The sequence below is a fragment of the Camelus dromedarius genome, unplaced genomic scaffold, assembly GCF_036321535.1.
Source record: "Camelus dromedarius isolate mCamDro1 unplaced genomic scaffold, mCamDro1.pat HAP1_SCAFFOLD_121, whole genome shotgun sequence".
NCBI lineage: Eukaryota > Metazoa > Chordata > Mammalia > Artiodactyla > Camelidae > Camelus > Camelus dromedarius.
Window position 1 is genome coordinate 2036152 of NW_026989801.1, and position 72089 is coordinate 2108240.

Sequence of the window (72089 nt, forward strand, 5' to 3'; positions counted from 1 at the left end):
TACGACTTTCAAACACATTTCCTCTCAGAATTGAGCAACTGGAGAGATGTTCGTTCTTCTAGCACAAAGTGAATGGATTGCAGGAGAAACTTTTTATCTTGTTCCACAATCTGTATCCTAGTGCCAGTTTGAAGTTCCTGCAGTTTTCACTGTAAGACCAAGTTGGAACTAGTACCACCCCATATATATGTATGGATAGTATTTTGCAACTGTAAATATTTTTGTGTTCCCAACAAGTTTGTTGAAGGATGGCTTTAACACACAATTATATCTCAGAAATGAGCATGTAGAGACACTTTCATTCATGTAACACAAAGTGAACGTTTAGCAAGAGAAAGTTTTTCTCTTCTATCACAATCTGTTTCCTAGGTTCGGTTTGATGTTCCTGAAGTTTTCAGTGTAAAACTGAATGGGAGCTAGTACCTATCAATATATATGTATTGAGTGTAGTTTGAAACTGAAAAGAACCTTTTTTCCTAACAAGCTAGGTGAAGGACGGCATTCACACACAATTATCTCTCAGAACTGAGCATGTGGAGAGGCGTTCTTTCATTTAGCTCAAAGGGAACCTGTTGCAGGAGAAACTTTTACTGTGGTTTCTCAGTCTGTTTCCTAGAGCCATTATGATATTCCTGAATTTTTCAGTGTAAAAACGATTTGGAGCTTGTAGTTTCCCATATATATGTATCGAGTGTATTTTGCAACTGAAAATAAACTTTGTGTTCATAACAAGCTAGGTGTAGGACGGCTTTGACACACACTTATCTCTCAGAACTGAGCATTTGGAGAGACGTTCTTTCATTTAGCACAAAGGGAACGGTTTGCAGGAGAAATTTTTACTCTGGTCTCTCACTCTGTTTCCTAGTGCCGGTTTGAAATTACTGCAGTTTTCACTGTAAAACCGAGTTAGAGGTAGCACCCCCCATATATTTTTATGGAGAGTAGTTTGTAATTGAATAGGTATTTTGTTTTCCATCATGCTAGGTGAGGGTTTGCTTTCACACACAATTTTCTCTAGAATTGAGCAAGTGGAGAGAAGTTCGTACATCTAGCACAAAGAGAACAGATTGCAGGGGAAACTTTACTCTGGTTTCTCAGTCTGTTTTCTTGTGCCTGTTTTAAATTACCGCAGTATTCACTGTAAAACAAAGTTAGAACTAGTACCACCCCATATATATATATGGAGAGTAGTTTGCAACAGAAAAGAAACTTTGTGTTCCCATCCAGCTAGGTGAAGGATGGCTTTAACACACATTTACATCTCAGAATAGAGCATGTGGAGACACGTTCATTCTTCTGGCAATAAATGAACGGTTTGCAAGTGGAAGTTATACTCTTGTTTCACAAACTGTTTCCTACTGCCGGTTTTAAATTCCTAAAGATTTCAGTGTAAAACCGAATGGGAGCTAGTTACTACCCATATAAATGTATGGAGTGTACTTTGCACCTGAAAAGAAAGTATGTGTTCCCAACAAGCTAGGTGAAGGACGGCTTTCACACACAATTATACCTCAGAAATGAGCATGTGGAGAAACTTTCTTTCATCTAGCACAAAGGGAAGGGTTTGCAAGGGAAACTTTTACTCTGGATTCTCAGTCTGTTTCCTGGTGCCAGTATGATGTTCCTGAATTTTTCAATGTTAAAACTATTTGGAGCTTGTACCTCCGCATATAAAATTATCAAGTGTAGTTTGCAAATGAAAAGAAACTTTGTGTTCCAAACATGCTAGGTGATGGTTGGCTTTCACACACACTTTTCTCTCAGAACAGAGCATGTGGAGACACGTTCATCCATCTAGCACAAAATGAAAGGTTTGCAGGAGAAAGTTATACTCTTGTTTCACAATCTGTTTCCTAGTTTTGGTTAGAAATTCCTGCAGTTTTCACCTTAAAACCGAGTTGGAGCTAGTACATCCCCATATATATGTATGGAGTGAAGTTTCAAACTAAAAGAATCTTTTGTGTCTGCAACAATCTAGTTGAAGTATTGTTTTAACACACAACTAAATCTCAGGACTGAACATGTGGAGAGACTTTCATTCATCTAGCACAAATTGATCGGTATGCAGGAGAATATTTTACTCTTGTTTCACAATCGGTTTCTTATTGCCAGTTTGAATTTCCTTCCTTTTTCTGTGTAAAACTGACTGGGAAGTAGAACCTACCCATATATATGTATGGAAAGTAGTTTGCAACTAAAAAGGAACTTTGTGTTCCCAACATGCTAGCTGAAGTACGGCTTTCAAACACAATTATCTCTGTGAAATGAGCATGAGAAGAGACGTTTGTTCATGTAGCACAAAGGGAAAGGTTTGCAGGGGAAACATTTACTCTTGTTTCTCAGTCTGTTTCCTAGTGCCGGTTGGAAGTTCCTGCAGTTTTCACAGTAACACGGAGTTACAGCTAGTACCTCCCCATATATATGTATGGAGAGTAGTTAGCATCTGAAAAGAATCATTGTGTTCCCAACAAGCTAGGTGAAGTACAGCATTCACACACACTTATCTCTCCGAACTGAGCATGTGGAGAGACATTTGTTCATCTAGGACAAAGGGAACGGGTTGAGGAGAAAATTTTACGCTGGTTTATCAGTATGTTTCTAGTGCCGGATTGATGTTCTTGCAGCTTTCATTGTAACACCGAGTTGGAACTAGTACTTCCCCGTATATATGTATGGAGTGTTGTTAGCAACTGAAAAGAAACTTTGTTTTCCCAACAAGCTAGGTTAAGAACGGCTTTCATACACACTTGTGTCACACAACTGGGCATGTGGAGAAATTTTGTTCATCCAGCAAAAATGGAATGGTTTGCAGGAGAAACTTTTACTCTGGTTTCCAAGTCTGTTTCCTAGTGCCTGTTGGAATTTCCTGCAGTTTTCACTGTAAAACCGAGTTACAGCTTGTACCTCCCCCTATATATTTATGGAGAGTAGTTTGCATCTGAAAAGAAACTTTGTTTTCCCAACAAGCTAGGTGAAGTACGGCTTTCACACACAGATATCTCTCAGAATTGAGCATGTGGAGAGAAGTTCGTTCTTCTAGCACAAATGGAATGGGTTGCAGGAAAAAATTTTCTCTGGTTTCTCTGTCTTTTTCCTAGTGCCAGTTTGAAGTTCCTGCATTTTTCACTGTAAAAACGAGTAGGAGCTAGTACCTCCCAATATATTTGTATGGAGTGTTGTTTGCAACTGATAAGAAACTAAGTGTTCCCAACAAGCTATCTGTGGGACGGCTTTCACGCACTCTTTTCTCTCAGAACTGAGCATGTGGAGACACCTTCATTCATCTAACACAAAGGGAACGGTTTGCAGGAGAAACTTTTACGCTGGTTTCACATTATGTTTCCTAGTGCCGGTTTGAAGTTCCTGCAGATTTCATTGTAACACCGAGTTGGAGCTAGTATTTCCCCATATATATGTATGGAGTGTAGTATGCAACTGAATAAATCTTTGTGTTCCAAACATGGTTGGTAAGGTTTGGCTTTCACACACACTTTTCTCTCAGATCTTAGCATGTTGAGAGAAGTTCGTTCATCTAGCACAAAGACAACGGGATGCAGGGGAAACTTTACTCTGGTTTCTCAGTCTGTTTCCTTGTGCCTGTTTGAAATTACCGCAGTTTTCACTGTAAAACCAATTTAGAACTAGTACCACCCCATATATATGTATGGAGAGTAGTTTGCAACAGAAAAGAAACTTTGTGTTCCCATCAAGCTAGGTGAAGGACAGCTTTAACACACACTTACATCTCAGAACAGAGCATGTGGAAACACGTTCATTCATCTAGCACAAAATGAACGATTTGCAGGAGAAAGTTTTACTGTGTTTCACAATCTGTTTCCTAGTTTTGGTTAGAAATTCCTGCAGTTTTCAGTGTAAAACTGAATGGGAGTTAGTTACTACCCTTATAAATGTATGGAGTGTAGTTTGCTCCTGAAAAGAATGTATGTCTTCCCAATAAGTTATGTTGAAGGACGGGTTTTACACACAATTCTGTCTCAGAACTGAGCATGTGGTGAGACGCTTGTTCATTTTGCACAAAGGGAATGGTTTGCAGGAGAAATTTTAATCTGGATTCTCTGTCTCCTTCCTTGTTCCGGTTTGATATTTCTGCCATTTTCAATGTAAGCTGAGTTGGTTCTAGTACCTGCCCATATATACGTATGCAGTGTACTTTGCAAATGAAAAGAAACATTTTGTTCCCAACAAGCTAGGTGAATGACGGTGTTCACACATATTATCTATAAGAATTGAGCATGAGGAGAGATGTTCTTTCTTCTGAAACAAATGCAATTGGATTCAGGAGAAACTTTACTCTGGTTTCTCCATCTGTTTCATAGTGCCAGTTTGAAGTTCCTGCAGTTTAGTCTGTAAAACTGAGTTGGAGCTTGTACCTATCCTTATATATTTATGGAGTGTAGTTGGCGACTGAAAAGAAACTATGTGTTCCCAACAAGCTAGCTGTTGGTCGGCTTTCATGCACTCTTTTCTCTCAGAACTGAGCATGTGGAGAGACTTTCGTTCATCTAGCATAAAGGGAATGGTTTGCAGGAGAAAATTTTACTCTGCATTATCAGTCTGTTTCCTAGACCCTGTTTGATGATCCTGAATTTTTCAGTGTAAAAATGTGTTGGAGCTTGTATCTCCCGATATATATATATCGAGTGTAGTTAGCAACTGAAAAGAAACTTAGTGTTCACAACAAGCTAGGTGCAAGATGGCTTTCAAACACACTTATCACTCAGAACTGAGTATGTTGAGATACGTTCGTTCAACTAGCATAAAGGGAATGGTTGGGAGGGGAAACTTTTACTCTGGGTTCTCAGTCTGTTTCCTAGAACCAGTTTGATGTTCCTGCAGTTTTCACTGTAAAATCGAGTTTTAGCTAGCACCTACCTTTATATATGTATGGAGAGTACTTTGCAACTGCAAAGAAATTATGTGTTCCCAACAAGCTAGTCGAAGGACGGCTTTCTGCCAAAATTATCTCTCAGAACTGAGCATGTGGAGAGAAATATTTTCATCTAGCACAAAGGGAACGGTTTGCAAAAGAAAATTTTACTCAGTTCACAATCTGTTTACTAGTGCCTTTTTGAATATCCTGCAGTTTTCAGTGTAAAGCCAAATGGGAGCTAGTACCTACCCATTTTTTGTATGGAATGTAGTTTGCACCTGAAAATAAACTTTGTGTTCCCAACAGTTAGGTGAAAGACGGCTTTCTCACACAATTATATCTCAGAACCGAGCATGTGGAGAGACGTTCTTTCATCCACCACAAAGGGAACTGTTTGCAGGAGAAACTTCTACTCTGGTTTCTCTGTCTCCTTCCTAGTTCCGGTTTGATATTTCTGCAGTTTTCAGTGAAAAACGTGTTGGTTCTAGTACCTCCCCATATATATGTATGCAGTGTACTTTGCAAATGAAAAGAAACTTTGTGTTCCCAACCTGCTAGCTGAAGCACGGCTTTCAAACACACTTATCTCTCTGAACTGAGCCTGTGGAGAGACGTTCGTTCATCTAGCAAAAAGGGAAAGTTTTGCAGAAGAAACTTTTACACTGGTTTCTCAGTCTGTTTCCCAGTGCCAATTTAAAATAACTGCAGTTATCACTGTAAAATCGAGTTACAGCTAGTACCCCCCCATATATATGTATGGAGAGTAGTTTACAACTGAAAAGAAGCTTTGTGTTCCAACAAGCTAGGTGAAGGACGGCTTTCACACACATTTATCTCTCAGAACTGAGCATGTGGAGAGAAGTTCGTTCTTCTAGCACAAATGGAACGGGTTGCAGTAAAAACTTTTTCTCTGGTTTCTCCGTCTGTTTCCTAGTGCCAGTTTGAATTTCCTGCAGTTTTCACTGTAAAACCGTTTTGCAGCTAGTACATCCCCATATATATTTATGGAGTGAAGTTTCAATAGAAAATAATTTTTTTTGTTCCCAACAAGCTAGGTGAAGAATTGCTTTAACACACACTTAATCTCAGGACTAAACCTGTGGAGAGACATTCATTCATCTAGCACAAATTGAACGGTTTGCAGGAGAAAGTTTTACTCTTGTTTCAAAACCTGTTTCTTATTGCCGGTTTGAATTTCCTGCCGTTTTCTGTGTAAAACTGAATGGCAGCTAGTACCTACCGATATATACGTATGGAATGTAGTTTGCAACTGAAAAGGAACTTTGTGTTCCAAACATGCTAGCTGAAGGACGGATTTCAAACACACTTATCTCTCTGAAATTAGCATGAGGAGAGACGTTCTTTCATCTACCAAAAAGGGAACGGGTTGCAGGAGAAATTTTACTCTTGTTTCTCAGTCTGTTTCCTAGTGCCGGGGGGAAGTACCTGCAGTTTTCACGGTAAAATGGAGTTACAGCTAGTACCTCCCCAAATATATGTATGGAGAGAGGTTTGCATCTGAAAAGTAACATTGTGTTCCCAACAAGCTAGGTGAAGTATGGCATTCACAGACACTTATCTCTCAGATCTGAACATATGGAGAGACCTTCGTTCATCTAGCACAAAGGGAAAAGTTTGCAGGAGAAACTTTTACGCTGGTTTCTCAGTCTGTTTCCTAGACCCTGTTTGAAGTTCCTGAAATTTTCACTGTAAAATGGAGTTGGAGTTTGTACTTCCCCATATATATATATCGAGTGTAGTTGGCAACGGAAAAGAAACTTTTTGTTGACAACAAGCTAGGTGTAGTACGTCATCCACAAACACTTACCTCTCAGAACTCAGCATGTGGAGAGACGTTCGTTCAACTATCACAAAGGGGACGGTTGGTAGGGCAAACTTTTTCACTGGATTCTCAGTCTGTTTCCTAGACCCGGTTTGATGTTCCTGCAGTTTTCACTGTAAAATCGAGTTTGAGCTAGTACCTCCCCTTATATATGTATGGAGTGTACTTTGAAACTGCAAAGAAACTTTTTGTTCCCAACAAGCTAGTCGAAGGAAGGCTTTCCCTCATAATTATCTCTCAGAACTGAGCATGTGGAGAGAAATATATTCATGTAGCCCAAAGGGAATTGTTTCCAGGAGAAACTTTTACTTCTGTTTCACAATATGTTTCCTAGTACCGTTATGAAGTTCCTGCAGTTTTCAATGAAAAACAGAGTTGGAGCTAGTAGTACCCCATATATATGTATGGAGTGTTGTTTGCAACTGAAAACAATCTTTGTGTTTTCAACAAGCTAGTTGATGTACGGCTTTAACACACACTAATATCTAAGAACTGAGAATTTGGAGACATGTTCATTCATCTAGCATAAATTGAAAGGTTTGCAGGAGAAAATTTAACTCTTATTTCACAATCTGTTTCCTAGTGCTGGTTTGAGTTTCCTGCAGTTTTCAGTCTAAAACAGAATGGGAGCTAGTTCCTACCCATATATATGTATGGAGTGTAGTTTGCACCTGAAAAGTGTCTTTGTGTTCCCAACAAGCTATGTGAAGTACGGCTTTCACACACAATTATATCTCAGAACTAAACATGCAGAGAGACGATCGTTCATTTAGCACAAAGGGAATGCATTGCAGGAGAAACTGTTCTCTGGTTTCTCAGTCTCCTTCCTAGTTTTGTTTTGATATTTCTGCAGTTTTCAGTGTAAAACCTAGTTGGTTCTAGTACGAACCCATATATATGTATGCAGTGTAGTACGCAACTGAAAAGAATCTGTGTTCCCAAAATTCTTGCTGAAGGACGGCTTTCATACACATATATCTCTCTGAACTGAGCATGTAGAGAGACGTTCACTCATCTAGCACAAAGGGAATGGGTTGCAGAAGAAACTTTTACTCTGGTTTCTCGATCTGCTTCCTAGTGCCGGTTTGAAATTACTGCAATTTTCATTGTAAAACCGAGTTTCAGCTAGTACCTCGCCATATATATGAATGGAGAGTAGTTTGCAACTGAAAAGAAACTTTTTCTTCATAACAAGCTAGCTGAAGTGCAGCTTTCATACAAACTTATCTCTGAGAACTGAGCATGTGGTGATAATTTCGTTCATCTAGCACAAATAGAACAGGTTGCAGGGCAAACTTTTACTCTGGTTTCTCAGTCTTTTTCCTAGTACCGGTTTGAAATTCTGGCAGATTTCACTGTAATACCGAGTTGGTGCTAGTGCCTCCCAATATATATTTATGGGTTGTAGTTTGCAACTGAAAAGAAACTTTGTGTTCCTAACAAGATAGGTGAATTATGGCTTTCACACACACTTGTCTATCAGAAATGAGCATGTGGACAGATGTTCCTTCATGTAGCACAAGAAGTACGGATTGCAGGTGAAAGTGTTACTCTGTTTTCTCAGTCTGTTTCACAGTTCTGGTTTGAATTTCCTGCAGTTTTCAATGTAAATCTGATTTGGGGTTAGTACATCCCCATATAGATGTAATGAGTGTAGTTTGCAAGTGAAAAGAAACTTTGTGTTCCCAACAAGCTAGGTGAATTACGGCTTCCACAAACACTTATCTCTCAGAAAATAGCATGAGTAGAGACTTTCGTTCACTTAGCAAAAATGGAACGTGTTGCAGCAGAAACTTTTACTCTGCTTTCTCAGTTTGTTTCCTAGTGCCGATTTGAAGGTCATCCATTTTTCACTGTAAATGCGAGTTGGAGCCAGTACTTATCCTTATGAATTTATGGAGTGTAGATTGCAAGTAAAAGAAACTTGGTGTTCCCAACAAGCTAGTTGAAATAAGGTTGTCACACACACTTATCCATCAGAACTGAGCATGAGGAGAGACGTTCTTTCATCTAGCACAAATGGAACGTTTAGCAGGACAAACTTTTACTCTGGATTCTCAGTCTGTTTCCCAATGCCGGTTTGAAGTTCCTTAAGTTTTAACTGTAAAACAGAGTTAGAGGTACTAACTCCCCATATATATCTATGGATTTTACTTTGCAACTGAAAAGAAACTTTGTGTTTCCAACAAGCTAGGTGAAAGTCGGCTTTCACACACACTTATCACTCAGAACTGAGCATGAGGAGAGACGTTCATTCATCTAGCACAAATGGAAATTTTTGCAGGAGAAACAATTACTCTGGTTCTTAGTCTATTTCCTAGTGCCGGTTTGAAGTTCCTGCAGATTTCACTATAAAACTGAGTTACAGCTTGTACCTCCCCATATATATCTAAGGATTGTAGTTTGAAACTGAAAAGAAACTTTATGTCCGTAACAAGGTAGGTGAAGGAAGGAATTTACACACACTTATCTCTCAGAAATGAGCATGTGGGGAGACGTTCGTTCATCTAGCACAAAGAGAATGGTTTGCAGGGGAAACATTCACCCTTTTTCTCAGTCTGCTTTCTAGTGCCGGTATAAAGTTCCTGCATTTTTAAGTGTAAAACAAAATGGGTGCTAGTACTTTCCCATATATATGAATGGAGTGTAGTTTGCAACTGAAAAGCAACTTTTTTCCCAAAAATCTAGGTGAAGCAAGGGTTTCACACACACTTTTCTCTCTGAACTTAGCATGTGGAGAGGCTTTCGTTCATCTAGCAAAAAGGGAAGAGTTTGCAGGAGAAACTTTTATTCTGGTTCTCAGTCTGTTTCCTAGTGCCGTTTTGAAGTTCCGTCAGTTTTCACTGTAAAAACCGAGTTCAATCTAGTACTTCCCCATATACTTGTATGGAGTGTAGTTTGCAACTGAAAAGCAACTTTGTGTTCCCAACAACTAGGTGAAGGACAGCTTTCACACACAATTAACTCTCAGTACTTAACATGTGTAGAGACATTTTTTCATTTGGCATAAAAGGAAAGGGTTGGAGGGGAAAGTTTTACTCTGTTTTCTCCATCTGTTTCCTAGTGCCGTTTTGAAATCCTACAGTTTTCAGTGTAAAAGCGAGTTGGATTTAGTACCTCCCCATATATATTTTTGGAGTGTAGTTTGCAACTGAAATGAAACAGTGTGTTCCAAACAATCTACTTGTAGGACGGCTTCCACACACTCTTATCTCTCAGGACTGACCTTTTGGACAGACTTTCGTTCATCTAGCAAAAAAGGAACGGTTTGCATGAGAAACTTTTACTCTGGTTTCTCAGCCTGTTTCCTAGTGCGGTTTGGATGTTCCTGCAGTTTTCAATTTAATACAATTAGGAGCTAGTACCTCCTCATATATATGTATTGAGTGCTGAATGCAACTGTAAAGAAACTATGTTTTCCCAACAAGCTACGTGAAGGAACATTTTCACACACACTTATCTCTGTGAACTGAGCATTTGGAGGGACGTTAGTTCATCTAGCACAATGTAAAAATGTTGCAGAGAAAATTTTATTCTGGTTTCTCAGTCTATTTCCTAGTACCAGATATAAGTTCTTGCAGTTCTCACTATAAAACAGAGTTGGAGGTAGTACCTCCCCATATATATGTATGGAGTGTTCATTGCAACTGAAAAGCAACATTGTGTTCCAAACAAGATTGGTTAAAAACGGATTTCGCACACACATATCTCTCTGAACTGAGCATTTGGAGAGATGTTCGTTCATCTCGCACAAAGAGAATGGGTTACATGAGGAACATTTACTCTGGATTCTTAGTCTGTTTCCTAGTGCCAGTTAGATGTTCCTGCAAATTTCAGTGTTAAAATGTTTTGGAGCTAGTAATTACCCATATAAATATACAGAGTATAGATTAAAACTGAAAAGAATCTTTGTTTTCTCAATAAGCTAGATGAAGTAAATCTTTCACCCACATTATCTCTCAGAACAGAGCATGTGGAGAGAAGTTGGTTCATCTAGCACAAAGGAACGGTTTGCAGGAGAAAGTTTTACTCTGAATTCTCAGTCTGTTTCCTAGAGCCGGTTTGAAGTTCCTGCAATTTTCAATGTAAAACCCAGTTGCAGCTAGTACTTCCCCTTATATGTGTATGGAGTGTACTCTGCAACTGCAAAGAATCTTTCTTTTCCCAACAAGCTAGTCGAAGGGCTGCTTTCCCCCACAAATATCTCTTAGAACTGAGCATGTGGAGAGAAGTATTTTCATCTAGCACAAAGGGAACTGTTTGCAGGAGATACAATTACTCTGGTTCTCAATCTGTTTTCTACTGCCGTTTTGAAGTTCCTGCAGTTTTCACTGTAAAACCGAGTTGGATCTATTACCTCCTCATATATATGTATGGAGTGTAGTTTGCAACTGAAAAGAAACTTTGGGTTCCCAACAATGTAACTGAAGTACAGCTGTCACACACATTTATATCTCAGACCTGAGAATGTGGAAAGACGTTCGTTCATCTAGCACAAAGTGAACGTGTAGCAGGAGAAACTTTTACTCTGATTTCTCAGTCTGTTTCCTACTGCCGGTTTCACGTTCCTGCAGATTTCTCTGTAAAACTGTGTTAAAGCTAGTACCTCCCCATATATATCAATGGATTTCAGTTTGAAACTGAAAAGAAACATTTTGTCCGTAACAAGGTAGGTGAAGGAAGGAATTCACACACACTTATCACTCAGAAATGAGCAAGTGGAGAGACATTATTTCATCTAGTACAAAGAGAATTGTTTGCAGGGGAAACATTCACTCTGATTTCTCAGTCTGCTTCCTAGTGCCGGTTTGAATTTCCTTCATTTTTAACTGTAAAATCTAATGGGTGCTAGTACTTTCCCATATAAATGTATGGAGTGTAGTTTGCACCTGAAAAGAAACTTTGTTTCCCAACAATCTAGGTGAAGTACGGCTTTCACACACAATTATAACTCAGAACTGATCATGTGGAGAGACTTTCGTTAAACTATCACAAAGAGAATGGTTTGCATGACAAACTTTTACTCTGGTTTCTCAGTCTCCTTCCAAGTTCGGTTTGATATTTCTGCAGTTTTCAGTGTAAAACAGTTTTGGTTCTAGTACCACCCCATATATATGTATGCAGTGTACTTTGCAACTGAAAAGAAACTTTGTGTTCCCAACATGCTAGCTGAAGGACGGCTTTCAAACACACTTATCTCTCGAAACTGAGCATGTGGAAAGACGTTCTTTCATCTAGCAAAAAGGGAATGGGTTGCAGGAGAAACATTTACTCTGGATTCTCACTTTTTTGCTAGTGCCGTTTTGAATTTAATGCAGTTTTCACTGTAAAACCGAGTTAGAGCCAGTACCTCCCAATATATATGTATGCAGAGTAGTTTGCAACTGAAAAGATATTTGTTTTCCCAACAAGCTAGGAGATATACGACTTTCACACACATTATCTCTCAGTATTGAGCATGTGGAGAGACTTTCGTTCTTTTAGCACAAAGGGAACGGTTTGCAGGGAAAATTTTTACTCTTGTTTCACAATCTGTTTCTTAGTGCCGTATGAAGTTCCTGCATTTTTCAGTGTAAAAGAGAATTGGAGCTAGTACCTACCCTTATATATGTATGGAGTGTAGTTTGCAACTGAAAAGAGACTTTGTATTCCCAACAAACTAGGTGAAGGACAGCTTTCACACACAATTATATCTCAGAACTGAACATGTGGAGAGACTTTTGTTCATCTAGCACAAAATGAACGGGTTCCAAGAGAAACTTTTACTCTAGTTTCACAGTCTATTTCCTAGTACCTGATATATGTTCCTGCAGATATCAGTATAAAACCAATTTGGAGCTAGTACCACCCCATATAAATCTATGGAGTGTAGTTTGCTTCTGAAAAGAAAATTTGTGTTCCCAACAAGCTCAGTGAAGGACTGCTTTCACACACACTTATCTCTCTGAACTGAGCATGTGGAGAGACGTTCGTTAATCTAGCAAAATGGGAATGGGTTGCAGGAGAAACTTTTACTCTGGATTCTCAGATTTTTTCCTACTGCCGGTTTGAAATTACTGCAGTTATCACTGTAAAACCGAGTTAGAGCTTCTACGTCCCCTAATATATGTATGGAGTGGAGTTTGCAACTGAAAAGAAACTTTGTGTTCCCAACAAGCTAGGTGAAATACGGCTTTCACACAAATTATCTCTCAGTATTGAGCATATGGATAGACGTTCGTTCTTTTAGCATAAAGGGAAAGATTTGCAGGAAAAAGTTTTACTCTTGTTTCACAATCTGTTTCCTAGTACCGGTTTTAAGTTCTTGCAGTTTTCAGTGTAAAACGGAGTTGGAGCTAGTACCTCCCCGTATTTATATATGGAGTGTAGTTTGCATCTGAAAAGAATCTTTCTGTTCCCAACAAGCTAGGTGAAGGACGGCGTTACCAAACTCTTATATCTCAAAATTGAGCATGTGGAGACACTTTCATTCATCTTGCACATAGTGCACGGTATATAATGGAAACTTTTGCTCTGGTTTCTCAGTCTGTTTCCTAGAGCTGGTTTGAATTTCCTGCAGTTTTCACTGTAAAATTGTGTTGGAGTTTGTACCTCCCCTTTATATATGTATGGAGTGTACTATGCAACTGCAAAGAATCTTTTTGTCCCAAACAAGCTAGTCGATGGAGGGCTTTTCCCAATAATTATCCATCAGAATTTAGCATGTGGAGAGACGTTCATTCTTCTAGCAAAAAGGGAAACGTTTGCACGACCAAGTTTTACTTCGTGTTTCACAGTCGGTTTCCTAGTGCCGGTTTGAATTCCCTGCAGTTTTCAGAGTAAAACCGAATGGGAGCTAGAAAATACTGATATATATTTATGCAGTGTAGTTTGCACCTGAAAAGAAACTTTGTGTTCCCAACAAGCTAGGTGAAGTACGGCTTTCAAAACACTTGTGTCTCAGAACTGAGCATATGGAGAGAAGTTCGTTCATCTAGCACAAAGGGAACGGTATGCACGAGAAAATTTTATGCTGGTTCCTCAGTCTGTTTCCAATTGCCGGTTTGAAGGACCTGCAGCTTTCAGTGTAACACCGAGTTGGAGCTAGTATCTCCCCATATATATGTATGGAGTGTACTTTGCAATTGAAAAGAAACTTTGTGTTCTCAACAAGATAGGTGTAGGGCGGCTTTCACACACACTTATCTCTCAGAACTGAGCATTTGGAGAGACGTTTATTCATCTAGCACAAAGGAATGGTGTGCAGGAGAAAGTTTTACTCTGATTTCTCAGTCTGTTTCCTAGAGCCGGTTTGAAGTTCCTGCAGTTTTCACTGTAAAATCGAGTTGCAGCTAGTACCTCCCCTTACATATGTATGGAGTGTAATTTTCAACTGAAAGGAATCTTTGTTTTCCTAACAAGCAAGGTTAAAAACGGCTTTAACACATACTTATATCTCAGAACTGGACATGTGGAGACACGTTCATTCATCTAGCCAAAAATGAACTGTTTGCAGGAGAAAGTTTTACTCTTGTTTCACAACATGTTTCCTAGTGCTGGATAGAAGTTCCTGCAGTTTTCAGTGTAAAACCGCCTGGGAGATTTTACCTACCCATATATATTTATGGAGTGTAGTTTGCAACTGAAAAGAAACTTTGTGTTCCCAACAAGCTAGGTTCAGAACGGCTTTCACCCACAATTATCTCTCAGAAGAGTGTATGTGGAGAGACTTTCATTCATTTAACACTATCGGAACGGGATGCAGGAGAATCTATTAATAAGATTTCTCATTCTGTTTCCTAGTTCCTGTGTGATGTTCCTGCAGTTTTCAGTGTTAAACCGTGTTGGAGCTATTACTTCCCCATATAAGTGTATGGAGTACAGATTTCAAATGAAAAGAATCTTTGTGTTCCCAACAAACTAGGAGAAGGTGACTTTAACACACATTGTCTCTCAGAACTGAGCATGTAGAGACACGTCCACTCATCTAGCACAAAGCGATTGGGTTGCAGTAGAAATTTTTAATCTGGTTTCTCTGTCTGATTCTTTGTGCTGGTGTGAAGTTACTGCAGTTTTCACTGTAAAATGGATTTAGAACTAGTACCTCCCCATATATATTTATGGAGAAGAGTTTGCAACTGAAAAGTAACTTTGTGTTCCCAACAAGTTTGGTGAAAGACTGCTTTCACACACACTTATCTCTCAGAACTGAGCATGTGGAGAGAAGTTCGTTCTTCTAGCACAAATGGAATGGATAGCAGGAGAATCTTTTTCTCTGGTGTCTCTGACTGTTTCCTAGTGCCTGTTTGAAGTTCTTGCATTTTTCGCTTTAAAACCGAGTTGGAGCTAGTACATCCCCATATATATGCATGGAGTGTAGTTTGCAACTGCAAAGTAACTTTGTGTTCCCTACTAGCTAGGTGAAGAATGACTTTGACACACACTTAAATCTCAAATCTGAGCATGATGAGAGACTTTCATTCATTTAGCACAAAGTGAACGGTTTGCAGGAGAAAGTATTACTCTTGTTTCACAATCTCTTTCTTAGTGCCAGTTTGAATTTCCTGCAATTTTCAATGTAAAACCGAATGGGAGCTTGTACATACCCATAAATATTTATGGAGTGTAGTTTGCAACTGAAAAGTAACTTTGTGTTCTCATCATTCTTACTGAAGGAGGGCTTTCAAACACACTTATCTCTCTGATCAGAGCATGTGGAGAGACGTTCGTTCATCTAGCACATAGTGAACGGTTTGCAGGAGAAACTATTACACTGGTTTCTCAGTCTGTTTACTAGTGCCGGTTTGAAATTACTGCAGTTTTCACTGTAAAACCGTGTTAGAGCTTGTACCTCCCCATATATATGTATGGAGTGTAGTATTAAACTTAAGAGAAACATTGTGTTCCCAACAAGATAGGTGAAGTACGGCTTTCACACCCATTATCTCTCAGTATTGAGCATGTGGAGAGACGTTCATTCTTCTAGCACAAAGGGAACGGTTTCCCTGAGAAAGTTTTTACTTGTTTCAAAATCTGTATCCTAGTGAAACTTTGAAGTTCCTGCAGATTTCACTGTAAATCCGAGTTGGAGCTAGTACCTCCCCATATATATCTATGGAGTGTAGTTTGCAACTGAAAAGAATCTTTGTGTTCCCAACAACCTAGGTGAAGAACGGCTTTAACACACAGTTATATCTGAGAAAAGAGCATGTGGGAATACTTTCATTCATCTAGCACAAAGTGAAATGTTTGCAAGTGAAACTCTTACTCTGGTTTCTCAGTCTGTTTCCTAGAGCCTGTATGAAGTTCCCACATATTTCACTGTAAAATAATGTTGGATCTAGTAACTCCCCTCTATATATTTATGGAGTGTACTTTGCAACTACAAAATAACTTTGTGATCCCAACAATTTATTTGAAGTTGGGCTTTCCCCCACAAATATCTTTAAGAATTGAGCATGTGGGGAGACGTTCGTTCTTCTACAAAAAGAACGGTTTGCAAGACAAAGTTTTACTGGTGTTTCAGAATCGGTTTCCTACTGCCAGTTTGAAGTCCCTGCAGTTTTCAGAGTAAAACAGAATGGGAGCTAGAAAATACCGATATATATATATATATATGCAGTGTAGTTTGCACCTGAAAAGAAACTTTGTGTTCCCAACAAGCTAGGTGAAGTACGGCTTTCAAAACACTTGTGTCTCAGAACTGAGCAAATGGAGCGAAGTTCGTTCATCTAGCACAAAGGGAACGGTATGCACAAGAAAATTTTTTACTGGTTTCTCAGTCTGTTTCCAAGTGCCGGTTTGAAGTACCGGCAGCTTTCAGTGTAACACCGAGTTGGATCTAGTATCCCCCCTTATAAATGTCTGGAGTGTACTTTGCATCTGAAAAGAATATTTGTGTTCCAAACAAGCGAGGTGAGTGATGGCTTTCACACACACTTTTCTCTCAGAACTGAGCATGTGGAGAGACGTTCATTCATCTAGCACAAAGGGAACAGGTTGAAGGGGAAACTTTAATCTGGTTTCTCAGTCTGTTTCATAGTGCCAGTATGATGTTCCTGAATTTTTCAGTGTAGAAACGAGTTGGAGCTTGTACCTCCTCATAAATATGTATCGAGTGTATTTTGCAACTGAAAAGAAACTTTGTGTTCTCAACAAGATAGGTGTAGGACGGCTTTCACACACACTTATCTCTCAGACCTGAGCATTTGGAGAGACGTTCATTCATCTAGCACAAAGGAATGGTGTGCAGGAGAATGTTTTACTCTTGTTTCACAATATGTTTCCTAGAGCTGGATAGAAGTTCCTGCAATTTTCAGTGTAAAATCGACTGGGAACTTTTACCTACCCATATATATTTATGGAGTGTAGTTTGCACATGAAAAGAAACTTTTTTTCCCAACAAGCTAACAGAAGTACGGCTGTCACACACACTTGTATCTCAGAACTGAGCATGAGGAGAGACGTTCGTTCATTTAGCACAAAGTGAACGGGTAGCAGGAGAAACTTTTACTCTTGTTTCTCAGTGTGTTTCCTACTGCCGGTTTCACGTTCCTGCAGATTTCACTGTAAAACTGACTTACAACTTGTAACTCCCCATATATATCTATGGATTGAAGTTTGAATCTGAAAAGAAAATTTATGTCCGTAACAAGGTAGTTGAAGGAAGGAATTCACACAAACTTATCTCTCAGAAATGAGCATGTGGAGAGATGTTCGTTCATCTAGCACAAAGAGAATTGGTTGCAGGGGAACATTCACTCTGATTTCTCAGTCTGCTTCCTAGTACCGGTTTGAATTTCCTGCATTTATAGTGTAAAACCGAATGGGTGCTAGTACCTTCCGATATATATGTATGGAGTGTAGTTTGCACCTGAAAAGAAACTTTGTTTTCCCAACAAGCGAGGTGAAATACAGCTTTCACACACATTATCTCTCAGTATTGAGCATGTGGATAAACATTCGTTCTTCTAGCACAAAAGGAACGGTTTTCAGGAAAAAGTTTTACTCTTGTTTCACTATCTATTTCCTAGTACCGGTTTGAGGTTCCTGCAGTTTTCAGTGTAAAGCAGAGTTGGAGCTAGTACCTCCCCATATATATGTATGGAGTGTAGTTTGCATCTGAAAGAATCTTTCTGTTCCCAACAAGCTAGGTGAAGGACGGCTTTACCACTCACTTATATCTCAGAATGAGCATGTGGAGACACTTTCATTCATCTTGCACAAAGTGAACGGTATGTAAGGGAAACTTTTGCTCTTGTTTCTCAGTCTGTTTCCTAGAGCCGGTTTGAAGTTCCTGCAGTTTTCACTGTAAAATTGTGTTGGAGCTAGTAACTTCCCTATATATATGTATGGAGTGCAATATGCAACTGCAAAGAAACTTTGTGTCTGAAACAAGCTATTCGAAGTGCGGCTTTCCCCCACAATTATCTCTCAGAACTGCACATGTGGAAAGAAGTATTTTCATCTAGCACAAAGGGAACAGTTTGCAGGAAATAAAAATTTCTCTGGTTCTCAGTCTGTTTCCTACTTCTGGTTTCACGTTCCTGCAGATTACACTGTAAACTGAGTTACAGCTAGTACCTCCCCATATATATTTATGGATTGCAGTTTGAAACTGAAAAGAACCTTTATGTCCATAACAAGGTAGGTGAAAGAAGGAATTCACACACACTTATCCCTCAGAAATGAGCATGTGGAAAGACGTTCGTTTATCTAGCAAATATAGAATGGGTTGCAGTGGAAACATTCACTCTGGTTTCTCAGTCTTCTTCCTAGTGCCAGTTTAAAGTTCCTGCTTTTTTGAGTGTAAAACCGAATGGGTGCTATTACCTTCCCCTATATATGTATGTATTGTAGTTTGCACCTGAAAAAAACTTTGTGTTCCCTACAAGCTAGGTGAAGGACGGCTGTCTCACACACTTATACCTCAGAACTGAGCATGTGGAGAGACATTCGTTCATCTAGCAAAAAGTGAACGGGTAGCAGGAGAATCTTTTACTCTGGTTTCTCTGTCTGTTTCCTAATGCTGGTTTCACGTTCCTGCAGATTTCACTGTAATACTGAGTCACAGCTTGTACCTCCCCATGTATATCTATGGATTGCAGTTAGAAAGTGAAAAGAAACTTTATGTCCGTAACTAGGTAGGTGAAGGAAGGAATTCACACACAATTATCTCTCAGAAATGAGCATGTGGAGAGACGTTCGTTCATCTAGCACAAAGAGAAATGGTTGAAGAGGAAACATGCATTCTAATTTCTCAGTCTGCTTCCTAGTGCCGGTTTGAAGTACATGCATTTTTAAGTGTAAAATATAATGGGTGCTAGTACCTTCCCATATATATGTATGGAGTGTAGTTTTCACCTGAAAAGAAAATTTGTGTTCCCAACAAGCTAGGTGAAGGACGGCTTTCACTCACAATTATATCTCAGAACAAAGCATGTGGAGAGACTTTCATTAATGTAGCATAAATAGAACAGTTTGCAAGACAAACTTTTACTCTCGTTTCTCAGTCTGTTTCCTAGTACCACTTTTAATTTCCTGCAGATTTCACTGTAATACCATGTTGGAGCTAGTACCTACCCTTATATATATATGGATTGTAGTTTGCAACTGAAAAGAAACTATGTGTTCCCAAAATCTAGGTGAAGGTCGGCTTTCACACACACTTTTCTCTCTGAACTTAGCATGTGGAGAGGTGTTCGTTCATCTAGCAAAAAGGGAAGAGGTTGCAGGAGAAACTTATACTCTGGTTCTCAGTGTGATTCCTAGTGCCGTTTTGAAGTTCAGTCAGTTTTCACTGTAAAACCAGTTTGGATCTAGAACCTACCCATATAAATGTATGGAGTGTAGTTTGCAAATGAAATGCAAATTTGTGTTCCCAAACAACTAGGTGAAGGACAGCTTTCACACAAATTTGTCTCTCAGCACTTAACATGTATAGAGGCTTTTGTTCATTTAGCACAAAGGAAAAGGGATCGAGGTAAAGTTTTGCACTGTTTCTCAGAATGTTTCCTAGTGCCATTTTTAATTCCTGCAGTTTTCATTGTAAAAACGAGTTGGTGTTAGTACCTACCCATATATATTTGTGGAGTGTAGTTTGCAAATGAATTGGAACAGTGTGATCCCAACAAGCAATTTGAAGGACGGCTTTCACACACACTTATCTCTCAGAAGTGAGCATGTGGAGAGACGTTGGTTCTTTTAGCAAAAAGGGAATGGTTTGCAGGAAAATGTTTTACACTTGTTTCACAATCTGTTCCTATTGCCTGTTTGAAGTTCCTGCAGATTTCATTGTAAAACCGAGTTAGAGCTATTACCTCCCCATATATATGTATGGAGTGTAGTTTGCAACTGAAAAGAAACTTTGTGTTCCCAACAAGCTAACTGAAGTACGGCTGTCACACACAAATATAACTCAGGACTGAGCATGTGGAGAGACGTTCGTTAATCTAGCAGAAAAAAACCGTTTGCCAGACAAACTTTTACTCTGGATTCTCAGTCTGTTTCCTAGTACCGTTTTTAAGTTCCTGCAGATTTCACTGTAATACCAAGTTGGACCTAGTACCTCCACCTATATATGTATGGATTGTAGTTTGCAACTGAAAAGAAACTTTGTGTTCCCAAAAATCTAGTTGAAGTTCGGTTTTCACACTCAATTTTCTCTCTGAACTTAGCGTGTGGAGAGGCGTTCATTCATCTAGCAAAAAGGGAAGAGGTTGCAGGAGAAACATTTATTCTGGTTCTCAGTCTCTTTCCTAGTGCCGTTTTGAAGTTCCGACAGTTTTCACTGTAAAACCGAGATGGATCTAGTACATCCCCATATACATGTATGGAGTGTAGTTAGCAACTGAAAAGCAACTTTGTGTTCCCAAATGACTAGGTGAGGGACAGCTTTCACACACAATTAACTCTCAGAATTTAACATGTGTAGAGACTTTTGTTCATCTAGCACAAAGGGAAAGGTTTGGAGGGGAAATTTTTACTCTACATTCTCTGTTTCCTAGTGCCGTTTTGAAGTCCTGCAGATTTCAGTGTAAAAGCGAGTTGGAGATAGTACCTCCCCATATATATTTGTGGAGTGTAATTTGCAACTGAAATGAAACAGTTTGTTCCCAACAAGCTAGGTGAAGGACGGCTTTCATACACACTTATCCCTCTGAACTGAGCATTGGGAGGGACGTTCGTTCATCTAGAACAAAGTGAATGATTGCAGGAAAAACTTTTACTCTGGTTTCTCAGTATTTTTCCTTGTGCTGCTTTGAAAAACCTGCAGTTTTCAGTGTAAAACCGAGTTGGAGTTAGTACCTCCCCATATATATGTATGGAGTGTAGTTTGCAAGTGAAGAGGAACTTTGTGTTCCCTGCAAGCTAGTTTAAAAATAGCTTTCACTCACATTTATCTCTCTGAAATAAGCATGTGGAGAGACGTTCGTTCTTCTAGCACAAATGGAACGGATTGCAGGAGAAACTTTTACTCTGGTTTCTCAGTCTGTTTCCTAGTGCCGTTTTGAAATTACTGCAGTTTTCACTGTAAAACCGAATTAGACCTTGTACCTCCCTATATATATGTATCGAGAGTAGTTTGAAACTGAAAGGAAACTTTGTGTTCCTAACATGCTAGGTGAAATACGACTTTCACACACATTATTTCTCAGAATTGAGCATGTGGAGAGAAGTTCGTTCATCTAGCACAAAGGAACGGTTTGCAGGAGAAAGTTATACTCTGATATCTCAGTCTGTTTCCTAGAGCCGGTTTTAATTTCCTGCAGTTATCACTGTAAAATCGAGTTGCAGCTAGTACTTACCCTTATATATGTATGGAGTGAACTATGCAACTGCAAGAAATTTTGGGTTAATAACAAGATAGTCGAAGGATGGCTTTCCCCCACAATTATCTCTCAGAACTGAGCATGTGGAGAGAAGAATTTTCATGTAGCACAAAGGGACGGATTGCAGGAGAAAGTTTTACTCTGGTTTCTCAGTCTCTTTCCTAGTTCCAGTTTCAAGTTCCTGCATTTTTAAGTGTAAAACCGAATGGGTGCTAGTATCTTCCCTTATATATTTATGGAGTGTAGTTTGCACCTCAAAAGAAACTTTGTTTTCCCAACAAGCAATGTGAAGGACGGCTTTCACACACAATTATATCTCTAAACTGAGCATGTGGAGAGACATTCGTTCATCTAGCACAAAAGGAACGGGTTGCAGGTGAAACTTTTACTCTGGTTTCTCAGTCTGTTTCAAAGTGTGGGTTTGAAGATCCTGCAGTTTTCACTGTAAAATCAATTTGGAGCTTGTACGTCCCCTTATATATTTATGGAGTGTAGTTTTCAACTGAAAAGAAACTTTGTGTTCCCAATAATGTAGTTGAAGGACGGCTTACACCCACACTTACCTCTCAGAACTGAGCATGTGGAGAGACTATCGTTCATCTAGCACAAACGTAACGGGTTCCAGGGGAAACTTTTCCTATTATTTCTCAGTCTGTTTCTTAGTGCCGTATTGATGTTCCTGCAGTTTTCAATGTTAAAAAAATTTGGAGCTAGTACATCCCCATATATATGTTTGGAGTGTATTTTGCAAATGAAAATGATCTTCGTGTTCACAACAAGCTATGTGAAGGACGGCTTTAACACACACTTATATCTCAGGACTGAGCATGTGGAGACACGGTCATTCATCTAGCACAAAGGGAACGGGATGCAGGAGAAACTTTTAGTCTGGTTTCTCAATCTGTTTCCTAGTGCCGGTTTGAAGTTTCTGCAGTTTTAATTGTAAAACCGAATGAGAGCCAGTACCAACCCATATATATGTATGGAGTGTACTTTCACCTGAAAAGAGACATTGTCTTCCCAAAAAGCTAGGTGAAGGATGGCTTTAACTAACAATTATATCTCAGAACTTTGAGTGTGGAGAGACGTTCATTCATCTAGCACAAACAGAACGGGTTACCGGAGAATCTTTTACTCTTGTTTTGCAATCTGTTTCCTATTTCCGGTTTGATATTTCTGCAGTTTTCACTGTGAAATCGAGTTCGTTCTTGTACCTACCCATATATATATTTATGCACTGTACTTTGCAACTGCAAAGAATCTTTGTGTTCCCAACAAGCTAAGTGAAGGATGGCTTTCACACACACTTATCTCTCTGAACTGAGCATGTGGAGGGACGTTCGTTCATCTAGCAAAAAGGGAACGGTTTGCATGGGAAACTATTGCTCTGGTTTTGCAGCCTGTTTCCTAGTGCCGTTTTCATGTTCCTGCAGTTTTCACTGTAAAACCGTGTTAGAGCTTGTACCTCCTCATATATGTGTATGGAGTTTAGTTTTAAACTGAAGAGAAATATTGTGTTCCAAACAATCTAGTTGATGTTCGGATTTCACTCACATTATCTCTCAAAATTGATCATGTGGAGAGATATTCGTTCTTCTAGCAAAAAGGGAACAGGTTGCAGGAGAAACTTTTTTACTTGTTTCAAAATTTGTATCCTAGTGCCAGTTTGAAGTTCCTGCAGTTTTCACTGTAAAATCGAGTTGGAGCTAGTACCTCCCCATACATTTGTCTGGAGTGTTGTTTGCAACTGAAAAGAATCTTTGTGTTCCCAATAAGCTAGGTAAAGGACGGCTTTAACACACACTTATATCTCAGACCTGAGCTTATGGAGACACTTTCATTCATCTAGCAAAAAATGAACGGATTGCAAGGGAAAATATTACTGTGGTATCTCAGTCTGTTTCCTAGAGCCGGATTGAAGTTCCTGCAGTTTTCATTGTAAAATCGTGTTGGATATAGTACATCCCCTATATAAATATATGGAGTGTACTTTGCAAATGCAAAAAAATTTGCGTTCCCAAAAAGCTAGTCGAAGTAGGGCTTTCCCCCATAATTATCTCTCAGAATTGAGCATGTGGAGAAACGTTCGTTCTTCTAGCAAAAATGGAACATTATGCAGGACAAAGATTTACTTGTGTTTCATAATCTGTCTCCTTGTGCCGGTTTGAAGTCCCTGCAGTTTTCAGAGTAAAACAGAATGGGAGCTAGAACCTACCCATATATATTTATGCAGTGTATTGTGCACCTGAAAAGAAACTGTGTGTTCCTAACAAGCTACGTAAAGGAATCCTTTCACACACAATTTTCTCTCAGAAATGAGCATGTGGAGAGACGTTCGTTCATCCAGCACATAGGGAACGGGTTGCAAGAGTAACTTTTACGCTGGTTTCTCAGTATGTTTCCTAGTGCCGGTTTGAACTTCTTGCAGCTTTCATTGTAACACCGATTTAGAGCTAGTACCTCCCCAAATATATGTATGGAGTGTAGTTTGCAACTGAAAAGAATCTTTGTTTTCCCAACAAGCTAGGTTAAGTAGGGCTTTCACCCACAGTTATCTCTCAGAACAGAGTATGTGGAGATACTTTCATTCATCTAGCACAAAGTGAAAGTTTTGCAAGAGAATGTTTTACACTTGTATCACAATATGTTTCCCAGTTTCGGATTGAAGTTTCTGCAGTTTTCAGTGTAACACTGACTGGGAAATTTTACCTACCCATATATATATATGGAGTGTAATTTGCACATGAAAAGAATCTTCGTGTTTCCAACAAGCTTGGTTAAGGACGGCTTTCACCCACAATTATCTCTCAGAACTGAGTATGTGGAGAGACTTTCATTCATTTAACACAATCGGAAGGGGATGCATGAGAGTCTTTTAATCTGATTTCTCAGTTTGTTTCCTAGTGCCGGTGTGAAGTTCCTGCTGTTTTCATTGTTAAAAAATGTTGGAGCAATTACTTCCCCATATAAGTGTATGGAGTACAGAATTCAAATGAAAAGAAACTTCGTTTTCCAAACAAACTAGGAGAAGGACGACTTTAACACACATTATCTCTCAGAACTGAGCATGTGGAGAGACATTCGTTCATCTAGCACAAAGGGAACGGCTTGCAGGAGAAATTTTACTCTGGATTCTCAGTATCTTTCCTAGTTCTGGTTTGATATTTCTGCAGTTTTCAGTGTAAAACCGAGTTGGTTCTAGTACCTACCCATATATATGTATGCAATGTACTTTGTGTCTGAAAAGAAACTTTGTGTTCCCAACATGCTAGCTGAAGGACAGATTTCAAACACACTTATCTCTCTGAAATGAACATGTGGAGAGACGTTCGTTCATCTAGCACAAAGAGAAAGTTTTGCAGGAGAAACTTAGTCTGGTTTCTCAGTCTGTTTCTTAGTGCCGGTTTGAAATTACTGCAGTTTTCACTGTAAAACCGAGTTAGAGTTGGTACCACCCCATATATATATATGGAGAGTAGTTTGCAACTGAAAAGAAAGTTTGAGTTCCCAACAAGCTAGGTGAAGAATTGCTTTCACACACACATAACTCTCAGATCTGAGCATGTGGAGACAAGTTCGTTCTTCTAGCACAAATGGAACGGGTTGCAGGAGAATCTTTTTCTCTGGTTTCTCTGACTGTTTCCTAGTGCCGGTTTGAGATTCCTGCAGTTTTCACTGTAAAACTGAGTTGGAGCTAGAACTTCCCCATATATATGCATGGAGTGTACTTTGCAACCTCAAAGAAACATTGTTTTCCCAACAAGCTAGATGAAGGACGGCATTCACACACAATTATATCTCAGAAATGAGCATGTGGAGAGACTTTCATTCATCTAGCACAAAGTGAATGGTTGGAGGAGAAAGTTTTACTCTTGTTTAACAATCTGTTTCCTACTGCCAGTTTTAAGTCCCTGCACTTTTCAGTGTATAACAGAATGGGAGCTGGTACCTACACATATATATGTATGGAGTGTAGTTTGCAACTGAAAAGTAACTTGGTGTTCAGACAATGTAGGTGAAGGACGGCTTTCACCCACACTTACCTCTCAGATCTGAGCATGTGGAGAGACGTTCGTTCATCTAGCACAAACGGAACAGGTTGCAGGGGAAACATTTACTATGATTTCTAAGTCTGTTTCCTAGTGCCGGTTTGAAGTTCCTGCAGTTTACAGTGTTAAACAGGGTTGGAACTAGTACCTCCCCATATATATATGTATGGATTGTAGTATGCTACTGAAAAGGATCTTCGTGTTCGCAAACATCTAGGTGAAGGACGGCTTTAACACAAACTTATTTCTCAGAACTGAGCATGTGGACACAAGTTCATTCATCTTTCCCAAAGGGAACGGGATGAAGGAGAAAATTTTACTCTGGTTTCTCAATCTGTTTCCAAGGGCCGTTTTGAATTTTCTGCAGTTTTAACTGTAAAACCGAATGGGAGCCAGTGCCTACCCTTATAAATATATGGTGTGTAGCATGCACCTGAAAATAGACTTTGTGTTCCCAACAAGGTAGGTGAAGGATGGCTTTAACACACAATTATATCTCAGAACTGAGAATGTGGAGAGACGTTCATTAATCTAGCACAAAGGGAATGGTTTACAGGAGAAATTTTACTGTTGTTTCAAAATCTGTTTCCTAGTTCTGATTTGATATTCTGCATTTTTCACGGTAAAATCGAGTTGCTTCTAGTACCACCCCATATAAATATATGCAGTGTACATTGCAACTGAAAAGAAACTTTGCGTTCCCAACATGCTAGCTGAAGGACGGCTTTCAGACACACTTATCTCTCTGAACTGAGCATGTGGAGAGACGTTCGTTCATCTAGCACAAAAGGAATGGTTTGCAGGTGTAACTTTTTCTCTGTTTTCTCAGTCTCCTTCCTAGTTCCGATTTGATATTTCTGCAGTTTTCAGTGTAAAACCATGTTATTTCCAGTACTTCTCCATATAAAATTATGCAGTGTACTTTGCAACTTAAAAGAACCTTTGTGTCCCCAACATGCTAGCTGAAGGATGGCTTTCAAGCACACTTATCTCTCTGAACTGAGCATGTGGAGAGACTTCCGTTCATCTAGCAAAAATGGAACTGTTTGCAGGAGAAACTTTTACTCTGTTTTCTCTGTCTATTTCATAGTGCCGGTTTGAAATTACTGCAGTTTTCACTGTAAAACCGAGTTAGACATAGTAGCACCCCATATATATATGGAATGTAGTTTGCAATTGAAAAGAAACTTTGTGTTCCCAACAAGCTAGCTGAAGGACACACACACTTTCACACACACTTATCTCTCACAACTGAGCACGTGGAGAGAAGTTCGTTCATCCTGCACAAAAGGAATGGATAACAGCGGAAACCATTACGCTGTATTCTCAGTCTGTTTTATAGTGCCGGTTTGATGTTTCTGCAGCTTTCATTGTAAAACAGAGTTAGATATAGTTTAGCCACATATAACTATGGAGTGTAGATTGCATCTGAAAAGAAACTTTGTTTTCCAAACAAGCTAGTTGAGGGACGGCTTTCACACACATTTATCTCTTAGATCTGAGCATGGGGAGAGACTTTCGTTCAAGTAGCAAACAGGTACATGTTGCAGCTGAAACTTGACTCTGGATTCTCAGTGTGATTCCTGGTGCCTCTTTGATGTTCCTGCAATTTTCACTGTGAAAACGAGTTGTAGCTTGAACTACTCCATATTTATGTATGGATTCTAGTTTGCAGCTGAAAAGAATCACTGTGTTCTCAAAAAGCTATATGAACGACGGTTTCACCCACACTGATCGCTCAGAATTGAGCATGTTGACAGACGTTCGTTCATCTAGCACATAGGGAACGTTTACCAGGAGAAACTTTTACTCTGGTTTCTCAGTCTGTTTCCCAATGCCGGTTTGACCTTCTTGCAGTTGTCACTGTAAAACCGAGTTACAGGTAGAAACTCCCCATATATATATATAGAAAGTAGTTTGCAACTGAAAACAAACTTTGTTTTCCCAACAAGCAAGGTGAAAGTTGGCGTTCATTTACACTTATCTCTCAGAACTGGGCATGTGGAAATACGTTCATTCATCTAGCGCAAAGTGAACGGCTTGCAGGGGATAGATTTACTCTTGATTCTCAATCGGCTTCCTAGTGCCGGTTTGAAGTTCCTGCAGTTTTCACTGTAAAACCAAGTTGGAACTTGTACCTAACCATATATTTGTATGGATTGAATGCTGCAACTTAACAGGAACTATGTGTTCCCAACAAGATATGTGAAGGACGGCTTTCACACATTCATATCTCTCAGAACTGAGCAGCTGGGGAGACGTCCGTTCATCTAGTACAAAGGGAATACTTTCCACGAGAAACTATTACTCAGGATTCTATGACTGTTTCCTAGTGCTGGTTTGAAGTTCCTGCAGTTTTCACTTTAAAACCGTGTTAGAGATTTTACCACCCCTTACATAAGAAAGGAGTGTAGTATACAACTGAAAAGAACTTTTGTGTTCCCAAATTGCTAGGTGAAAGAGGGAATTCACACACACTTATCTCTCAGAACTGAGCATGAGGAGAGTCATTCGTTCACCTAGAACAAAGGAACGGTTTGCAGGAAAAAGTTTTACTCTAGTTTCTCAGTCGGGTTCCTAGTGCCTGTTTGAAATTCCAGCATTTTTCTTTGTAAAATCAGTTGGAGATAATACTTGCACATATATAAATATGGATAGTTGTTTACAACTGAAAATATTCTTTGTGTTCCCAACAAGCTCGGTGAAGGACGGCTTTCACACACACTTATCTCTCAGAACTGGTCATGTGCAGAGAATTTCGTTCATCTAGCACATAGGGAACGGTTTGCAGGAGAAACTTTTACTCTGGTTTCTCAGTCTGTTTCCTAGTGCCGGTTTGAATTTCCTGCAGATTTCACTGTAAAACCGATTTGGAGCTAGAAAATATCCATATGTATGTATGGATTGTAGTTTGCAACTGAAAACAATCTCTGTTTTCCCAACAAGATATGTTAAGGACGGCTTTCACACACACTTAACTGTCAGAACTGAGCATGTGGAGAGACGTTCCTTCATTTAGCACAATGGGAACGGGTTGTATGAGAAACTTTTTCTCTCATTTCTCAGTCTGTTTCCTCGTGCCGGGTTGAAGTTCCTGCAGTTTTCACTGTAAAACCGAGTTGGAGCTAGTACCTCCCCATATATATGTATGGTGTGGAGTTTGCAACTGAAAAGTATCTTTGTGTTCCCAGCAAGCAAGGTGAAGGATGGCTTTCACACACACTTATCTCTCAGCACTGAGCATGTGGAGAGGCTTTCATTCATCCAGCACAAAGGAAACGGTATGCAGAGGAAATTTAATTCTAGTATCTCAGTTTGTTTCCTAGTGCCTGTTTGAAGTTCTTGCAGTTTTCACTGTAAAATCGAGTTGGAGCTAGTACCTCCCCATATATATGTATGGTCAGGAGTTTGCAACTGAAAAGTAACTTTGTGTTCCCAGCAAGCAAGGTGAAGGACGGCTTTCACACACACTTATCTCTCAGCACTGAGCATGTGGAGAGGCTTTCATTCATCCAGCACAAAGGAAACGGTATGCAGGGGAAATTTAATTCTAGTATCTCAGTTTGTTTCCTAGTGCCTGTTTGAAGTTCCTGCAGTTTTCACTGTAAAATCGAGTTGGAGCTAGTACTTCCCCATATATATGTATGGTCTGGAGTTTGCAACAGAAAAGAAACTTTGTGTTCCCAGCAAGCTAGGTGAAGGACTGCTTTCACACACACTTTTCTCTCAGAACTGAGCATGTGGAGAGAAGTTCGTTCATTTAGCACAAAGGGAACGGGTTGCAGGAGAAACATTTACTCTCGTTTCTCAGTCTGTTTCCTAGTGCCGGTTTGAATTTCCTGCAGATTTCACTGTAAAACCGAGTTGGAGGTAGTACATCCCCATATATATATAAGGAATAGAGTTTGCAACTGAAAAGAATCTTTGTGTTCCCAACAAGCTATTTGAAGGACGGCTTTCACACTCAATTATCTCTCAGAACTGAGCATGTGTAGAGATGTTCGTTTATCTAGCACAAAGGATCTGGTTGCCGGGAGAATTTTACTCTGGTTTCTCAGCCAGTTTCCTAGTGCCGTTTTCATGTTACTTCAGTTTACACTGGAAAAACGATTTGGAGCTAATACTTCCCCATATTTTTATGAAGTGTAGATTGCAACTGAAAAGGAACTATGTGTTCCCAAAAAGTTAGGTGAATTTCGGCATTAACACACAACTATCTCTCAGAACTGAGCATGTGGAGAGATGTTCGTTCATCTAGCAAAAATGGAACTGGCTACAGGTGGAAATTTTACTCTGGATTCTCAGTCTGTTTCCTAGTGTGGGTTTGAAGTTCCTGCAGTTTTCACAGTAAAACTGTGTCCTACCTTGGACCTCCCCATTTAAATTTATGGAGTGTATTTTACAAATGAAAAGAAACTTTGTGTTCTTAACAAGCTATTTGAAGGTCGGCTTTCACACACACTTATATCTCAGAAATGTGCTTGTGGAGAGACCTTCGTTCATCTAGCAAAAATGGAAAGGGTTGCAGGAGAAAATTTTACTCTGGTTTCTCAGCCTGTTTCCTAGTGCCGGTTTGAAGTTCCCGCAATTTTGACTGTAAAAACGAGTTGGACCTAGTACCTCCCCATATATATGTTAGGACTGTACTTTGCAACTGAAAAGAATCTTTGTGTTCCCAACAAGCTATGTGAAGTACGGCTTTCTCACACACATATCTCTCAGAAAAGATCATGTGGAGAGAAGTTCGTTCATCTAGCATAAAGGCTACGGGTTTTAGGAGAAAATATTTCTCTGGTTTTTCAGTCTGTTTCCTAGTGCCTGTTTGAAGTTCCTGCAGTTTTCAGGGTAAAACCATGTTGGATATAGTACCTGCCCATATATATGTACAATTGTATTTTGTAACTGTAAAGAAACTATGTTTTCCCTACAAGCTAGGTGAAGGACGGCTGTCACACACACTTATCTCTAAGAAAGGAGCATGTGGAGAGACTTTCGTTCATCTAGCACAAAGAAACTGGTTGCAGGAAGAATTTTATTCTGGTTTATCAGCCAGTTTCCGAATACCGGTTTGAATTTCCTTCAATTTTCACTGGAAAACCGAGTTGGACCTATTACCTCCCCATGTATTTATGGATTTTAGATTGCAACTGAAAAGGAACAATATTTTCCCACCAAGCTAGGTGAAGGACGACATTCACAAACACTTTCTCTCAGAACTGAGCAAGTGGAGTGACGTTCGTTCAACTAGCATAAAGGGAAATAGTTGCAGGAGAAACATTTACAGTCATTTCTCAGCCTGTTTCTAAGTGCCTGTTTGAAGTTCCTGCAGTTTTCACTGTTAAAACGATTTGGAGCTAGTATCTCCCCATATAAATATATGGATTGTAGTTTGCAAATGAAAAGGATCTTTGTGTTCCCAACAAGATATTTGAAGGTCGGCTTTCACACACATTTATCTCTCCGAACTGAGCATCTGGAGAGACGTTCTTTCACCTTGCACAAACGAAACTGTTTGCAGGAGAATCAATTTCTCAGGATTCTATGGCCGTTTCCTAGTGCCGGTTTGAAGTTCCTGCAATTTTGACTGCAAAACAGTTTTAGAGCTCTTATATCCCCATATATATATGTATGGAGTGTAGTTTTCAACTGAAAGGAAACTTTGTGTTCCCAGCAAACTATATGAAGGATGCTTTCACACACACGTATACCTAAGAACTGAGCATGTGTTTAGACTATTGTTCATCTAGCACTACGGGAACGGTTTGCAGGAGAAATTTTTACTCTGGTTTCTCAGACTGTTTCCTAGTGCCGGTGTGAAGTTCCCACAATTTTCACTATAAAACCGAGTTGGTATTAGTACCTCCACATATATATGTATGGACTGTAGTCTGTAAATGAAAACAAACTTTGTGTTCCAAACAAACTGGGTGAAGACGGCTTTAACACAAATTTTCTCTCAGAAATGAGCATGTGGAAAGACGTTCATTTCACTAGCACAATGGGAACAAGATTAAGTAGAATATTTCACTCTGGTTTCTCAGTTTCCTAGTGCCTGTTTGAAATTACTGAATTAATCACTGTAAAACCGAGTTGGAGCTAGTACCTCCCCATATATATGTATGGAGTGTAGTTTGCAACTGAAAAGAACCTTTGTGTTCCCAACAAGCTAGGCAAAGTAGGGCTATTACACACACTTATCTCTCAGTACCTAACACTGGGAGAGACGTTCGTTCATCTAGCCAAAAGGGAACGGGTTGCAGGAGAAATATTTTCTCTGGTTTCTCAGTCTGTTTCCTAGTGCCAGTTTGAATTTCGTGCAGTTTTCACTGTAAAACCAATTTGGAACTTGTACCTAACCATATATTTGTATGGATTGAATGCTGCAACTTTAAAGGAACTATGTGTTCCCAACAAGATATGTGAAGGACGGCTTTCCCACACTCATATCTCTCAGAACTGAGCAGCTGTGGAGACGTTCGTTCATCTAGTAAAAAGGGAATACTTTCCAGGGGAAACTCTTACTCAGGATTCTATGACTGTTTCCCAGTGCTGGTTTGAAGTTCCTGCAGTTTTGACTTTAAAAACGTGTTAGAGCTATTACCACCCATTTTATATGTATGGAGTATAGTATGCAAATGAAAAAAACCTTTGTGTTCCCAACAAGCTAGTTGAAGGAGTGCTTTCACACACACTTATCTCTCAGAACTGAGCATGAGGAGAGACATTCATCTAGACCAAAGTAAAGGTTAGCAGGAGAAATTTTTACTCTAGTTTCTCGGTCGGTTTCCTAGTGCCAGTTTGAAATTCCAGCATTTTTCTTTGTAAAATCAGTTGGAGCTAATACCTGCACATACATATATATGGATAGTTGTTTACAACTGAAAATTTTCTTTGTGTTCCCAACAAGCTCGGTGAAGGACGGCTTTCACACACACTTATCTCTCAGAACTGGGCATGTGCAGAGAATTTCGTTCATCTAGCACATAGGGAAAGGGTTGCATGAGAAACTTTTACTCTGTTTTCTCAGTCTGTTTCCTAATGTCGGTTTGAATTTCCTGAAGTTTTCACTGTAAAATCGAGTTCGAACTACAACCTCCCCATATATATGTATGGAGTGTAGTTTGCAACTGGAAAGAACCTTTGAGTTCCCAACAACCTAGGTGAAGGACTAATTTCACACACACTTATCTCTGAGAACTGAACATCTGGAGAGAAGTTCGTTCATCTTGAATGAAGGAATGGTTTGTAGGAGAAACTATTACTCTGGATTCTATGTCAGTTTCATAGTGCCGGTTAGAATTTCCTTCATTTTTCACTGGAAAACCGTTTTGGAGCTATTACTTCCCCATAAATGTATGGAGTGTAGATTGCAACTGAAAAGGATCTATGTGTTCCCAACAAGATAGGTGAAGGACTGCTTTCACAAAGACTTATGTGTCAGGACTAAGCATGCGGAGTGATGTTCCTTCAATGAGCACAAAGGGAAGGAGTTGCAGGAGAAACATTTACACTCCTTTCTCAGCCTGTTTCTAAGTGCCTGTTTGAAGATCCTGCAGTTTTCCCTGTTCAAATGTGTTCGAGCTTGTACCTCCCCATATAAATGTAAGGAGTGTAGTTTTCAATTAAAAAGGGAATTTGTGCTCCCAACAAGATAGCTGAAGTTCGGCCTTCACACAAAAATATCTCTCAGAACTGAGCATGTGGAGAGATTTTCGTTCATCTAGCACAAATGGAACGGGCTGCAGGACGAAAATTTACTCTGGATTCTCAGTCGGTTTCCTAGGGCTGGTTTGAATTTCCCACAATTTTCACTATAAAACCAAGTTGGATTTAGTACCTCCACATAAATATGTAGGGACTGTATTCTGCAAATGGAAAGAAACTATGTGTTCCAAACAAGCTGGGTGAAGACAGCTTTCACACACACTTTTCTCTCAGAAATTGGCATGTGGAAAGACGTTCGTTCCACTAGCACAAAGGGAACAAGATTCAGGAGAATATTTTACTCTGCTTTCTCAGTTATTTTCCTAGTGTCTGTTTGAAATTACTGAAGTAATCACTGTAAAACCGAGTTGGAGCTAGTACCTCCCCATATATATGTATGGAGTGTATTTTGCAACTTAAAAGAAACTTTGTGTTCCCAACAAGCTAGGTGAAGTAGGGCTATTACACACACTTATCTCTCAGTACCTAACATTGGGAGAGACGTTCGTTCATCTAGACAAAATGGATCGAGTTGCAGGAAAAACTTTCACTGTGGTTTCTCAGTCTGTTTCCTAGTGCCGGTTTGAAATTCCACCATTTTTCTTTGTAAAATCTGTTGGAGCTAGTACCTGTCCATATATATATGGATCATTGTTTACAACTGAAAAGCATCTTTGTGTTCCCAACAATATATGTGAAGGACGGCTTTCACACACACATATCTCTCAGAACTGAGCATGTGGAGAGACGTTCTTTCATCTAGCATATAGGGAACGGGTTGCAGTAGAAACATTTACTCTTGTTTCTCAGTCTGTTTCCTAGTGCCAGTTTGAATTTCGTGCAGTTTTCACTGTAAAACCAAGTTGGAACTTGTACCTAACCATATATTTGTATGGATTAAATGCTGCAACTGAAAAGGAACTTTGTGTTCCCAACAAGATATGTGAAGGATGGCTTTCACACACTCATATCTCTCAGAACTGAGCAGCTGGGGAGACTTTCGTTCATCTTGTGTAAAGGGAATACTTTCCAGGAGAAACTCTTACTCAGGATTCTATGACTGTTTCCTAGTGCTGGATTGAAGTTCCTGCAGTTTTGACTTTAAAACCGTGTTAGAGATTTTACCACCCCTTACATATGTATGGAGTGTTGTATGCAAATGAAAAGAAACTTTGTGTTCCTGAGAAGATACGTGAAGAATTGTTTTCAAACACACTTAACTCTCAGAACTGAGCATGTGGATAGACGAAGTTCATCTAACACAAAGGGCGTGGGTTTCAAGGAAAACTTTACTCTGTTTTCTCAGTCTGTTTCCTTGTTCTGTTTTGAAGTTTATGCAGATTTTACTGGAAAACCTAGATGGAACTAATACATTTCCATATATAATTAAGAACTGTACTTTGCAACTGAAAAGAAACTTTGTATTCCAAACAAGCTATGTGAAGGACGACTTTCACACACAGTTATACCTCAGATCTGAGCATGTGGACAGACTTTCCTTCATCTAGCCCAATGTAAACAGTTTGAAGGGGAAATTTTACTCTGGTCTCTCAGTCTGTTTCCTAGTGCAGGTTTGGAGTTCCTGCAGTTTTCAGTGTAATACCGATTTGTAGCTAGTTCCTCCCCATAAGTATGAATGCATTGTAATTTACAACTGAATAAAATCTTTGTCTTCCCAACAAGCTAGGTGAAGGACGGCTTTCACACACACTTTTCTCTCAGAACTGAGCATGAGGATAGACGTTCTTTCATCTAGCACTAAGGGAACGAGTTGCAGGAGAAACGTTTACTCTGGTTTCTCAGTCTGATTCCTAGTGATGGTTTGAAATTCTTGCAGTTTTCACTATAAACCGAGTTGGAGTTAGTACCTCCCAATATATATATGGAGTGGAGTTTGCAACTGAAAAAAATATTTGTGTTCTCAACAAGCTAGGTGAAGTACGGCTTTCACACACAGTTATCTCTCAGATGTGAGCATGTGTAGAGAATTTCGTTCATCTAGCCCAATGTAAACAGGTTGAAGGGGAAATTTTACTCTGGTCTCTCAGTCTGTTTCCTAGTGCAGGTTTTAAGTTCCTGCAGTTTTCACAGTTAAACTGAGTTACAGCTAGTACTTCCCCATATATGTCTATGGATTGTAATTTGAACCTGAAAAGAAACTTTATGTTCATAACAAGCTAGTTAAAGGAAGGATTTCACACACAATTGTCTCTCAGAACAGAGCATGTGGAGAGACGTACGTTCATCTAGCACAAAAGTAACGGTTTGCAGTAGAAACTTTTACTCTGGTTTCTCCGTCTGCTTCCTAGTGCCGGTTTGAAGTTCCTGCAGATTTCTCTGTAAAACCAAGTTGGAGCTATTACTTCCCCATATTTTTATGAAGTGTAGATTGCAACTGAAAAGGAACTATGTGTTCCCAAAAAGCTAGGTGAAGTTCGGCATTAACACACAAATATCTCTCAGAACTGAGCATGTGGATAGATGTTCGTTCATCTAGCAAAAAGGGAACTGGCTACAGGTGGAAATTTTACTCTGGATTCTCAGTCTGTTTCCTAGTGTGGGTTTGAAGTTCCTGAAGTTTTCACAGTAAAACTGTGTCCTACCTTGTACCTCCCCATTTATATTTATGGAGTGTATTTTACAAATGAAAAGAAACTTTGTGTTCTTAACAAGCTATTTGAAGGTCGGCTTTCACACACACTTATATCTCAGAAATGTGCGTGTGGAGAGACCTTCGTTCATCTGGCAAAAATGGTAAGGTTTGCAGGAGAAAATTTTACTCTGGTTTCTCAGCCTGTTTCCTAGTGCTGGTTTGAAGTTCCTGCAATTTTAACTGTAAAAACGAGTTGGAGCTAGTACCTCCCCATATATATGTTAGGACTGTACTTTGCAACTGAAAAGAATCTTTGTGTTCCCAACAAGCTATGTGAAGTACGGCTTTCTCACACACATATCTCTCAGAAAAGAACATGTGGAGAGAAGTTCGTTCATCTAGCATAAAGGCTTCGGGTTTTAGGAGAAAATTTTTCTCTGGTTTCTCAGTCTGTTTCCTAGTGCCTGTTTGAAGTTCCTGCAGTTTTCAGGGTAAAACCATGTTGGATATAGTACCTGCCCATATATATGTACAGAGTGTATTTTGTAACTGTAAAGAAACTATGTTTTCCCAACAAGCTAGGTGAAGGACGGCTGTCACACACACTTATCTCTAAGAAAGGAGCATGTGGAGAGACTTTCGTTCATCTAGCACAAAGAAACTGTTTGCAGGAAGAATTTTACTCTGGTTTATCTGCCAGTTTCCTAATACCGGTTTGAATTTCCTTCAATTTTCGCTGGAAAACCGAGTCGGACCTATTACCTCCCCATGTATTTATGGATTATAGATTGCAACTGAAAAGGAACTATGTGTTCCCAACAAGCTAGGTGAAGGACGACATTCACAAACACTTTCTCTCAGAACTGAGCAAGTGAAGTGACGTTCATTCAACTAGCATAAAGGGAAATAGTTGCAGGAGAAACATTTACAGTCGTTTCTCAGCCTGTTTCTAAGTGCCTGTTTGAAGTTCCTGCAGTTTTCACTTTTAAACCGATTTGGAGCTAGTATCTCCCCATATAAATATATGGATTGTAGTTTGCAAATGGAAAGGATCTTTGTGTTCCCAACAAGATAATTGAAGGTCGGCTTTCACACACATTTATCTCTCCGAACTGAGCATCTGGAGAGACGTTCTTTCACCTTGCACAAACGAAACTGTTTGCAGGAGAATCAATTTCTCAGGATTCTATGGCCGTTTCCTAGTGCCGGTTTGAAGTTCCTGCAATTTTGACTGCAAAACAGTTTTAGAGCTTTTATATCGCCATATATATTTATATATATGAAGTGTAGTTTTCAACTGAAAGGAAACTTTGTGTTCCCAGCAAACTATATGAAGGATGCTTTCTCACACACATATACCTAAGAACTGAGCATGTGTTTAGACTATTGTTCAACTAGCAATACCGGAACGGTTTGCAGGAGAAATTTTTACTCTGGTTTCTCAGACTGTTTCCTAGTGCCGGTGTGAAGTTCCCACAATTTTCACAATAAAACCGAGTTGGTGTTAATACCTCCACATATATATGTTTGGACTGTAGTCTGTAAATGAAAACAAACTTTGTGTTCCAAACAAGCTGGGTGAAGACGGCTTTAACACACAATTTCCTCTCAGAACTGAGCATGTGGAAAGACGTTCATTCCACTAGCACAAAGGGAACAAGATTAAGTAGAATATTTTACTCTGGTTTCTCAGTTAGTTTCCTAGTGCCTGTTTGAAATTACTGAATTAATCACTGTAAAACCGAGTTGGAGCTAGTACCTCCCCATATATATGTATGGAGTGTAGTTTGCAACAGAAAAGAACCTTTGTGTTCCCAAGAAGCTAGGTAAAGAAGGGCAATAACACACACATATCTCTCAGTACCTAACATTGGAGAGACATTCGTTCATCTAGCCAAAAGGGAACGCTTTGCAAGAGATACATTTTCTCTGGTTTCTCAGTCTGTTTCCTAGTGCCAGTTTGAATTTCGTGCAGTTTTCACTGTAAAACCAAGTTGGAACTTGTACCTAACCATATATTTGTATGGATTGAATGCTGCAACTTAAAAGGAACTATGTTTTCCCAACAAGATATGTGAAGGACGGCTTTCACACACTCATATTTCTCAGAACTGAGCAGCTGGGGAGACGTTCGTTCATCTAGTACAAAGGGAATACTTTCCAGGAGAAACTCTTACTCAGGATTCTATGATTGTTTCCTAGTGCTGGTTTGAAGTTCCTGCAGTTTTGACTTTAAAACCGTGTTAGAGATTTTACCACCCCTTTTATATATATGGAGTATATTATGCAACTGAAAAAAACCTTTGTGTTCCCAACAAGCTAGGTAAAGGAGTGATTTCACACACACTTATCTCTCAGAACTGAGCATGAGGAGAGACATTCATCTAGACCAAAGTAAAGGTTTGCAGGAAAAACTTTTACACTAGTTTCTCGGGCGGTTTCCTAGTGCCAGTTTGAAATTCCAGCATTTTTCTTTGTAAAATCAGTTGGAGCTAATACCTGAACATATATATATATATGGATAGTTGTTTACAACTGAAAATATTCTTTGTGTTCCCAACAAGCTCGGTGAAGGACGGCTTTCACACACACTTATCTCTCAGAATTGGGCATGTGCAGAGAATTTCGTTCATCTAGCACATAGGGAAAGTGTTGCATGTGAAACTTTTACTCTGTTTTCTCAGTCTGTTTCCTACTGCCGGTTTGAATTTCCTGAAGTTTTCACTGTAAAACCGATTTCGAACTACAACCTCCCCATATATATGTATGGAGTGTAGTTTGCAACTGGAAAGAACCTTTGAGTTCCCAACAACCTAGTTGAAGGACTAATTTCACACACACTTATCTCTGAGAACTGAACATCTGGAGAGAAGTTCGTTCATCTTGAATGAAGGAATGGTTTGTAGGAGAAACTATTACTCTGGATTCTATGTAAGTTTCTTAGTGACGGTTAGAATTTCCTTCATTTTTCACTGGAAAACCGAGTTGGAGCTATTACTTCCCCATAAATGTATGGAGTGTAGATTGCAACTGAAAAGGATCTATGTGTTCCCAACAAGATAGGTGAAGGACTGCTTTCACAAAGGCTTATGTGTCAGAACTAAGCATGCGGAGTGATGTTCGTTCAACGAGCACAAAGGGAAGGAGTTGCAGGAGAAACATTTACACTCCTTTCTCAGCCTGTTTCTAAGTGCCTGTTTGAAGATCCTGCAGTTTTCCCTGTTCAAATGTGTTCGAGCTTGTACCTCCCCATATAAATGTAAGGAGTGTAGTTTTCAATTAAAAAGGGAATTTGTGATCCCAATAAGATAGATGAAGTTCGGCTTTCACACAAAAATATCACTCAGAACTGAGCATGTGGAGAGATTTTCGTTTATCTAGCACAAATGGAACGGGCTGCAGGACAAAATTTTACTCTGGATTCTCAGTCGGTTTCCTAGGGCTCGTTTGAATTTCCCACAATTTTCACTATAATATCAAGTTGGATTTAGTACCTCCATATATATATGTAGGGAAAGCATTCTGCAAATGGAAAGAAACTTTGTGTGCCAAACAAGCTGGGTGAAGACAGCTTTCACACACACATTTCTCTCAGAAATGAGCATGTGGAAAGACGTTCGTTCCACTAGCACAAAGGGAACAAGATTCAGGAGAATATTTTACTCTGCTTTCTCAGTTATTTTCCTAGTGTCTGTTTGAAATTACTGAAGTAATCACTGTAAAACTGAGTTGGAGCTAGTACCTCCCCATATATATGTATGGAGTGTACTTTGCAACTTAAAAGAACCTTTGTGTTCCCAACAAGCTGGGTGAAGTAGGGCTATTACACACACTTATCTCTCAGTACTTAACATTGGGAGAGACTTTCGTTCATCTAGACAAAATTGATCGAGTTGCAGGAAAAACTTTCACTGTGGTTTCTCAGTCTGTTTCCTAGTGCCGGTTTGAAATTCCACCATTTTTCTTTGTAAAATCTGTTGGAGCTAGTACCTGCCCATGTATATATATATGGATTATTGTTTACAACTGAAAAGCATCTTTGTGTTCCCAACAAGATATGTGAAGGACGGCTTTCACACACACATATCTCTCAGAACTGAGCATGTGGAGAGACTTTCTTTCATCTAGCATATAGGGAACGGGTTGCATTAGAAACATTTACTCTTGTTTCTCAGTCTGTTTCCTACTGCCAGTTTGAATTTCGTTCAGTTTTCACTGTAAAACCAAGTTGGAACTTGTACCTAACCATATATTTGTATGGATTAAATGCTGCAACTGAAAAGGAACTTTGTGTTCCCAACAAGATATGTGAAGGATGGCTTTCACACACTCATATCTCTCAGAACTGAGCAGCTGGGGAGACATTCGTTCATCTTGTACAAAGGGAATACTTTCCAGGAGAAAATCTTACTCAGGATTCTATGACTGTTTCCTAGTGCTGGATTGAAGTTCCTGCAATTTTGACTTTAAAACCGTGTTAGAAATTTTACCACCCCTTACATATGTATGGAGTGTAATATGCAACTGAAAAGGAACTTTGTGTTCCTGATAAGCTACGTGAAGAATGTCTTTCACACACACTTCACTCTCAGAACTGAGCATGTAGATAGACGAAGTTCATTTAACACAAAGGGCGTGGTTTGCAAGGAAATCTTTAGTCTGTTTTCTCAGTCTGTTTCCTTGTTCTTTTTTGAAGTTTATGCAGATTTTACTGTAAAACCTAGATGGAACTAATATATTTCCATATATAATTAAGAACTGTACTTTGCAACTTAAAGGAAACATTGTGTTCCCTATAAGCTATGTAAGTACGGCTTTCACACACACTAATATCTCTGAACTGTGAATGTGGAGAGATGTTCGTTCATCTAGCACTTATTGAATGTGTTGCAGTAGAAATTTTTACTCTGTTTTCTCAGTCTGTTTCCTAGTGCCGGTTTGAAGTTCCTGCAGTTTTCTTTGTAAAACCGAGTTGCAGCTTGCCCACCCCATATATATGTATGGAGTGGAGTTTGCATATTAAAAGAAACTTTGTGTTCGCAACAAGCTAGTTGAAGTACGGCTTTCACACACAGTTATCTTTCACATCTGAGCATGTGGAGAGACTTTCGTTCATCTAGCCCAATCTAAACAGGTTGAAGGGGAAATTTTACTCTGGTCTCTCAGTCTGTTTCCTAGTGCCTGTTTGAAATTCCTGCAGTTTTCACTATAAAGCCGTGTTGGAGCTAGTACCTCCCCATATATATATAAGGAGTGGAGTTTGCAACTGAAAAGAACTTGTGTTCCCAACAAGCTAGGTGAAGGACGGCTTTCACACACACTTTTCTCTCAGAACTGAGCATGTGGAGAGAAGTTCGTTCATCTAGCACAAAGGGAACGGGTTGCTGGAGAAACTTTTACTCTCGTTTCTCAGTCTGTTTCCTAGTGCCGGTTTGAAGTTCCTTCAGTTTTCACTGTAAAACCGAGATGGAGCTATGACTTCCCCATATTTTTATGAAGTTTAAATTGCAACTGAAAAGGAACTATGTGTTCCCAAAAAGCTAGGTCAAGTTCGGCTTTAACACACAAATATCTCTCAGAACTGAGCATGTGGAGAAATGTTCGTTCATCTACCAAAAAGGGAACTGGCTACAGGTGGAAATTTTACTCTGGATTCTCAGTCTGTCTCCTAGTGTGGGTTTGAAGTTCCTGCAGTTTTCACAGTAAAACTGTGTCCTACCTTGGACCTCCCCATTTATATTTATGGAGTGTATTTTACAAATGAAAAGAAACTTGGTGTTCTTAACAAGCTATTTGAAGTTCGGCTTTCACACACACTTATATCTCAGAAATGTGCGTGTGGAGAGACCTTCGTTCATCTAGCAAAAATGGAAAGGTTTGCAGGAGAAAATTTTACTCTGGTTTCTCAGCCTGTTTCCTAGTGCCGGTTTGAAGTTCCTGCATTTTTGACTGTATAAACGAGTTGGAGCTAGTACCTCCCCATATATATGTTAGGACTGTACTTTGCAACTGAAAAGAATCTTTGTGTTCCCAACAAGCTATGTGAAGTACGGCTTTCTCACACACATATCTCTCAGAAAAGAACATGTGGAGAGAATTTCGTTCATCTAGCATAAAGGCTACGGGTTTTAGGAGAAAATTTTTCTCTGGTTTCTCAGTCTGTTTCCTAGTGCCTGTTTGAAGTTCCTGCAGTTTTCAGGGTAAAACCATGTTGGATATAGTACCTGCCCATATATATGTACAGAGTGTATTTTGTAAATGTAAAGAAACTATGTTTTCCCAACAAGCTAGGTGAAGGACGGCTGTCACACACACTTATCTCTCAGAACTGAGCATGACGAGAGACATTCGTTCATCTAGACCAAAGTAAAGGTTTGCAGGAAAAACTTTTACTCTAGTTTCTCGGTCGGTTTCCTAGTGCCAGTTTGAAATTCCAGCATTTTTCTTTGTAAAATCAGTTGGAGCTAATACCTTCACATATATATATATATATGGATAGTTGTTTACAACTGAAAATATTCTTTGTGTTCCCAACAAGCTCGGTGAAGGACGGCTTTCACACACACTTATCTCTCAGAACTGGGCATGTGCAGAGAATTTCGTTCATCTAGCACATAGGGAAAGGGTTGCATGAGAAACTTTTTCTCTGTTTTCTCAGTCTGTTTCCTACTGCCGGTTTGAATTTCCTGAAGTTTTCACTGTAAAATCGATTTCGAACTACAACCTCCCCATATATATGTATGGAGTGTAGTTTGCAACTGGAAAGAACCTTTGTGTTCCCAACAACCTAGGTGAAGGACTAATTTCACACACACTTATCTCTCAGAACTGAGCATCTGGAGAGAAGTTCGTTCATCTTGAATGAAGGAATGGTTTGTAGGAGAAACTATTACTCTGGATTCTATGTCAGTTTCTTAGTGCCGGTTAGAATTTCCTTCATTTTTCACTGGAAAACCGAGTTGGAGCTATTACTTCCCCATAAATCTATGGAGTGTAGATTGCAACTGAAAAGGATCTATGTGTTCCCAACAAGATAGGTGAAGGACTGCTTTCACAAAGACTTATGTGTCAGAACTAAGCATGCGGAGTGATGTTCGTTCAACGAGCACAAAGGGAAGGAGTTGCAGGAGAAACATTTACACTCCTTTCTCAGCCTGTTTCTAAGTGCCTGTTTGAAGATCCTGCAGTTTTCCCTGTTCAAATGAGTTCGAGCTAGTACCTCCCCATATAAATGTAAGGAGTGTAGTTTCAATTAAAAAGGGAATTTGTGACCAAACAAGATAGCTGAAGTTCGGCTTTCACACAAAAATATCACTCAGAACTGAGCATGTGGAGAGATTTTCGTTCATCTAGCACAAATGGAACTGGCTGAAGGACGAAATTTTACTCTGGATTCTCAGTCAGTTTCCTAGGGCTGGTTTGAATTTCCCACAATTTTCATTATAAAACCAAGTTGGATTTAGTACCTCCACATATATATGTAGGGAATGTATTCTGCAAATGGAAAGAAACATTGTGTTCCAAACAAGCTTGGTGAAGACAGCATTCACACACACTTTTCTCTAAGAAATGAGCATGTGGAGAGACGTTCGTTCATCTAGCACAAAGGGAATGGGTTGCAGAAATTTTTACTGTGGTTTCTCAGTCTGTTCCCTAGTGCCGGTTTGACGTTCCTGCCGTTTTCACTGTAAAACCGAGTTGGAATTGACCCCCCCATTTATATTTATGGAGTGCAGTTTGCAACTGAAAAGAAACTTTGTGTTCCCAACAAGCTAGTTGAAGGACGGCTTTCACACACACTTATCTCTCAGAACTGAGCATGTGGAGAGACTTTCATTCACCTAGCACAAAGGGAAGGGTTTTCAGGTGATACTTTTACTCTGTTTTCTCAGACTGTTTCCTAGTACCTGTTTGAATTTCCTGCAATTTTCATTATAAAACCGAGTTGGAGCTAGTACCTCCCCATATATATATAAGGAGTGGAGGTTGCACCTGAAAAGAACATGTGTTCCCAACAAGCTAGGTGAAGGACGGCTTTCACACACACTTATCTCTCAGATCTGAGCATGTGGAGAGACGTTCATTCATCTAGCACAAAGGGAACGGGTTGCAGGGGAAACTTTTACTCTGGTTTCTAATTCTTTTTCCTAGTGCCGGTTTGAAGTTCCTGCAGTTTTCACTGTAAAACCGAGTTGGAGCTTGAACCTCCCCATATATATATAAGGAATGGAGTTTGCAACTGAAAAGAATATTTGTTTTCCCAACAAGCTATTTGAAGGACGGCTTTCACACTCACTTATCTCTCAGAACTGAGCATGTGGAGAGAGTTTCGTTCATCTAGCACAAAGTGAATGTGTTGCAGTAGAAACTTTTACTCTGGATTCTCATTCTGTTTCCTAGTGCCGGTTTGATGTTCCTGCATTTTTCACTGTAAAAGTGATTTGGACCTATAAAATATCCATAAGTATGTATGGATTATTCTTTGCAACTGAAAAGAATCTTTGTGTTCCCAACAAGCTATGTGAAGTACGGCTTTCACACACTCTTATATCTCAGAACTGAGAATGTGGAGAGACTTTCGTTCATCTAGCACATATTGTATTTGTTGAAGTAGAAAATTTTACTCTGGTTTCTCATTCTATTTCCTAGTGCCGGTTTGATATTCCTGCATTTTTCACTGTAAAATCGCCTTGGAGATATTACATCCCCATATATATTTATGCAGTGCAGTTTGCAAATGAAAATAAACATTGTGTTCCTAACAAGATGTTTGAAGGACGGCATTCACACACACTTATATCTCAGAACTGAGCATGTGGTGAGACTTTCGTATATCTAGCACAAAGTGAAGAGGTTTCAGTAGAATTTTTACTCTGGTTTCTCAGTCTGTTTCCTAATGCCAGTTTGAAGTTCCTGCATTTATCAGTGTAAAACCGTGTTGTACTTACAACCTCCCCATATATATCTATGGATTTTTGTTTGCAACTGAAAGGAACGTTTTTTTCCAAACACCTAGTTGAAGGACGGCTTCCAGACACAATTATCTCTCAGAACTGATCATGTGGAGAGACTGTCGTTCACCTAGCACAAAGGGAACCGGTTGCAGGAGATACTTTTACTCTGTTTTCTCAGTCTGTTTCCTAGTGCCTGTTTGAAATTCCTGCAGGTTTCACTATAAAACAGAGTTAGAGCTAGTTCCTCCCTATATATATATAAAGAGTGGAGGTTGCAAATGAAAAGAACTTGTGTTCCCAACAAGCTAGGTGAAGGACGGGTTTCACACACACTTTTCTCTCAGAAATGTCCATGTGGAGAGACGTTCGTTCATCTAGCACAAAGGGATCTGGTGGCAGGAGAAACTTTTTCTCTGGTTTCTCAGTCTGTTTCCTAGTGTCGGTTTGAATTTCCTGCAGTTTTCATTGTAAAATCGATTTGAAGCTTGTCCATCCCCATATATATGGATGTAGTGGAGTTTGAATCATAAAGATACTTTGTGTTCCCAACAATCTAGAGGAAGTAAGGCTTTCACACACAGTTATATTTCAGATCTGAGTATGTATAGAGACTTTCGTTCTTCTAGCCGAATGTAAAAAGGTTGAAAGGAAAATTTTACTCTGGTCTCTCTGTCTGTTTCCTAGTGCCGGTTTGAAATTCCTGCAGTTTTCACTGTAAACCGATTTGGAGCTACTACATCCCCATATACATGTATGGAGTGGAGTTTGCAATTGAAAAGAAACTTTGTGTTCCCAACAAGATAGGTGAAGTACGGCTTTCACACACACTTATCTCTCAGTACTGAGCATGTGGAGAGACGTTCGTTCATCTAGCACAAAGGAAAAGGATTGCAGGAGAAATTTTACTCAAGATTCTCAGTCTGTTTCCTATTGCCGTTTTGATCTTCCTGCAGTTTTCACTGTAAAACCTATTTGGAGCTAGAAATTATCCATATGTATGTATGGATTGTAGTTTGCAACTGAAAAGAAACTTTGTGTTCCCAATAAGCTATGTAAGTACGGCTTTCACACACACTTATATCTCAGAACTGAGAATGTGGAGAGACGTTCGTTCATCTAGTACATATTGAATTGGTTGCAGTATTAATTTTTACTCTGGTTTCTCATTCTGTTTCCTAGTGCCGGTTTGATGTTCCTGCAATTTTCACTGTAAAATCGCCTTGGATATATTACTTACCCATATATATATATGGAGTGTAGTTTGCAAATTTAAATAATCATTGTGTTCCTAACAAGATTTTTGAAGGACGGCATTCACAGACACTTATTTCTCAGAACTGAGCATGTGGTGAGACTTTCGTATATCAATCACAAAGTGAAGTGATTTCAGTATAATTTTTACTCTGGTTTCTCAGTCTGTTTCCTAATGCCAGTTTGAAGTTCCTGCATTTTTCAGTGTAATACCGATTTGTAGCTAGTTCCTCCCCATAAATATGAATGTAGTGTAGTTTACAACTGAATAAATTCTTTGTGTTCCCAACAAGCTAGGTGAAGAACGGCTTTCACACACACTTATCTCTCAGAATAGAGAATGTGAAGAGACGTTCGTTCATCTAGCACAAAAGGAACGGTTTGCAGGAGAAACTATTACTCTGGTTTCTCAGGCTGTTTACTAGTTCAGGTTTGAATTTCGTGCAGTTTTCAGTGTAAAACCTATTTGGAGCTAGTAATTCCCATATATATATATATGGGGTGCCGTTTGCAAGTGAAAAGAAACTTTGTGTTACCAACAAGCTAGGTGAAGTTTGGCTTCACACACACTTATCTCTCAGAACTGGGCATGTGTTGAGAAGATCGTTCATCTAGCACAAACGGAATGGGCTGCAGTAGAAACTTTTACTCTGGTTTCTCATTCTGTTTCCTAGTGTAGGTTTGAATTTCCTACAATATTCACAGTAAAACCGTGTCCTACCTTGTACCTCCCCATATATATTTATGGAGTGTAGTTTATAACTGAAAAGTAACTCTGTGTTCTTAACAAGCTATTTGAAGGACGGCTTTCACACACACTTATCTCTCAGCACTGAGCATGTGGAGAGGCTTTCATTCATCCAGCACAAAGGAAACGGTATGCAGGGGAAATTTAATTCTAGTATCTCAGTTTGTTTCCTAGTGCCTGTTTGAAGTTCCTGCAGTTTTCACTGTAAAATCGAGTTGGAGCTAGTACTTCCCCATATATATGTATGGTCTGGAGTTTGCAACAGAAAAGAAACTTTGTGTTCCCAGCAAGCTAGGTGAAGGACTGCTTTCACACACACTTTTCTCTCAGAACTGAGCATGTGGAGAGAATTTCGTTCATTTAGCACAAAGGGAACGGGTTGCAGGAGAAACATTTACTCTCGTTTCTCAGTCTGTTTCCTAGTGCCGGTTTGAATTTCCTGCAGATTTCACTGTAAAACCGAGTTGGAGGTAGTACAAACCCATATATATATAAGGAATAGAGTTTGCAACTGAAAAGAATCTTTGTGTTCCCAACAAGCTATTTGAAGGACGGCTTTCACACTCAATTATCTCTCAGAACTGAGCATGTGTAGAGATGTTCGTTTATCTAGCACAAAGGATCTGGTTGCCGGGAGAATTTTACTCTGGTTTCTCAGCCAGTTTCCTAGTGCCGTTTTGATGTTACTTCAGTTTACACTGGAAAAACGATTTGGAGCTAATACATCCCCATATTTTTATGAAGTGTAGATTGCAACTGAAAAGGAACTATGTGTTCCCAAAAAGTTAGGTGAATTTCGGCATTAACACACAACTATCTCTCAGAACTGAGCATGTGGAGAGATGTTCGTTCATCTAGCAAAAATGGAACTGGCTACAGGTGGAAATTTTACTCTGGATTCTCAGTCTGTTTCCTAGTGTGGGTTTGAAGTTCCTGCAGTTTTCACAGTAAAACTGTGTCCTACCTTGGACCTCCCCATTTAAATTTATGGAGTGTATTTTACAAATGAAAAGAAACTTTGTGTTCTTAACAAGCTATTTGAAGGTCGGCTTTCACACACACTTATATCTCAGAAATGTGCTTGTGGAGAGACCTTCGTTCATCTAGCAAAAATGGAAAGGGTTGCAGGAGAAAATTTTACTCTGGTTTCTCAGCCTGTTTCCTAGTGCCGGTTTGAAGTTCCCGCAATTTTGACTGTAAAAACGAGTTGGACCTAGTACCTCCCCTTATATATGTTAAGACTGTACTTTGCAACTGAAAAGAATCTTTGTGTTCCCAACAAGCTATGTGAAGTACGGCTTTCTCACACACATATCTCTCAGAAAAGATCATGTGGAGAGAAGTTCGTTCATCTAGCATAAAGGCTACGGGTTTTAGGAGAAAATATTTCTCTGGTTTTTCAGTCTGTTTCCTAGTGCCTGTTTGAAGTTCCTGCAGTTTTCAGGGTAAAACCATGTTGGATATAGTACCTGCCCATATATATGTACAATTGTATTTTGTAACTGTAAAGAAACTATGTTTTCCCTACAAGCTAGGTGAAGGACGGCTGTCACACACACTTATCTCTAAGAAAGGAGCATGTGGAGAGACTTTCGTTCATCTAGCACAAAGAAACTGGTTGCAGGAAGAATTTTATTCTGGTTTATCAGCCAGTTTCCAAATACCGGTTTGAATTTCCTTCAATTTTCACTGGAAAACCGAGTTGGACCTATTACCTCCCCATGTATTTATGGATTTTAGATTGCAACTGAAAAGGAACAATATTTTCCCACCAAGCTAGGTGAAGGACGACATTCACAAACACTTTCTCTCAGAACTGAGCAAGTGGAGTGACGTTCGTTCAACTAGCATAAAGGGAAATAGTTGCAGGAGAAACATTTACAGTCATTTCTCAGCCTGTTTCTAAGTGCCTGTTTGAAGTTCCTGCAGTTTTCACTGTTAAAACGATTTGGAGCTAGTATCTCCCCATATAAATATATGGATTGTAGTTTGCAAATGAAAAGGATCTTTGTGTTCCCAACAAGATATTTGAAGGTCGGCTTTCACACACATTTATCTCTCCGAACTGAGCATCTGGAGAGACGTTCTTTCACCTTGCACAAACGAAACTGTTTGCAGGAGAATCAATTTCTCAGGATTCTATGGCCGTTTCCTAGTGCCGGTTTGAAGTTCCTGCAATTTTGACTGCAAAACAGTTTTAGAGCTCTTATATCCCCATATATATATGTATGGAGTGTAGTTTTCAACTGAAAGGAAACTTTGTGTTCCCAGCAAACTATATGAAGGATGCTTTCACACACACGTATACCTAAGAACTGAGCATGTGTTTAGACTATTGTTCATCTAGCACTACGGGAACGGTTTGCAGGAGAAATTTTTACTCTGGTTTCTCAGACTGTTTCCTAGTGCCGGTGTGAAGTTCCCACAATTTTCACTATAAAACCGAGTTGGTATTAGTACCTCCACATATATATGTATGGACTGTAGTCTGTAAATGAAAACAAACTTTGTGTTCCAAACAAACTGGGTGAAGACGGCTTTAACACAAATTTTCTCTCAGAAATGAGCATGTGGAAAGACGTTCATTTCACTAGCACAATGGGAACAAGATTAAGTAGAATATTTCACTCTGGTTTCTCAGTTTCCTAGTGCCTGTTTGAAATTACTGAATTAATCACTGTAAAACCGAGTTGGAGCTAGTACCTCCCCATATATATGTATGGAGTGTAGTTTGCAACTGAAAAGAACCTTTGTGTTCCCAACAAGCTAGGCAAAGTAGGGCTATTACACACACTTATCTCTCAGTACCTAACACTGGGAGAGACGTTCGTTCATCTAGCCAAAAGGGAACGGGTTGCAGGAGAAATATTTTCTCTGGTTTCTCAGTCTGTTTCCTAGTGCCAGTTTGAATTTCGTGCAGTTTTCACTGTAAAACCAATTTGGAACTTGTACCTAACCATATATTTGTATGGATTGAATGCTGCAACTTTAAAGGAACTATGTGTTCCCAACAAGATATGTGAAGGACGGCTTTCCCACACTCATATCTCTCAGAACTGAGCAGCTGTGGAGACGTTCGTTCATCTAGTAAAAAGGGAATACTTTCCAGGGGAAACTCTTACTCAGGATTCTATGACTGTTTCCCAGTGCTGGTTTGAAGTTCCTGCAGTTTTGACTTTAAAACCGTGTTAGAGCTATTACCACCCATTTTATATGTATGGAGTATAGTATGCAAATGAAAAAAACCTTTGTGTTCCCAACAAGCTAGTTGAAGGAGTGCTTTCACACACACTTATCTCACAGAACTGAGCATGAGGAGAGACATTCATCTAGACCAAAGTAAAGGTTAGCAGGAGAAATTTTTACTCTAGTTTCTCGGTCGGTTTCCTAGTGCCAGTTTGAAATTCCAGCATTTTTCTTTGTAAAATCAGTTGGAGCTAATACCTGCACATACATATATATGGATAGTTGTTTACAACTGAAAATTTTCTTTGTGTTCCCAACAAGCTCGGTGAAGGACGGCTTTCACACACACTTATCTCTCAGAACTGAGCATGAGGAGAGACATTCATCTAGACCAAAGTAAAGGTTTGCAGGAAAAACTTTTACTCTAGTTTCTCGGTCGGTTTCCTAGTGCCAGTTTGAAATTCCATCATTTTTCTTTGTAAAATCAGTTGGAGCTAATACCTGCACATATATATATATATATATGGATAGTTGTTTACAACTGAAAATTTTCTTTGTGTTCCCAACAAGCTCGGTGAAGGACGGCTTTCACACACACTTATCTCTCAGAACTGGGCATGTGCAGAGAATTTCGTTCATCTAGCACATAGGGAAAGGGTTGCATGAGAAACTTTTACTCTGTTTTCTCAGTCTGTTTCCTAATGCCGGTTTGAATTTCCTGAAGTTTTCACTGTAAAATCGAGTTCGAACTACAACCTCCCCATATATATGTATGGAGTGTAGTTTGCAACTGGAAAGAACCTTTGAGTTCCCAACAACCTAGGTGAAGGACTAATTTCACACACACTTATCTCTGAGAACTGAACATCTGGAGAGAAGTTCGTTCATCTTGAATGAAGGAATGGTTTGTAGGAGAAACTATTACTCTGGATTCTATGTCAGTTTCATAGTGCCGGTTAGAATTTCCTTCATTTTTCACTGGAAAACCGAGTTGGAGCTATTACTTCCCCATAAATGTATGGAGTGTAGATTGCAACTGAAAAGGATCTATGTGTTCCCAACAAGATAGGTGAAGGACTGCTTTCACAAAGACTTATGTGTCAGGACTAAGCATGCGGAGTGATGTTCGTTCAACGAGCACAAAGGGAAGGAGTTGCAGGAGAAACATTTACACTCCTTTCTCAGCCTGTTTCTAAGTGCCTGTTTGAAGATCCTGCAGTTTTCCCTGTTCAAATGTGTTCGAGCTTGTACCTCCTCATATAAATGTAAGGAGTGTAGTTTTCAATTAAAAAGGGAATTTGTGCTCCCAACAAGATAGCTGTAGTTCGGCCTTCACACAAAAATATCTCTCAGAACTGAGCATGTGGAGAGATTTTCGTTCATCTAGCACAAATGGAACGGGCTGCAGGACGAAAATTTACTCTGGATTCTCAGTCGGTTTCCTAGGGCTGGTTTGAATTTCCCACAATTTTCACTATAAAACCAAGTTGGATTTAGTACCTCCACATAAATATGTAGGGACTGTATTCTGCAAATGGAAAGAAACTATGTGTTCCAAACAAGCTGGGTGAAGACAGCTTTCACACACACTTTTCTCTCAGAAATTGACATGTGGAAAGACGTTCGTTCCACTAGCACAAAGGGAACAAGATTCAGGAGAATATTTTACTCTGCTTTCTCAGTTATTTTCCTAGTGTCTGTTTGAAATTACTGAAGTAATCACTGTAAAACCGAGTTGGAGCTAGTACCTCCCCATATATATGTATGGAGTGTATTTTGCAACTTAAAAGAAACTTTGTGTTCCCAACAAGCTAGGTGAAGTAGGGCTATTACACACACTTATCTCTCAGTACCTAACATTGGGAGAGACGTTCGTTCATCTAGACAAAATGGATCGAGTTGCAGGAAAAACTTTCACTGTGGTTTCTCAGTCTGTTTCCTAGTGCCGGTTTGAAATTCCACCATTTTTCTTTGTAAAATCTGTTGGAGCTAGTACCTGTCCATATATATATGGATCATTGTTTACAACTGAAAAGCATCTTTGTGTTCCCAACAATATATGTGAAGGACGGCTTTCACACACACATATCTCTCAGAACTGAGCATGTGGAGAGACGTTCTTTCATCTAGCATATAGGGAACGGGTTGCAGTAGAAACATTTACTCTTGTTTCTCAGTCTGTTTCCTAGTGCCAGTTTGAATTTCGTGCAGTTTTCACTGTAAAACCAAGTTGGAACTTGTACCTAACCATATATTTGTATGGATTAAATGCTGCAACTGAAAAGGAACTTTGTGTTCCCAACAAGATATGTGAAGGATGGCTTTCACACACTCATATCTCTCAGAACTGAGCAGCTGGGGAGACTTTCGTTCATCTTGTGTAAAGGGAATACTTTCCAGGAGAAACTCTTACTCAGGATTCTATGACTGTTTCCTAGTGCTGGATTGAAGTTCCTGCAGTTTTGACTTTAAAACCGTGTTAGAGATTTTACCACCCCTTACATATGTATGGAGTGTTGTATGCAAATGAAAAGAAACTTTGTGTTCCTGAGAAGATACGTGAAGAATTGTTTTCAAACACACTTAACTCTCAGAACTGAGCATGTGGATAGACGAAGTTCATCTAACACAAAGGGCGTGGGTTTCAAGGAAAACTTTACTCTGTTTTCTCAGTCTGTTTCCTTGTTCTGTTTTGAAGTTTATGCAGATTTTACTGTAAAACCTAGATGGAACTAATACATTTCCATATATAATTAAGAACTGTACTTTGCAACTGAAAAGAAACTTTGTATTCCAAACAAGCTATGTGAAGGACGACTTTCACACACAGTTATACCTCAGATCTGAGCATGTGGACAGACTTTCCTTCATCTAGCCCAATGTAAACAGTTTGAAGGGGAAATTTTACTCTGGTCTCTCAGTCTGTTTCCTAGTGCAGGTTTGGAGTTCCTGCAGTTTTCAGTGTAATACCGATTTGTAGCTAGTTCCTCCCCATAAGTATGAATGCATTGTAATTTACAACTGAATAAAATCTTTGTCTTCCCAACAAGCTAGGTGAAGGACGGCTTTCACACACACTTTTCTCTCAGAACTGAGCATGAGGATAGACGTTCTTTCATCTAGCACTAAGGGAACGAGTTGCAGGAGAAACGTTTACTCTGGTTTCTCAGTCTGATTCCTAGTGATGGTTTGAAATTCTTGCAGTTTTCACTATAAACCGAGTTGGAGTTAGTACCTCCCAATATATATATGGAGTGGAGTTTGCAACTGAAAAAAATATTTGTGTTCTCAACAAGCTAGGTGAAGTACGGCTTTCACACACAGTTATCTCTCAGATGTGAGCATGTGTAGAGAATTTCGTTCATCTAGCCCAATGTAAACAGGTTGAAGGGGAAATTTTACTCTGGTCTCTCAGTCTGTTTCCTAGTGCAGGTTTTAAGTTCCTGCAGTTTTCACAGTTAAACTGAGTTACAGCTAGTACTTCCCCATATATGTCTATGGATTGTAATTTGATCCTGAAAAGAAACTTTATGTTCATAACAAGCTAGTTAAAGGAAGGATTTCACACACAATTGTCTCTCAGAACAGAGCATGTGGAGAGACGTACGTTCATCTAGCACAAAAGTAACGGTTTGCAGTAGAAACTTTTACTCTGGTTTCTCCGTCTGCTTCCTAGTGCCGGTTTGAAGTTCCTGCAGATTTCTCTGTAAAACCAAGTTGGAGCTATTACTTCCCCATATTTTTATGAAGTGTAGATTGCAACTGAAAAGGAACTATGTGTTCCCAAAAAGCTAGGTGAAGTTCGGCATTAACACACAAATATCTCTCAGAACTGAGCATGTGGATAGATGTTCGTTCATCTAGCAAAAAGGGAACTGGCTACAGGTGGAAATTTTACTCTGGATTCTCAGTCTGTTTCCTAGTGTGGGTTTGAAGTTCCTGAAGTTTTCACAGTAAAACTGTGTCCTACCTTGTACCTCCCCATTTATATTTATGGAGTGTATTTTACAAATGAAAAGAAACTTTGTGTTCTTAACAAGCTATTTGAAGGTCGGCTTTCACACACACTTATATCTCAGAAATGTGCGTGTGGAGAGACCTTCGTTCATCTGGCAAAAATGGTAAGGTTTGCAGGAGAAAATTTTACTCTGGTTTCTCAGCCTGTTTCCTAGTGCTGGTTTGAAGTTCCTGCAATTTTAACTGTAAAAACGAGTTGGAGCTAGTACCTCCCCATATATATGTTAGGACTGTACTTTGCAACTGAAAAGAATCTTTGTGTTCCCAACAAGCTATGTGAAGTACGGCTTTCTCACACACATATCTCTCAGAAAAGAACATGTGGAGAGAAGTTCGTTCATCTAGCATAAAGGCTTCGGGTTTTAGGAGAAAATTTTTCTCTGGTTTCTCAGTCTGTTTCCTAGTGCCTGTTTGAAGTTCCTGCAGTTTTCAGGGTAAAACCATGTTGGATATAGTACCTGCCCATATATATGTACAGAGTGTATTTTGTAACTGTAAAGAAACTATGTTTTCCCTACAAGCTAGGTGAAGGACGGCTGTCACACACACTTATCTCTAAGAAAGGAGCATGTGGAGAGACTTTCGTTCATCTAGCACAAAGAAACTGTTTGCAGGAAGAATTTTACTCTGGTTTATCTGCCAGTTTCCTAATACCGGTTTGAATTTCCTTCAATTTTCGCTGGAAAACCGAGTCGGACCTATTACCTCCCCATGTATTTATGGATTATAGATTGCAACTGAAAAGGAACTATGTGTTCCCAACAAGCTAGGTGAAGGACGACATTCACAAACACTTTCTCTCAGAACTGAGCAAGTGAAGTGACGTTCATTCAACTAGCATAAAGGGAAATAGTTGCAGGAGAAACATTTACAGTCGTTTCTCAGCCTGTTTCTAAGTGCCTGTTTGAAGTTCCTGCAGTTTTCACTTTTAAACCGATTTGGAGCTAGTATCTCCCCATATAAATATATGGATTGTAGTTTGCAAATGGAAAGGATCTTTGTGTTCCCAACAAGATAATTGAAGGTCGGCTTTCACACACATTTATCTCTCCGAACTGAGCATCTGGAGAGACGTTCTTTCACCTTGCACAAACGAAACTGTTTGCAGGAGAATCAATTTCTCAGGATTCTATGGCCGTTTCCTAGTGCCGGTTTGAAGTTCCTGCAATTTTGACTGCAAAACAGTTTTAGAGCTTTTATATCGCCATATATATATATATATATATATATATGGAGTGTAGTTTTCAACTGAAAGGAAACTTTGTGTTCCCAGCAAACTATATGAAGGATGCTTTCTCACACACATATACCTAAGAACTGAGCATGTGTTTAGACTATTGTTCAACTAGCAATACCGGAACGGTTTGCAGGAGAAATTTTTACTCTGGTTTCTCAGACTGTTTCCTAGTGCCGGTGTGAAGTTCCCACAATTTTCACAATAAAACCGAGTTGGTGTTAATACCTCCACATATATATGTTTGGACTGTAGTCTGTAAATGAAAACAAACTTTGTGTTCCAAACAAGCTGGGTGAAGACGGCTTTAACACACAATTTCCTCTCAGAACTGAGCATGTGGAAAGACGTTCATTCCACTAGCACAAAGGGAACAAGATTAAGTAGAATATTTTACTCTGGTTTCTCAGTTAGTTTCCTAGTGCCTGCTTGAAATTACTGAATTAATCACTGTAAAACCGAGTTGGAGCTAGTACCTCCCCATATATATGTATGGAGTGTAGTTTGCAACAGAAAAGAACCTTTGTGTTCACAAGAAGCTAGGTAAAGAAGGGCAATAACACACACTTATCTCTCAGTACCTAACATTGGAGAGACGTTCGTTCATCTAGCCAAAAGGGAACGCTTTGCAAGAGATACATTTTCTCTGGTTTCTCAGTCTGTTTCCTAGTGCCAGTTTGTATTTCGTGCAGTTTTCACTGTAAAACCAAGTTGGAACTTGTACCTAACCATATATTTGTATGGATTGAATGCTGCAACTTAAAAGGAACTATGTTTTCCCAACAAGATATGTGAAGGATGGCTTTCACACACTCATATTTCTCAGAACTGAGCAGCTGGGGAGACGTTCGTTCATCTAGTACAAAGGGAATACTTTCCAGGAGAAACTCTTACTCAGGATTCTATGATTGTTTCCTAGTGCTGGTTTGAAGTTCCTGCAGTTTTGACTTTAAAACCGTGTTAGAGATTTTACCACCCCTTTTATATATATGGAGTATATTATGCAACTGAAAAAAACCTTTGTGTTCCCAACAAGCTAGGTAAAGGAGTGATTTCACACACACTTATCTCTCAGAACTGAGCATGAGGAGAGACATTCATCTAGACCAAAGTAAAGGTTTGCAGGAAAAACTTTTACACTAGTTTCTCGGGCGGTTTCCTAGTGCCAGTTTGAAATTCCAGCATTTTTCTTTGTAAAATCAGTTGGAGCTAATACCTGAACATATATATATATATGGATAGTTGTTTACAACTGAAAATATTCTTTTTGTTCCCAACAAGCTCGGTGAAGGACGGCTTTCACACACACTTATCTCTCAGAATTGGGCATGTGCAGAGAATTTCGTTCATCTAGCACATAGGGAAAGTGCTGCATGAGAAACTTTTTCTCTGTTTTCTCAATCTGTTTCCTACTGCCGGTTTGAATTTCCTGAAGTTTTCACTGTAAAATCGAGTTCGAACTACAACCTCCCCATATATATGTATGGAGTGTAGTTTGCAACTGGAAAGAACCTTTGAGTTCCCAACAACCTAGTTGAAGGACTAATTTCACACACACTTATCTCTGAGAACTGAACATCTGGAGAGAAGTTCGTTCATCTTGAATGAAGGAATGGTTTGTAGGAGAAACTATTACTCTGGATTCTATGTTAGTTTCTTAGTGACGGTTAGAATTTCCTTCATTTTTCACTGGAAAACCGAGTTGGAGCTATTACTTCCCCATAAATGTATGGAGTGTAGATTGCAACTGAAAAGGATCTATGTGTTCCCAACAAGATAGGTGAAGGACTGCTTTCACAAAGGCTTATGTGTCAGAACTAAGCATGCGGAGTGATGTTCGTTCAACGAGCACAAAGGGAAGGAGTTGCAGGAGAAACATTTACACTCCTTTCTCAGCCTGTTTCTAAGTGCCTGTTTGAAGATCCTGCAGTTTTCCCTGTTCAAATGTGTTCGAGCTTGTACCTCCTCATATAAATGTAAGGAGTGTAGTTTTCAATTAAAAAGGGAATTTGTGATCCCAATAAGATAGATGAAGTTCGGCTTTCACACAAAAATATCACTCAGAACTGAGCATGTGGAGAGATTTTCGTTTATCTAGCACAAATGGAACGGGCTGCAGGACAAAATTTTACTCTGGATTCTCAGTCGGTTTCCTAGGGCTCGTTTGAATTTCCCACAATTTTCACTATAATATCAAGTTGGATTTAGTACCTCCATATATATATGTAGGGAAAGCATTCTGCAAATGGAAAGAAACTTTGTGTGCCAAACAAGCTGGGTGAAGACAGCTTTCACACACACATTTCTCTCAGAAATGAGCATGTGGAAAGACGTTCGTTCCACTAGCACAAAGGGAACAAGATTCAGGAGAATATTTTACTCTGCTTTCTCAGTTATTTTCCTAGTGTCTGTTTGAAATTACTGAAGTAATCACTGTAAAACCGAGTTGGAGCTAGTACCTCCCCATATATATGTATGGAGTGTACTTTGCAACTTAAAAGAACCTTTGTGTTCCCAACAAGCTGGGTGAAGTAGGGCTATTACACACACTTATCTCTCAGTACTTAACATTGGGAGAGACTTTCGTTCATCTAGACAAAATTGATCGAGTTGCAGGAAAAACTTTCACTGTGGTTTCTCAGTCTGTTTCCTAGTGCCGGTTTGAAATTCCACCATTTTTCTTTGTAAAATCTGTTGGAGCTAGTACCTGCCCATGTATATATATATGGATTATTGTTTACAACTGAAAAGCATCTTTGTGTTCCCAACAAGATATGTGAAGGACGGCTTTCACACACACATATCTCTCAGAACTGAGCATGTGGAGAGACTTTCTTTCATCTAGCATATAGGGAACGGGTTGCATTAGAAACATTTACTCTTGTTTCTCAGTCTGTTTCCTACTGCCAGTTTGAATTTCGTGCAGTTTTCACTGTAAAACCAAGTTGGAACTTGTACCTAACCATATATTTGTATGGATTAAATGCTGCAACTGAAAAGGAACTTTGTGTTCCCAACAAGATATGTGAAGGATGGCTTTCACACACTCATATCTCTCAGAACTGAGCAGCTGGGGAGACATTCGTTCATCTTGTACAAAGGGAATACTTTCCAGGAGAAAATCTTACTCAGGATTCTATGACTGTTTCCTAGTGCTGGATTGAAGTTCCTGCAATTTTGACTTTAAAACCGTGTTAGAAATTTTACCACCCCTTACATATGTATGGAGTGTAATATGCAACTGAAAAGGAACTTTGTGTTCCTGATAAGCTACGTGAAGAATGTCTTTCACACACACTTCACTCTCAGAACTGAGCATGTAGATAGACGAAGTTCATTTAACACAAAGGGCGTGGTTTGCAAGGAAATCTTTAGTCTGTTTTCTCAGTCTGTTTCCTTGTTCTTTTTTGAAGTTTATGCAGATTTTACTGTAAAACCTAGATGGAACTAATATATTTCCATATATAATTAAGAACTGTACTTTGCAACTTAAAGGAAACATTGTGTTCCCTATAAGCTATGTAAGTACGGCTTTCACACACACTAATATCTCTGAACTGTGAATGTGGAGAGATGTTCGTTCATCTAGCACTTATTGAATGTGTTGCAGTAGAAATTTTTACTCTGTTTTCTCAGTCTGTTTCCTAGTGCCGGTTTGAAGTTCCTGCAGTTTTCTTTGTAAAACCGAGTTGCAGCTTGCCCACCCCATATATATGTATGGAGTGGAGTTTGCATATTAAAAGAAACTTTGTGTTCGCAACAAGCTAGTTGAAGTACGGCTTTCACACACAGTTATCTTTCACATCTGAGCATGTGGAGAGACTTTCGTTCATCTAGCCCAATCTAAACAGGTTGAAGGGGAAATTTTACTCTGGTCTCTCAGTCTGTTTCCTAGTGCCTGTTTGAAATTCCTGCAGTTTTCACTATAAAGCCGTGTTGGAGCTAGTACCTCCCCATATATATATAAGGAGTGGAGTTTGCAACTGAAAAGAACTTGTGTTCCCAACAAGCTAGATGAAGGACGGCTTTCACACACACTTTTCTCTCAGAACTGAGCATGTGGAGAGAAGTTCGTTCATCTAGCACAAAGGGAACGGGTTGCTGGAGAAACTTTTACTCTCGTTTCTCAGTCTGTTTCCTAGTGCCGGTTTGAAGTTCCTTCAGTTTTCACTGTAAAACCGAGATGGAGCTATAACTTCCCCATATTTTTATGAAGTTTAAATTGCAACTGAAAAGGAACTATGTGTTCCCAAAAAGCTAGGTCAAGTTCGGCTTTAACACACAAATATCTCTCAGAACTGAGCATGTGGAGAAATGTTCGTTCATCTACCAAAAAGGGAACTGGCTACAGGTGGAAATTTTACTCTGGATTCTCAGTCTGTCTCCTAGTGTGGGTTTGAAGTTCCTGCAGTTTTCACAGTAAAACTGTGTCCTACCTTGGACCTCCCCATTTATATTTATGGAGTGTATTTTACAAATGAAAAGAAACTTGGTGTTCTTAACAAGCTATTTGAAGTTCGGCTTTCACACACACTTATATCTCAGAAATGTGCGTGTGGAGAGACCTTCGTTCATCTAGCAAAAATGGAAAGGTTTGCAGGAGAAAATTTTACTCTGGTTTCTCAGCCTGTTTCCTAGTGCCGGTTTGAAGTTCCTGCATTTTTGACTGTATAAACGAGTTGGAGCTAGTACCTCCCCATATATATGTTAGGACTGTACTTAGCAACTGAAAAGAATCTTTGTGTTCCCAACAAGCTATGTGAAGTACGGCTTTCTCACACACATATCTCTCAGAAAAGAACATGTGGAGAGAATTTCGTTCATCTAGCATAAAGGCTACGGGTTTTAGGAGAAAATTTTTCTCTGGTTTCTCAGTCTGTTTCCTAGTGCCTGTTTGAAGTTCCTGCAGTTTTCAGGGTAAAACCATGTTGGATATAGTACCTGCCCATATATATGTACAGAGTGTATTTTGTAAATGTAAAGAAACTATGTTTTCCCAACAAGCTAGGTGAAGGACGGCTGTCACACACACTTATCTCTCAGAACTGAGCATGACGAGAGACATTCGTTCATCTAGACCAAAGTAAAGGTTTGCAGGAAAAACTTTTACTCTAGTTTCTCGGTCGGTTTCCTAGTGCCAGTTTGAAATTCCAGCATTTTTCTTTGTAAAATCAGTTGGAGCTAATACCTTCACATATATATATATATATGGATAGTTGTTTACAACTGAAAATTTTCTTTGTGTTCCCAACAAGCTCGGTGAAGGACGGCTTTCACACACACTTATCTCTCAGAACTGGGCATGTGCAGAGAATTTCGTTCATCTAGCACATAGGGAAAGGGTTGCATGAGAAACTTTTTCTCTGTTTTCTCAGTCTGTTTCCTACTGCCGGTTTGAATTTCCTGAAGTTTTCACTGTAAAATCGATTTCGAACTACAACCTCCCCATATATATGTATGGAGTGTAGTTTGCAACTGGAAAGAACCTTTGTGTTCCCAACAACCTAGGTGAAGGACTAATTTCACACACACTTATCTCTCAGAACTGAGCATCTGGAGAGAAGTTCGTTCATCTTGAATGAAGGAATGGTTTGTAGGAGAAACTATTACTCTGGATTCTATGTCAGTTTCTTAGTGCCGGTTAGAATTTCCTTCATTTTTCACTGGAAAACCGAGTTGGAGCTATTACTTCCCCATAAATCTATGGAGTGTAGATTGCAACTGAAAAGGATCTATGTGTTCCCAACAAGATAGGTGAAGGACTGCTTTCACAAAGACTTATGTGTCAGAACTAAGCATGCGGAGTGATGTTCGTTCAACGAGCACAAAGGGAAGGAGTTGCAGGAGAAACATTTACACTCCTTTCTCAGCCTGTTTCTAAGTGCCTGTTTGAAGATCCTGCAGTTTTCCCTGTTCAAATGAGTTCGAGCTAGTACCTCCCCATATAAATGTAAGGAGTGTAGTTTCAATTAAAAAGGGAATTTGTGACCAAACAAGATAGCTGAAGTTCGGCTTTCACACAAAAATATCACTCAGAACTGAGCATGTGGAGAGATTTTCGTTCATCTAGCACAAATGGAACTGGCTGAAGGACGAAATTTTACTCTGGATTCTCAGTCAGTTTCCTAGGGCTGGTTTGAATTTCCCACAATTTTCATTATAAAACCAAGTTGGATTTAGTACCTCCACATATATATGTAGGGAATGTATTCTGCAAATGGAAAGAAACATTGTGTTCCAAACAAGCTTGGTGAAGACAGCATTCACACACACTTTTCTCTAAGAAATGAGCATGTGGAGAGACGTTCGTTCATCTAGCACAAAGGGAATGGGTTGCAGAAATTTTTACTGTGGTTTCTCAGTCTGTTCCCTAGTGCCGGTTTGACGTTCCTGCCGTTTTCACTGTAAAACCGAGTTGGAATTGACCCCCCCATTTATATTTATGGAGTGCAGTTTGCAACTGAAAAGAAACTTTGTGTTCCCAACAAGCTAGTTGAAGGACGGCTTTCACACACACTTATCTCTCAGAACTGAGCATGTGGAGAGACTTTCATTCACCTAGCACAAAGGGAAGGGTTTTCAGGTGATACTTTTACTCTGTTTTCTCAGACTGTTTCCTAGTACCTGTTTGAATTTCCTGCAATTTTCATTATAAAACCGAGTTGGAGCTAGTACCTCCCCATATATATATAAGGAGTGGAGGTTGCACCTGAAAAGAACATGTGTTCCCAACAAGCTAGGTGAAGGACGGCTTTCACACACACTTATCTCTCAGATCTGAGCATGTGGAGAGACGTTCATTCATCTAGCACAAAGGGAACGGGTTGCAGGGGAAACTTTTACTCTGGTTTCTAATTCTTTTTCCTAGTGCCGGTTTGAAGTTCCTGCAGTTTTCACTGTAAAACCGAGTTGGAGCTAGTACCTCCCCATATATATATAAGGAATGGAGTTTGCAACTGAAAAGAATATTTGTTTTCCCAACAAGCTATTTGAAGGACGGCTTTCACACTCACTTATCTCTCAGAACTGAGCATGTGGAGAGAGTTTCGTTCATCTAGCACAAAGTGAATGTGTTGCAGTAGAAACTTTTACTCTGGATTCTCATTCTGTTTCCTAGTGCCGGTTTGATGTTCCTGCATTTTTCACTGTAAAAGTGATTTGGACCTATAAAATATCCATAAGTATGTATGGATTATTCTTTGCAACTGAAAAGAATCTTTGTGTTCCCAACAAGCTATGTGAAGTACGGCTTTCACACACTCTTATATCTCAGAACTGAGAATGTGGAGAGACTTTCGTTCATCTAGCACATATTGTATTTGTAGAAGTAGAAAATTTTACTCTGGTTTCTCATTCTATTTCCTAGTGCCGGTTTGATATTCCTGCATTTTTCACTGTAAAATCGCCTTGGAGATATTACATCCCCATATATATTTATGCAGTGCAGTTTGCAAATGAAAATAAACATTGTGTTCCTAACAAGATGTTTGAAGGACGGCATTCACACACACTTATATCTCAGAACTGAGCATGTGGTGAGACTTTCGTATATCTAGCACAAAGTGAAGAGGTTTCAGTAGAATTTTTACTCTGGTTTCTCAGTCTGTTTCCTAATGCCAGTTTGAAGTTCCTGCATTTATCAGTGTAAAACCGTGTTGTACTTACAACCTCCCCATATATATCTATGGATTTTTGTTTGCAACTGAAAGGAACGTTTTTTCCCAAACACCTAGTTGAAGGACGGCTTCCAGACACAATTATCTCTCAGAACTGATCATGTGGAGAGACTGTCGTTCACCTAGCACAAAGGGAACCGGTTGCAGGAGATACTTTTACTCTGTTTTCTCAGTCTGTTTCCTAGTGCCTGTTTGAAATTCCTGCAGGTTTCACTATAAAACAGAGTTAGAGCTAGTTCCTCCCTATATATATATAAAGAGTGGAGGTTGCAAATGAAAAGAACTTGTGTTCCCAACAAGCTAGGTGAAGGACGGGTTTCACACACACTTTTCTCTCAGAAATGTCCATGTGGAGAGACGTTCGTTCATCTAGCACAAAGGGATCTGGTGGCAGGAGAAACTTTTTCTCTGGTTTCTCAGTCTGTTTCCTAGTGTCGGTTTGAATTTCCTGCAGTTTTCATTGTAAAATCGATTTGAAGCTTGTCCATCCCCATATATATGGATGTAGTGGAGTTTGAATCATAAAGATACTTTGTGTTCCCAACAATCTAGAGGAAGTAAGGCTTTCACACACAGTTATATTTCAGATCTGAGTATGTATAGAGACTTTCGTTCTTCTAGCCGAATGTAAAAAGGTTGAAAGGAAAATTTTACTCTGGTCTCTCTGTCTGTTTCCTAGTGCCGGTTTGAAATTCCTGCAGTTTTCACTGTAAACCGATTTGGAGCTACTACATCCCCATATACATGTATGGAGTGGAGTTTGCAATTGAAAAGAAACTTTGTGTTCCCAACAAGATAGGTGAAGTACGGCTTTCACACACACTTATCTCTCAGTACTGAGCATGTGGAGAGACGTTCGTTCATCTAGCACAAAGGAAAAGGATTGCAGGAGAAATTTTACTCAAGATTCTCAGTCTGTTTCCTATTGCCGTTTTGATCTTCCTGCAGTTTTCACTGTAAAACCTATTTGGAGCTAGAAATTATCCATATGTATGTATGGATTGTAGTTTGCAACTGAAAAGAAACTTTGTGTTCCCAATAAGCTATGTAAGTACGGCTTTCACACACACTTATATCTCAGAACTGAGAATGTGGAGAGACGTTCGTTCATCTAGTACATATTGAATTGGTTGCAGTATTAATTTTTACTCTGGTTTCTCATTCTGTTTCCTAGTGCCGGTTTGATGTTCCTGCAATTTTCACTGTAAAATCGCCTTGGATATATTACTTACCCATATATATATATGGAGTGTAGTTTGCAAATTTAAATAATCATTGTGTTCCTAACAAGATTTTTGAAGGACGGCATTCACAGACACTTATTTCTCAGAACTGAGCATGTGGTGAGACTTTCGTATATCAATCACAAAGTGAAGTGATTTCAGTATAATTTTTACTCTGGTTTCTCAGTCTGTTTCCTAATGCCAGTTTGAAGTTCCTGCATTTTTCAGTGTAATACCGATTTGTAGCTAGTTCCTCCCCATAAATATGAATGTAGTGTAGTTTACAACTGAATAAATTCTTTGTGTTCCCAACAAGCTAGGTGAAGAACGGCTTTCACACACACTTATCTCTCAGAATAGAGAATGTGAAGAGACGTTCGTTCATCTAGCACAAAAGGAACGGTTTGCAGGAGAAACTATTACTCTGGTTTCTCAGGCTGTTTACTAGTTCAGGTTTGAATTTCGTGCAGTTTTCAGTGTAAAACCTATTTGGAGCTAGTAATTCCCATATATATATATATGGGGTGCCGTTTGCAAGTGAAAAGAAACTTTGTGTTACCAACAAGCTAGGTGAAGTTTGGCTTCACACACACTTATCTCTCAGAACTGGGCATGTGTTGAGAAGATCGTTCATCTAGCACAAACGGAATGGGCTGCAGTAGAAACTTTTACTCTGGTTTCTCATTCTGTTTCCTAGTGTAGGTTTGAATTTCCTACAATATTCACAGTAAAACCGTGTCCTACCTTGTACCTCCCCATATATATTTATGGAGTGTAGTTTATAACTGAAAAGTAACTCTGTGTTCTTAACAAGCTATTTGAAGGACGGCTTTCACACACAATTTTATCTCAGAACTGAGCATGTGGGAAGACATTCGTTCATCTAGCAAAAAGGAAAGTGTTTTAGTAGAAAATTTTTCTGTGGTTTCTCTCTCTGTTTCCTTGTGCCTGTTTGAATTTCCTGCAATTTTGACTGTGAAAATGAGTTGCAGCTAGAACAAACTCATATATATTTTAGGACTGTAATTTGTAACTGAAATGAAACTTTGTGTTCCAAAAGAGCTAGGTGAAGGATGGCTTTCACACACATATACCCCTCAGAATTGAACATGTGGAGAGACATTCGTTCATCTAGCAAAAAGTCTACGGATTTTAGGATAATTTTTTCTCTGGTTTCTCAGTCTGTTTCCTAGTGCCTGTTTGAAGTTCCTTCAGTTTTCATGGTAAAAGCATGTTGGATAGAGTACCTGCCCATATAGATGTACAGAGTGTATTTTGTAAATGTAAAGACAATTTGTTTTCCCAAGAAGCTATGTGAAGGACGGCTGTCACACACACTTATCTCTAAGAAAGGAGCATGTGGAGAGACTTTCGTTCATCTAGCACAAAGGAATTTGTTGCAGGAAAAAATTAACTCTGGTTTATCAGCCAGTTTCCTAATACCGGTTTGAATTTCCTTCAATTTTCACTGGAAATCTGAGTTGGACCTACTACCTCCTCATATATTTATGGATTTTAGATTGCAACTGAAAAGGAACTATGTGTTCCCAACAAGCTAGCTGAAGGACGACATTCACAAACACTTTCTCTCAGAACAGAGCATGTGGAGTGACGTTGGTTCAACTAACACAATGGTAACGAGTTGCAGGAGAAAATTTTACAGTCGTTTCTCAGCCTGTTTCTAAGTTCCTGTTTGAAGTTCCTGCAGATTTCACTGTTAAACCAATTTGGAACTAGTATCTCCCCATATAAATGTATGGATTGTAGTTTGCATATGAAAATGTTCTTTGTGTTCCCCACAAGATTGTTAAAGTTCGACTTTCACACAGACTGATCTCTGAGAACTGAGCATGTGTTGAGACATTCGCTCATCTAGCACAAAGGATCTGTTTGCTGGGAGAAATTTACTCTGGGTTTTCAGCTAGTATCCTAGTGCCTTTTTGATGTGACTTTTGTTTACATTGGAAAACCGAGTTAGAGCTTTTATTTCCCCATATATATATGAAGTGAAGATTGCACCTGAAAAGGAACTTTGTGTTCCCAAAAATCTAGGTGAAGTTCGGCTTTCACACACACTTATATCTCAGAACTGAGCATGTGCAGAGACATTCATTCATCTAGAAAAATGGAAAGGGTTGCAGGAGAAAATTTTACTCTGGTTTCTCAGCCTGTTTCCTAGTGCCGTTTTGAAGTTCCTGCAATATTGACTGTAAAAAAGTGTTGGAGATTGTACCTACCCATATATATGTTAGGACTGTACTTTGCAAATGAAAAGAAACTTTATGTTCCCAACAAGCTAGGTGAAGGAGGGCATTCAACCACACTTATCTCTCAGAACTGAGCATTATGAGAGATGCTCTTTCTTCTCGCTCAAAGGGAAAGTGTTACAGGTAAAATTTTACTCTGGTTTCTCAGTCTGTTTCCTAGTGCTGGTTTGAAATTCCAGCATTTTTCATTGTAAAACCTGTTGGAGCTAGTACCTGCCCATATATATATATGGATTATTGTTTACAACTGAAAAGCATCTTTGTGTTCCCAACAAGCTAGATGAAGGACGGCTTTCACACACACTTATCTCTCAGAACTGGGCAAGTGCAGAGACGTTTATTCATCTAGCACATAGGGTATGGGTTGCATGAAAAACATTTACTCTGGTTTCTCAGTCTGTTTCCTAGTGCCGGTTTGACATTCATGCAGTTTTCACTGTGAAACCAAGTTGGAGCTTGTACCTACCCTTATATTTGTATGGATTGAATGCTGCAACTGAAAAGGAACTTTGTGTTCCCAACAAGATATGTGAAGGACAGGTTTCACACACTCATATCTCTCAGATCTGAGCAGCTGGGGAGACGTTCTTTCATCTTGCACAAAGTGATTGTTTTGCAGGAGATAATATTACTCAGGATTCTATGACTGTTTCCTAGTGCTTGTTTGAAGTTCCTGCACTATTGACTGTAAAACCGTGTTAGAGATTTTATCTCCCCATATATATGTATGGAGTGTAGTATGCAACTGAAAAGAAACTATGTGTTCCCAAGAAGCTACATGAAGAATGGCTTTCACACACACTTATTTCTCAGAACTGAGCATGTGGAGACACGAAGTTCATCTAACACAAAGGGCGCGGGTTGGTAGAAAAACTTTACTCTGGTTTCTCAGTATGTTTCCTAGTTCTGTTTTGAAGTTCCTGCAGTTTTTACTATAAAATCTAGTTGGAACTAATACCTCCCCATGTTTCATTATGAACTGTACTTTGCAACTGAAAAGAAACTTTGTGTTCCCAACAAGCTAGTTGAAGGACGGCTTTCACACACTCTTTTCTCTCAAAACTGAACATGTGGATAGACTTTCATTCATTAAGCACAAAGGGAACAGGTTGAAGGTCAAATTATGACTCTGGATTCTCAGTCTGTTTCCTAGTGCCGATATGAGAATACTGCATTTTTCACTGTAAAATCTATTTGGAGATAGTACCTCCCCATATATATGTATTGAGTTTAATTTGCAACTGAAAATACCGTTGTTTTCTCAACAAGCTAAGTGAAGTACGGCTTTCACACACAATTTTATCTCAGAATTGAGCATGTGGAGAGACGTTCGTTCATCTAGGACAAATGGAACTTTTTGCAGGAGATACTTTTACTCTGGTTCATGAGTCTGTTTCCTAGTGCAGGTTTGAAAATCCTGCAGTTTTCATTGTAAAATTGATTTGGAACTACTACCTCCCCGTTTATATGTATGGAGTGTAGTTTGCACCTGAAAAGAACCTTTGTGTTCCCAACAACCAAGGTGAAGGATGAATTTCACACACACTTAACTCTCAGAACTGAGCATTTGGAGAGAAGTTCGTTCATCTTGAATAAAGGAATGGTTTGCTGGGGAAACTATTATTCTGGATTCTATGTCAGTTTCTTAGTGCCGGTTAGAATTTCCTTCATTTTTCACTGGAAAACAGAGTTGGAGCTATTACTTCCCCTTAAATATATGGAGTGTAGATTGCAACTGAAAAGGATCTATGTTTTCCCAACAATATAGGTGAAGGACTGCTTTCACAAAGACTTATCTTTCAGAACTAAGCATGTGGAGTGACGTTCGTTCAACTAGCACAAAGAAGGCGTTGTAGGAGAAACATTTACAGTCTTTTCTCAGCCTGTTTCTAAGTGCCAGATGAAGATCCTGTAGTTTTCACTGTTCAAACGAGTTCGAGCTAGTACCTCCCCACATAAATGTAAGGAGTGTAATATGAAACTAAAAAGGAACATTGTATTCCTATCATGATAGGTGACGGACGACTTTCACACACACTGATCTCTCAGAACTGAGCATGTGGAGAGACTTTCGTTCATCTAGCAAAAAGGGAAATGGTTGCAGGAGAAAATTTTACTCTGGTTTCTCAGCCTGTTTCCTAGTGCCGTTTAGATGTTACTTCAGTTTACACTGGAAAACCGAGTTGGAGCTATTACTTCCCCATATATTTATGAATTGTAGATTGCAACTGAAAAGGAACTTTGTGTTCCTAACAAGCTATGTGATGTTCGGCTTTCAAACACAAATATCTCTCACAACTGAGCATGTGGAGAGATGTTCATTCATCTAGCACAAGGGGAACGGCTTGCAGTAGGAAATTTTACACTGGATTCTAATTCTGTTTCCAAATGTACGTTTGAATTTCCTGCAGTTTTCACAGTAAAAACATGTCCTACCTTGTACATTCCCATATATATTTATGGAGTGTAGTTTACAACTGAAAAGAAACTTTGTGTTCTTAACAAGCTATATGAAGGACGGCTTTCACACAAACTTATATCTCAGAAATGAACATATGGAGAGACGTTCGTTCATCTAGGAAAAAGTCTACTGGTTTTAGGAGAAAATTATTCTCTGGTTTCTCAGTCTGTTTCCTAGTGCCTGTTTGAAGTTCCTGCAGTTTTCAGGGTAAAAGCATGTTGGATATAGTACCTGCCCATATGTATGTATGGAGTTTATTTTGTAAATGTAAAGAAACTTTGTGTTCCCAAGAAGCTAGGTGAAGGACGGCTGTCACACACACTTATCTCTCAGAAAGGATATGTGGAGAGAGTTTTGTTCATCTAGCACAAAGGTACTGGTTGCAGGAAGAATTTAACTCTGGTTTATCAGCCAGATTCCTAATACCGGTTTGATTTTCCTTCAATTTTCACTGGAAAATCGAGTTGGACCTATTACCTCCCCATATATTTATGGATTTTAGATTGCAACTGAAAAGGAACTATGTGTTCCCAACAAGCTAGCTGAAGGACGACATTCATAAACAGTTTCTCTCAGAACTGAGCTTGTGGAGTGTCGTTCGTTCAACTAGCACAAAGGGAACGAGTTGCAGGAGAAAATTTTACAGTCGTTTCTCAGCCTGTTTCTAAGTTCCTGTTTGACGTTTCTGCAGTTTTCCCTGTTAAACAGATTTGGAGCTAGTATCTACCCATATAAAAGTATGGATTGTAGTTTGAATATGAAAAGAATCTTAGTGTTCCCAACAAGATATGTGAAGGACGGCTTTCACACATATTTATCTCTCCGAATTGAGCATCTGGAGAGACGTTCGTTCACATTGCACAAACGAAATGGTTTGCAGGAAAATCTATTTCTCAGGATTCTATGTCAGTTTCTTAGTGCCGGTTTGAAGTTCCTGCAATTTTGACTGCAAAAACGTTTTAGAGCTTTTATATGCCCATATATGTATGGAGTGTAGATGGAAACTGAAAAGAAAATTTTTGTTCCCAACAAACTATATGAAGGATGCTTTCACAGACACATATACTTAAGAACTGAGCATGTGGTAAGACAATTGTTCATCTAGCAAAACGGGAAAGGTTTGCAGGAGAAATTTTTACTCTGGTGTCTCAGTCTGTTTCCTACTGACTTTATTAAGTTCCCACAATTTTCACTATAAACCGAGTTGGAATTAGTACCTGCACATATATAATTATGGACTGTAGTCTGTAAATGAAAAGAAACTTTGTGTTTCAAACAAGCTGGGTGAAGACAGCATTCACACACACTTTTCTCTCAGAAATGAACATGTGGAAAGACGTTCAATCCACTAAAACAAAGGGAACAAGGTTTAGGAGAATATTTTACTCTGATTTCACAGGTTGTTTCCTAGAGCCTGTTTGAAATTACTGAAGTAATCACTGTAAAACAGAGTTGGAGCTAGTACCTCCCCATATATATGTATGGAGAGTAGTTTGCAACTTAAAAGAACCATTGAATTCCCAACAAGCCAGGTGAAGGAGGGCTTTCACTCACACTTATCTCTCAGATCTGAGCATTATGAGAGACGCTCTTTCTTCTAGCCCAAAGGGAAAGGGTTGCAGGTAAAATTTTACTCTGGTTTCTCAGTCTGTTTCCTAGTGCCGGTTTGAAATTCCAGCATTTTTCATTGTAAATTCTGTTGGAGCTAGTACCTGCCCATATATATATATGGATTATTGTTTACAACTGGAAAGCATCTTTGTGTTCCCAACAACCTAGTTGAAGGACGGCTTTCACACACACTTATCTCTCAGAACTGGGCATGTGCAGAGACGTACATTCATCTAGCACATAGGGAATGGGTTGCATGAAAAACTTTTACTCTGGTTTCTCAGTCTGTTTCCTTGTGCTGGTTTGACATTCATGCAGTTTTCACTGTGAAACCAAGTTGGAGCTTGTACCTACCCTTATATTTGTATGGATTGATTGCTGCAACTGAAAAGGAACTTTGTGTTCCCAACAAGATATGTGAAGGACAGGTTTCACACACTCATATCTCTCAGATCTGAGCAGCTGGGGAGACGTTCATTCATCTTGCACAAAGGGAATGTTTTGCAGGAGATAATATTACTCAGGATTCCATGACTGTTTCCTAGTGCTGGTTTGAAGTTCCTGCACTTTTGACTGTAAAACCGTGTTAGAGATTTTATCTCCCCATATATATGTATGGAGTGTAGTATGCAACTGAAAAGAAACTTTGTGTTCCCAAGAAGCTACATGAAGAATGGCTTTCACACACACTTATTTCTCAGAACTGAGCATGTGGAGAGACGAAGTTCATCTAATACAAAGGGCACGGGTTGGTAGAAAAACTTTACTCTGGTTTCTCAGTCTGTTTTTTCTAGTTCTGTTTTGAAGTTCCTGCAGTTTTTACTTTAAAATCTAGTTGGAACTAATACCTCCCCATGTATAACTATGAACTGTACTTTGCAACTGAAAAGAAACTTTGTGTTCCCAGCAAGCTAGGTGGAGGACGGCTTTCACACACTCTTTTCTCTCAGAACTGAACATGTGGATAGACGTTCATTCATTAAGCTCAAAGGGAACAGGTTGAAGGTCAAATTATGACTCTGCATTCTCAGTCTCTTTCCTAGTGCCGATATGAGAATACTGCATTTTTCACTGTAAAATCTATTTGGAGATAGTAACTCCCCATATATATGTATTGAGTTTAGTTTGCAACTGGAAAAACCTTTGTTTTCCCAACAAGCGAAGTGAAGTACAGCTTTCACACACAATTTTCTCTCAGAACTGAGCATGTGGAGAGACGTTCGTTCATCTAGGACAAATGGAACGGTTTGCAGGTGATATTTTACTCTGGTTCATGAGTCTGTTTCCTAGTGCAGGTTTGAAATTACTGCAGTTTTCATTGTAAAATCGAGTTGGAACTACTACCTCCCCGTTTATATGTATGGAGTGTAGTTTGCACCTGAAAAGCACCTTTGTGTTCCCAACAACCAAGGTGAAGGATGAATTTCACACACACTTAACTCTCAGAACTGAGCATTTGGAGAAACTTTCGTTCATCTTGAATAAAGGAATGTTTTGCAGGAGAAACTATTACTCTGGATTCTATGTCAGCTTCTTAGTGCCGATTTGAATTTCCTTCATCATTCACTGGA